The sequence below is a fragment of the Pelmatolapia mariae genome, linkage group LG22, assembly GCF_036321145.2.
Source record: "Pelmatolapia mariae isolate MD_Pm_ZW linkage group LG22, Pm_UMD_F_2, whole genome shotgun sequence".
Taxonomy (NCBI): Eukaryota; Metazoa; Chordata; class Actinopteri; order Cichliformes; family Cichlidae; genus Pelmatolapia; species Pelmatolapia mariae.
In genome coordinates, this window is record NC_086245.2 from 18,050,252 (window position 1) to 18,109,726 (window position 59,475).

A 59,475-nucleotide genomic window follows, 5' to 3' on the forward strand; every position below is an offset into this window, starting at 1 on the left:
CTTCCCTTGTGTTTTTTCCTATTTCTGTTTTCCTTTTTCCTATTTGTGTTTTGTTTTTTTCCTATTTTCGTTGTGTTTTGGGTGCTTTTGCAGCATTTTTCTTATTGCTGGTGTTTTCTTAAGTTGCAGTCCATTTGGCCTCTCAGGGCCACCATACTATTCTGATTAAAAAGGGAAAAAAAGGTTGTAAATCTGGACAACCTGGTTTTAAAAATAAATAAATAAATAGATTTATCACAGAGTTTTCAATTTAAAAAGAAGCATATATCTTACCAGTCACAAAGATGAAATGAGAAGGGTCATGTGTTGATTGGCAGGTGTTCTGATACAGGTAGCTGTAGCTAATGACTGTCAGGCCTCACCTCTGCTAATGTGAATCCTTCAATTAATTGTACTGTTGAAGTCTTTAAGAGCAGTTTAATGCAATGATCTCACAAATAAGATCGTTGGCTGTTTGGTCCAAATTGTCCAAGCAGTTTGTCACCATTATCAAGTGAAATTATATTTTATTGCTCTGTTACTTGCCATTAACTAACAGATGTGTTCTTACAATGTACTTGTACAGCTTATGTAGTGTGTAACCTTATTGTTTGTTGTAATAAAGTTTGCTTGTTTGTGTTTACTTGGTATCAGATCAGAAAGGAAATCAGTGGTATTACACATCACTATAGTAGGCTACTGCAAAAACAAAAAACAAAAAACTGAACAGTTAACTGGCTGAAGACTCACCTGGAAAATAAAGTTAGACTTAAAGCAATTAACTACCACTTATTTCTTCTCATTTTCTCAAATCTTCTTTTGATGACAATAAAATCACAAAGCCGGGCTACCTCATAAATTAGGGTGCAAAATCATTGTATGTTTTCTTTCCATTTTTCCTTGTCTTTCTTGCATTATTGAACTGGGCAGGATTTGTTAGATTAGCAAAGACACATCAGAATTCAGTCCAGTGAAACATGAATTACTTCTGGTGAGCCAAAGACTATTTTTAGTAAAATCTCTTGGTAGTACTGTTGAAAGACTGAACAATAAACAAAACGGCTGCAGACTTGCCAGGAAAACAAAACTAGTTTAGCATTAGAGAAAAGGGACCAGCGTAGCTGTGTGGTAATCCTACAGAAACCTTTGCAAACTGCTTTTTGCTGTTGATTTTTGCTTCATCACACAACGAGCGGCCAATATTTTATCCTTAAACTCTGATCTCACTCAACAAACAAACAAACCAGCACAGGCAGTTTTTTTTAATTTTATTTTATTGATAAATTATCATTTTTAAAAAGCCCCACAGCCAACTTTATCTTCTAGCTCACGCTACGTACATACTCACTTACCCAAGTACTGAATTTGAACTATGTACAAAGTATTTCTTAGTATTTTCTGCTTCATCGTCATAATCACATTCAAAACAAGGTTAGGAGTTTGAACTGTGCCCACCGTTCAAGGTCAAGAGATAAGATGCTGAGTTAGGGTATAGCAATGCTAGCTAGACAGAGTTCACTGGAGGTCAAAGAGCAGCGATATAAGCGAAGGGAGGAGGGTTTACATTCTAACTCACAGGCAGAAGGAGCAAAGACAGGAACATCATAGGCTTCAACTACCTCTAAAACTGGAAGAGAAAAAAAAGTTGGCATGCAAATGTGAGTCACCATGTTTTGTTTTGTTTTTCTGGATCATTTTGAGAAGGTAACGGTGAAAAGCTTGGGGACAGAGGACCAGGAAGCTTCATAACAACTCAAACTGGTTATTGCTGTAGTGAGTTAAAAGCTGCATGGCACAAAGAAATGATTTAAAAAAAACACAAGCTCCTCTTGATTTGACACTCCTCCTGACTAAACACTGGGAAGCAAAGTTGGCACACATGGGTATTTAAGGATAATTTCTCCTCAAAAATCAACATTTTCAGGAGTTAAAATCATATAGCAATACTATGTCAGTGTACACAGGCATGAGAAATGGTTACAATGCAGTATGAATATGCAGCTTTCTGCAGCTGGACATTAACTAGCAGCAAAACAACACAATTGCATATAATTGTAGTGCAATGGGAAAACTGTTCTTAGGTTGTTTCAATTTGGTCTGGTCGGTAACGAGAAAAATCAAGTGGGTGCAGTCACGTCATTCAGGCTGCTGAAGAAAAGAAAACTGATAAAAAAAAATCCTAAACCCAGCCAGTCTCTTGCACTATCATTTCTAAAATCAGCATGTGAACCAACTAATTCAGGCATTTATCAAGAAAAATCATTTCAATTTCTTAATTCTGTACTTTGAACGATTTTAGGAGACTTGGACTGGATTTGAGTCTCAGTGGACCGGTAAAGGACTGACTGACAGGCAGTAGGTTTGTTCAGTAAGTCAAAAATATTCCAGACACAAACGGAACATGAAGAAAAATCACCAGCATACTCTTTCTCGAACAAACTCCTGTCCATTCACTCTACAGATGTTCCACTTCGCCGAACATGACTGAAATCTGAGCAAGATGAAAAAACTAAAAGTGAAGTTTTGTTCTTCCAGCCGTGCACATGTTCTGATCGCTCTAGGCGAAGCTATTCTCTGGGTAGCTCACTTTGATAGCCCCCCAGTAGCAGGCACGTATCAGACAGATGAGGCCCAGCAGATAGGCAAATGCCCAGGACACGTAGGTGGCGTTGTAACGTCTGGCGAAGTCCCGAGTGCCAACCTATAATTACACACAAGAGGAGAAGGAGGAAGAAGACAGCATGGAGGAAATCAGAGTTACACCTATAGAAATACAGATCATCGATTTGTACTTAAAAAGGGTCCTATATGCATTTTGTCAGATTAGGCTCCAGTCATAAAAGGCTAAAGATCAGTAGCGACTGCCTGGCAGCAAGCAGACGCTAGGGGAAAAGTGTATTCCCTGCACAGAAAACCTCTTTGTGTTTGCTTTGGTCACTTGTATTTTGCCGTGGCTGCTCGTAGTTTATAAGTTATCTGCAAATCCTTGCTAATTGCTTTCTAAGCAGGAGTGAAACTGGGAAACCTGAAAACAGACACCAGTTACCCTCACTGTAAAGGTTGCATGTTTTGAAACATGTTTGCCTTCTGATAAGGCACAACTTTTACTTTCAAGGGAAATGCTGTCCATTTATGATTTGTACAGTACCTTTGCAAATTTCACTACCACTCAGTAGTTGGTTAGCGACAGATAAGTTGGCGTCTTCCAAACAAACTATAGGAAACTGCTGCAATCTGTTAGCAGCAGTGAAAAGAATAGTTTTGGTGCTGCACCTTCTGCAACTAATATCACCCAGCCAAAGACAAAAAACTACTCCAGCCAACCACTTTTTTTTGGCCAGACTGTGAGACCATGCCTCAGCTGAAATGCAAAAGTATAAGCTCATTATATTAAATATGATTCTGTGAAACACTGAACAAGGTGTGGTTGGAAATGCATTGGATGTTTTGTAGATTTGTTACTTTCATCTTTCTCGTCATCTCTAAAACATATATACATTTTTCATTTTCTCAGGTCACAACACCAGTGTCTGATGGAAATTTCCAGATCTTTACTCCTATTCATAAAGTACAGATAAATACAAATGCTCTACACTGAAGTTTTTCAGTGACAACTGGAAGGATTACTGACATTTTCTGCAGATATTTGTGAACCCCACTGGGTGATGCTGCTGAAGACTTGTCCTCTAGCACCTCCACATGGAGGGAGTGAATTGTGGTTTAGAGTTTAAAGTCTCTACTGCTGTGTCATGAAATATGATGCAGATCCGATTCTCTTTTCGTGACGTTTTGCTGTTTTAACTTATTTCACTTTAGCTCAGTTACAGTTACATCTTGCTTGTACTGAGCTAACTTGGTGGCTTTTTTCCATTTTCATTTTTAAAAGAGCGACTTACTTACTTGGATAGTATCTGCACAAACTGATCAAAGCGTACTTACTGTTAAACCCACTCCAATGAAAATGCAGATCATTCCTATAGTTATATAAGCACAACAGCGCCTCCTAGGGAGCGCACTGCCAACGGAGGATCTGCAGAGAGAGATTGAGAAAAGAAAGAAATTGGGGAGAAACATTTAGAGGGTTTCCACACTGATACAGACTGAAACATACAAACTACATTTAGATGTTACACTGTCTTATTTAATTTTTTATTTTGTAATCCAGTGAAAGTCCCCAAACATTATCCCAGTGATCTTACTTCACCACGCTCTGATGATAAATCTGTTTGCCAAAAATCTCACTTCCTTTTTTAAGTTACACTTGAAAGCGCTCCAGGACGGTCACATGTCCATCTCCAAACAACCTCCACTCCATCCAGCCTCGAAACAAACACAGTTCAATTGCCTTGAAGCAGCAGACTGGCATAACTTTACTATAATTTCACTTTCCTTCCCCCACTCAGCTCTCACATGCCTCTCATGTGACAGGACTGAAGCATTCTTCAGGGATCACTGGCATTCAGATGGCTTAGGGGTGCCTGGTCACCTGATTTACTGCCTTCTACTTTTTTTCTACTGCATTCACATCCCCTGTTTCTTTTACTAGCTGTTTATTCAGTGAACTAGAACCATCTCTTCATTTTAGTAACGCAGACAGAAGAGGGAAATTACTACTGTTTTATCTGCTTAAATTAAGGGTTCTTCTCTTTGGAAAGGTGTTACTAGAACAGAAGTTTCAGTTCCTCAGTGAGAATTAAGGGAACATATTTAGCTCAGCCTTTATGTCTATAATAAAGAAGGAAAGGGGGGTTTTAGGATGAGAGAGACGATGATAGGAATTTTTGGAAAAGCTATGAGTGGTAAAAGTATTGCACAGAGATAATAAATGAAGTTCACTGACTTAAAGAAGTACGTAGAACAAAGCATTGTACGAGCCAACTACATAGAAAACGGGGTAGAAGTAGTGTCATGTTAAAGTTGCTGCTTATCTCACCATCACTGTTTGCATCATCTCATTAGGACAAAAACCTCTCTGAGGTGACCCCTCCTCCTCTCCTCAGCCCTGTGACCCTCATACCACTAACATTACATGTGAGGCCAAACTTTAATACGTGTCACACGTTTAGATTAGCCTTGCTTCCCTCCCCTCCCCCTTCCAAGAACTGCAAATCCAGCCCTCTAAAGCTTTGCATCTCAGTGAATTTAAACATAAATTCAATAGCTAACCCCGCACCCTCTTTTTTTCTCCTGGTATTCAAGTGTTTGGTTTCATAGTTGAGTCATACTAGACCACAGCTCTACATGGCGACGTGTTAATGCGTATGCAGAAGTGAAATGTCCATGTTTTTTCCATTCTGCTTTTTCTCATGTGCAGTATGTCTTCATGGTGAATTACTTCGCCAATAAATAAAGATAAATAACTTTAAAGTAAGCTGTGTGGGGATTTTAGTGCAACAACACTGTACAGCGCTTCACACAGCCTCAGCTTCACTCTGCTGACCAAATTTAGATTTTACAAAGCTCAGTGGATATAATGGATCATACCGATTTGCCAATGCTGGGACGAGACATGAATGCGTCTGGGGTTGCGTCAGGAAAGGCATCCTGCAATTTAAAGTTATTTTCTATAATCTCCTGTTTGGGGCAGCTAATTAATGGGTTCTTTTTATTTTTATTTTACAATCAAATGTAAAGGTGTAGGCTCCTGAAAGCTGTTACTTTCAGCTTGCACGTTGTTTTCAATGTTTCTGCGTACATTATGTGGACAAAAGTTACAAACATTTGTGACAGAATGAGTTGTTCTAAATTCGGAGCGCGGTGCTGTAATAGGATGTCACAGTTGCAACATGTCTGGAAATGAAGAAATGAATTTCTTCATTTCCAGACATTTCACAATTAGCTGTAAGTGATGCTATTGCAGAGTGGAAGTGTTTAAGAGCCACAGGAACTCAGTTACAGAGGGATGTCAACAAACACTACGGGGCATGGTGGGTAAAAGTCACCATTGCTCTGCTGACTAACTGCAGAGCTGTAAACCTCCTCTGGCTTTAACATAAGCACTAAAACTGCATCCCAGGAGCTGCATTAGACAATGCAATTGTAATGTAATGAAATGCATTTTAACAAAAAGCAAACTGCAGTACTTCTTTCTATGAGACATGAAGTAAAATTAGTGGCTTCCTTTCTGTAACTGCAAAATCATGAAGTTGGAAAAAACAAACCAGACATTTTCATAGTTAACGGGCTAACCTGACAATTTTCCCAGATTAAATTGGAAACTGACATCTGAAAATAAAATGTAGTTAACGCTTTTTTTTTAACTTACTGTAGTTTTTAAAGCAGAACTGCACTGTGCAGCACACAGCAGAAATGAGGAGAAACACATGGGAAGTTTACTTTCTCAGCAGAAGAGCAGTGAAGCACAGCTGATGTTCACGTACAGCATGAATGAGTTGATTCTATTTTATTTTATTTGTATGGCACCAAATGCCAACAACAGTTGCGATAATAGAAAGAAAACCACAACAAACTATCAAACTTTGGGTTTATCAAACACAAGATTTAGAACTGTTACCGATGCCAGCTGTGAAGACACTGGTACAGCTGTCTGTTTGAAGGAAAGTGAACTTAATGTTTTTTTCTTCCTGAATTTTACTTTTATTTTATATGCTTGTTTGTTTGTTTTTTAGCTTTTTTGTTTTAATTTTTTTTTTTACTCCGATCTCACCAGGATGCCTCCTGGGTGCCTCCAAGGTGATTTTTTCCAGGTATATCCCATCAGGAGGCAGCCCAGTACATGCTGGTGAGACATGTATGGGAACGTCTTGGTGTTCCTCCCCACCCCGCAACAAAGACAAATTCAATCATTCATTATGAAGATAAATATACACATGTGAAAGAGTCTGGAGATGCTGTGGTATCTGTCATGTGTGCTCAGTGTGAATCTGCTCTCCTCTGTGAAGAAAATGGGGCTCCAGTGGTGAACCTGTTAGTTCTGGTGTTTTCTGGAGAGGTCCTGTCAAGCTGCACAGTGCTGGGCTGTGAGCACAGATCTCATTAAAGATTAAAGACTGCATTTTGGCAAATGCCACTGTTCTTTTGCTCTCTGCATGAACAGCCTACTCGAAAGTTCAGCTTTATGCTACTAAAGCATGCAGAAACCAGAAAACTCCCATTCATCAAAACTTGCTTTGTGCCTACTGATTCAGAATATAGACATGCAGATATCCACTTAAAGCGACTCTGTGAAGGGGAACTCTGTGTGAAAGTTTGATGGACTCACATTTTTTTGCAGTGGGGACACTTGGCTAGCGTGTTAAATCGAAGCTCCATCCACTGTGAGGGAATAAAAAGAAATCAGCATTTTCATTTTAACTTTAACAATTTCACTACGAAAATTTTTATTTTAAGGCACAAAGAAAACGTCTACACGCACGGAGACACACACGCATGCACAGGCTCACAGAAATGAATCGAAACACTACAATCTTTTTTTTTTCTTTTTTTTTTTTTAGAAACAACAAATCAGCAAAAGGCTTACTGGAAATGATTTTACACAGTTTTGATGAACCGTCTAAATCTATCCTGCACTCCTGCTAAGTTAGCACACAGAGTCATAATTCGTTAGTTGATATTTCATCTAGTGTTAAATCACTCCAAATCATATTAATTCAAGGGTCACACTGAAGTTAAACATGTGACTTTTGACATCTGGCTTCAGGTTAGAAATGAAAAATAAATAAAATACCTAAAGGTAAGCAGGCGGCAATAAAAAAGAAACAATTTAGCGCAGACTTCCGGAGCCTAATGCATTAAAAAAAATTATACATTTTATTTTTTTAATTGATCAAAGCTCTGCTCAAAGCCAGATGTTCACAAAGTCAGAGTAAATAAGGCCACAAATTGAGTTGGAGCGGGTTAGGCTGTTGTTAATAAGTCCACCAGTAAGACCAGCTTTCTCAACCTGTTGTTGTGCTGGTGGAGAGCCATCACTGGGGAGACCAGACATAGGCTGTGATGTCCTGGCGTCCTCACTGCCCTGCAGATGCCGTAAGCAGCAATGTGCAGATGTTAAGAGGAAAACAGCACTGACTTTATTTTTCTTACATGCGAGTCTGTGTCACACTGACTCAATAGCTCAGGTTGTGTACATAACCTTGCTTATGTGAAATATTAAATGCATGTGTGACATGTTACACTCAACCCAAACATGTCAAATGCACTGATAGTAACATCAACAAAGAGTGGCAGGAAGCCAGTTTCATCCGAGATTAGAAAACTCTGCAAAAAGCAGGTTGAGAGCACGTTAGAGGGAAACTTGTGTGGAAAGGTGCAGCCACGCTCAGTCAAGAGGTACTCGGGATGTTTGGTGAGCCAGGCAAGGAAAGAAAACATGCAGAAAATGCATGCCAGCCACATGCAGGTGTCTAATTCTGTGCTTTCAATGAATAGCTGACCCCACATAAAGTACAACTAGCTAGCAGACAATCCTTCAGCAATTTCTCTGTTTACTGCAGTGGTTTTACATCCCTGTAAACATGAACATATGGCGAGGCTCTCAAAATTACGTATATATGCACGTACCAACAACAGCACAGCAATGAGATTCTGCATTAACAAGCCTGTGCCTGACTGAGGATAGTTGTATTTACAGGTTTACATACTAGGAAGGTGTTGCCACAGTGGCCACAGACCACTCTCATTCCCTCGGGTTGGATGGGCAGCGCTGGCTGGGCGGGTTGCTCCTCGGGGATCACCATCACTGGGCTCAGGTTGATAATGCGTCTGCTGTCAGAGGAACCAAGAAGACATTTATGATTAATAATAACTGATATAGATAAAAATAAAACGCCAACTGGTTCATGTAATCAGCGAGTCTTGTTTACATACTAAGGTTAATTATGGAGTTCCACAGAGTTTCATGCTGGGATCAGTTCTTTTTACATTATACATCCTTCCCTTGGACACTGTCATTCGAAAGCATATGATATGCAGCTTTATCTTTGTATGAAGCTAGAAGACACACACCAACTAGTTAAACTGCAGGAATTTCTTAAAGACATGAAGACCTAGATAACCTCTAATGTTTTCCTTCCTACTGTTGACAAGTGCTTGCTCATAGGGGATCGTCTAATTGTTAGGGTTTTCTGTGTCACTGTACCTTACGGAAACCTACCTTGGAAAGAAAAGCAATTTAATTTTTTAAAGAGATATTTCACCTCTCATCCGAGAAGCTTCTTACATCTTCAAGAAACTTAGAGAAGTCCACACGCTTTTCTTTCCAAGCTCCTTGGTCTTTACCTTACCTTACCTTGAGCGACTGTTTGACTTGTTACAGAGCCAACATGTTGCCACAGCCCCAGATTCAGTTTTGAAGCACTGTGTGGCTTATTGCATCACTGGGGTAAAACTGTCTGAATGTTTCTTCTTGTTCCATACCAGTTTGGTCGAGGACATCCTATCCTTCTGGATGTGTCTTTACAGATGAGCAGGCAGTTGCAGGGACACCGCACATACTTCTTCCCTGTGGGGGGATTCTTAATGGGCTAAAAGAAACATAAAAAACTACGAGTTAAAACTGCTATGCTTAGAAAAGTTTTGGTTTCAGTAGTAAAGTACAACTCCTTTAAGCAAGTTTCTTCTGATTGGCTGCACCTGTTGAGCAAGCTGTGACCACATTAGGGTTTTTGGGCCCACTGACACCACTATGATCTGAAAGTTGAGAGTATAAAAAATGTTTTTAAATGATGAATTACTTTATTAAGGGGAAAGTTATCAAAACCTACCTGGCTCTAAGTGACAAAGTAATTGTCCCATGAACCTGTTAACTGGTTGTGCCACCCTTGGCAGCAAGAACTGCATTCAAGTGTCTGTGAAAACAATGAGTCTTTGCCACTGCTGTGGAGGAATTTTGTCCCACTCTTCTTTGCAGATTGTTTTCTTCTTTGCCACATTAGAGTTTTTGAGCATGAACAGCTTGGTTAAGGTCATGTCAACACATCTTAACCTGAGTTAAGTCCAGACTTTGACTAGGCCCCTGCAAAATTTTCATTTGGTTATTTTTGAACCATTTAAGCTTCAGGGTAAAAACTGATGATCAAGCATTTTCTGGTAGAGAACAGAATTCATGGTTCCATCAATTATGGCAAGTTGTCTTGAAGCAGCAAAGCAGACGCAGACCATCACACTACCACCACCATGATGGACTCTTTATGAAATGCTGTGTTATTTTTACAACAGGTGTAACTGGACTCAAGCCTTCCCACTTTTGTCTCAGCAGTCCACAGAAGATTTTCCTAAAAGTCTTGGGGATCCTCAAGAAGTTTTTTTGGTAAACGTGAGATGGTCAGCAGTGGTTTCCTCCTTAGAACTCTCTCATCGATGCCATTTTTATCCAGTATCTTTCTTATTGTCGAAACATGAACTATGACCTTAACTGAGGCAAATGAGGCCTGCAGCTCTTTAATGTTGTTCTGGGTTCTTCTAAGACCTCATGAATGAGTCGTCTGTGGGTTCTTGGACAAATTATGGTAGGCCAGCGACTCCATTTGTGGATAATGGCTCTCACTGTAATTCACTAGAATCCCAAAGCCTTACAAATGGCTTTATAACCATTTCCAGACTGACAGATGTCAATGATTTTATTTCTTTTTTGTTTTTTGAGATCTTTTAGCCTCACTTTGTCAGACAGGTTCTGTTTAAGTTATGTCTCGACTCAACAGTTCTGCCAGTAATCAGGCCTGAGTGTGGCCAGTGAAATGAAACTCAACTTTCCAAAACATGTTGTTAATCACAGTTAAAACATGGTTTAATAAGAGGAACAAGTACTTTTTCACACAGGATCAGGTGGGTCTGGATAGCTTTTTTCCCTTAATAAATGAAATCATAATCATGACTTCAAAATTGCATTTTGTATTTATTCAGGTTATCTTTGAACAAATTTTCATATTAGACAATGACCTCAAACATTTAAGTGTGACAAACATGTGAAAACAAAAGTAACTCAGGAAAGGGGTAAATACTCAATCAAAGAATTGTAAATATAAAAAAAATAAAGTCAAAGCATTGTAGGTGCACTTTAAATCCAGGGCTCTCACAGTAGCAGCACCACAAGCACAACGTGCAAAGAATGCACTGCTTTAAATTTAGCTCATCCACAGTTCACGTTATACTTCAACACAGAATGAGCAGAATGAGCTCGGGGAAGAATTTATCTTCTATTTCAGATCTTCTGTATCCAGCCATCATAGCAGACTAAACCCTCTTAAAAAGGACATTGCAGCTGGTGTTAACAACTGTAACAGTCAATTATCAACATAAGCCACCATCCTCTGAATGAAACCATTACAAACACACTTAAAAACAAATATTTCAAGTGTACTTTTTTGCGCTGCCTGTGTAAATCAACAGCTTGAGGCCAGATGCTAAACCGTGCATCGTTTTGGTGCAGAGTAGCATAATATAAGATGTCCGTGTGGATGCATAACGACCAAAAATATCAGCTGTGCTAATGGCATTTCCCACCCGGGCGCTGGTGATGACAGTCATTCATTCTCCCTGCACTCCTTGTCGTACTGGCAGCCTTAGGCCCTGATTAATTTGGTCGAATGTCAACATCAGTTTAAGCGATAAAGACAGGCAAAGAAGCAAAGGTGGGGGGAAAAAAGCAGTTCAAAAGTGGGCATTGAAAGTCAATCAAACATTCTTTCATGCAAAAATGTGCCTGACAATAAAATTCAACAGGGAATTTAGGCTGTAACAGATACAGAGGAGAGGAAAGTCGAATGCTGAACTGTTACAGTTTTAGTTTGTCGACAGCTGTGATGATGTAGCCTCCACTTACTGTAGCTTCATTGCAGACAGTGCACTTGACCACGTGCTGATGCAGCTTTCCGTCCAGGTTGATGAGCGACTGGCAAACACGGCAGTTGATGACAGGCACACCGCCGGCATCGGGGCTGGCGATGGCTGTGTAAGGAGGAGGTAGTTCGGCTTTGAGAAGAGGAAGGCAAAGCACACAACACACAGCCAGCTGTTAATGGCATGCATCTGGAAAAAAGCAGCTTCATGAACAAAAATTTGGCTTTGTGTGTCCAGTTTGTACTTTGGAAACAGAGAATAATTTTTAGTACCTGAATAATTCCACCTAAACTTGAGGGGTTTTGTTAAAGATTTTTTCCACTGTTGAATTAGTTGAATAAGTCACCAAATTAACCTGGCTGCCATTTACAGACAAGATTTTCTCTTTATGTCTGCAAGGCCTACTGTGAACTGACTACAGTGGCCACCATAATGACCTCTGTACTGTTTAATCCCACATTAACCTCGTGTATTTAGTCTGCATTTCAGAGTTTTAACATTTAATCTACAGGCTTGCACCAGCCACTGCCTTTACTGCAACGGCTTTGTGGCATATTTAAAATTCTGCTTGTCTCAATTCCGTAACATAGCTAAAGCCAATAAAACCTGTAGTTACACAATTAACCATAATATTTCTATCACTTTAATTTGAATTAACAGGAGCGGAGCTTTAAATAAAATGTGAGTATACAGTAATTACGCCATCTATATTCTTAAGCTCTGGCACTGACGGGGCAGCTGAAATCATATTTATATCGATCAACATTTAAATACTCATTCAGATGTCAGTCTTACATTTTTTTAAACTAAAATGCCAAAAAAAAATTTCTCAATCCAGATGTGGTATGTAGAGCTGCTGCTCTTCCTCCTCCATGACAGGAAGCTACATATGTTTAGGCACTCGAGAAAAAGTGAGGACGCAAACATGCTTTCTGGATTCATGACAAGCTTCTTTCCAAAAAATATTAACCAGCTATGTCAGAATATTCAGTCTCTTTGTTTGGCTTCATTTACCCGACTGACGACTCAGTGACACAAAGAAGCCATCCAATCTAACAATCGACTAATTATTAGAATCTTATCTCGCCCTGGATGAGATAATGGCGTGGGTCGGTGGGTAAACGTGCTTGGCTCCGACATTTAGAGACTCTGAACCGGTTGACACCACAGGGACAGATGGGACACCCGTCTACATTTGGACGAACCTGGCTACGACTACGACGCGAGCATGCCAAGACTGGACACTCCCACTGAGTTTCAGGCAGCAGAGTGGCTCTTATTACACAACAAAGCTAAGTGAATCCTCCTCTACTACGCTTTGTTAATCTAAAATGTAACACAGTGCGACCAGATGGAGAATATTTTTTATTATTTGATAACACCTTAGGATTAAATCTAAATTTTTGCCGTGTTAGTATCCACCCCTACTTAGTCTCAGGTCTGTTTCTCCTCCTCTTGCTGCTCTGTGTGTCTTAATGCACGTCTGACACTGAAGACAGCAGCTATAGGTTTTCACGAGGAGCCAGAGGAAAGACGAGAAGACTCTGCTGCAACCACCACCAACACCGCAACATACAGTCCTGCTTTAAGGGTATTGACTCGATGACTTCACTTGTGGTTTGTGGGATAGAATGCCAACCTGAACATCTGGTATTCAGACACCAGCAGCTCTGGAGAGCTTTCTGTGTGGCAAGAAAAAATAATCTCTTTAATCTTAAAATAATTCTACAGTTTTCCTTTTACTGACACAACAATGCGTCTGCCCATCCCTCACTACAGCCAACATTTTAGATTTAATCTGGTCTTTAAAATCTGGCAACAAATTTGAGGGTTAATTTGAAAGAAAATCTAGTTATCTCCTAAAGAAGCTAAGACGTGGTATAAATTTCCAAACAATGTGCCTTAATTACATCCATGTTTTACACTATTACAATAAATTATTAATCGAAACATTTTGTTTACGTTGTGTATAAGCACACTGGTTTGGGTTTTCTTCTAATAAAGTGCTCGTCTGATTCAGATGATAAGTCAGCTTTTATCATGTTAAGATCAATGTTATTGTACCGTGTCTCCTGTTGTGTTCATTTACTAAAGGACAGCATGTGTCGACAGCTGATCTCTTTATTCATGGAGGAGTGTTTCCAGGCTGGGCAGTTCTTTGCCTCAGTCATCTTGGCGAATTATAACTTGGGCAGCTTCCACCTATGAACAGTTCAGTCAGATATCAATAAAGCTCCTCCACTCGCCTGATTAGTGTTGATCAGTCAGACGGGGCATTAGGTTTGGTCGGCTCTGTTTGCAAATCCGTGACTGATAACTGATGACTGCAAATATAATTTCTGTTTATTTGAACTAGACTGAATTACTTTTTCTCTTCCACTGACCTGTGATAAAGACTCGTCACTGGTCACATTAAGCCACATGTTCTTCTAATCCACCCACTTCCACACGGTAGCTGCTCTCTCTTTGGAGGCAGTTCTTTAATGGTGGAGTCAACAAGTTAATATTTTTAACTTTGTGTTTTCATGATAAATACAACACTGAGAGTTTCTACTACTAACAAAACAAAACAAGATAACAGTGTTTTTTTAATGAGAAAGTAAATTAACAGATTTTTCATACTAATTTAACTGAATTTATATACACTTGCCAGACACTTTATTAGGTACACCTTTCCAGGATTTTATGGGACCCCTTTTTTTGCTTTCAGAGCTTCCTTAGCTTCAACAAGGTGCTTTCTCCGTGGTGTAATGTCCATATTGACATGATGGCATCACACAGTTGCTGCAAATATGTCGCCTGCACAGTGAACTCACTGTCATGTTCAAAAAAACCTGTTTATGGCATTGTGTGTATCCTGCTGGAAGCAACCATCTGAGGCTGGGTACACTGCGGTCATAAAGCGATGAATGTGGTCAGTAATCTTACCATCTAACATCAAGTCTCATCACACAAGTCAATGTTTTTCCAGTCTTCTATTGTCCATGTTTGGTGAGCTTGTGTGAACTGTAGTCTCAGTTTCCTGTTATTAGCTGACAGGAGTCTCACCTGGGGTGATCTTCTGCTGCTGTAGCTCATCTGCTTCAAGCTTCAAAATGTTCTGCATTCAGAGATCCTCTTCTCCATATCTTGGTTGTTTGCTTTTTTCAGTTGCTATTGACGTTCTATCAGATCAGGATTTGTTCTCACTTTCTGACAAATCTCTGTAAACTGTATACACGGTTGTGTGGGGAAAATCTCAGTAGATGAGCAGTTTCTGAAATACTCAGACCAGCTCGTCTGACTCCAACAACAATGCCACATTCAAAGTCACTTAAACCACCTTTCTTCTCCAGTTTGCTTCTCAGTTAGTCGTCTTCATGTCTACATGCATCAATGCACCGAGTTAGTGCCATGCAACTGGCTGATTAGATATTTGCATTAATGAACGGTTGAACAGGTGTACCCGTTAAAGTGACCATGAGTTGCTAACAAGAAGATCAGACCTGTCTATTTCGGTAGTGTAATAGCATGGTAACTGGATCTCTCCATATAAAGAAACCTGTTAAAATATTTGCTGATGTTTCATGACTTCACCTTAGACTAATTAGTCCTGATAATGTGAAGCTGGTAAAGCTTCATTTTAAACGAGGCAAACGTGCTTGTTTTTCTTTGATTATTTTAGGGCAAAATAAATTTAAAAAACAACCAGGAACCACTGAATTTCTCCCTGCTACTACAGAATAATTTCAGTGAACACAACAAGTATTACATGGATATCCTAAAATTTAAATTCAAGCCACAGCTCACTTTAGTGCCTTAATGCAGCTGCTCATTAGTCAAAGCAGCGTCACAGTCATTGTGTTTCTGGGAAATGTCACAGTTTTGGCATCTTAGGATCAAATTAATTCATTTTACAAACCCAAACTGGAATTAGCCAATAATCCAGTCTGCAGAGAGGGAGGGGGGAGAAACTGTGTCACTGTGTTAGCATCCAGCCAGCCTCTCGCTTCTTAGATTATTACAGTCCAGCATTAAGAGTTTAATCCCGTGGTGAAATATGAATTCTGTGGGATTAAACGTCTCGAGAACAACAAGCACTTCTCTCTCTCTCTCTCTCTCTCTCCTCTGTTTGTTTAAAATTGGCCTGAAATGCTCCTTAAACTGATTTACACGGTCAATGAGTCCATTCATTTGCTGCCGACCATCCCGAGCTGCTGCAAAGCAAAGAAACGTTGTTTCTGTCAGGCCGCTGACAAAAACGTAGAAGCGGAAACAGGGAAAAAAAAGTCAAATACTACTGAAAGTAGCACTCAAAATCTAATCCTCAGACAAGAGAATGTGATCTGAAGTCAAAGTACAGCCTGAATCAATATTTAATGCCAGCAAAACACAAGGAGGGCTCTATGTGAGATCATGCATTTCTGCAGCTCCCACAGGCACTTTGCTTCGTCTTTCTTCTTGTGGAGAAGAATAAATTGAGAATTTGAGGAGATTATATTCAGAGCAAAGGTCAGTGCAGTCAGCTGCTGCCAATCCTAAGAACAAGCATTGTGGGCTGTAACCTACATGTTTATGTTTTCTGCTGTATGAAAGCTGCAAATCATGCAAGAAGGCTCAAGCTCGTCGCTTACAGTGCATTCACCATGCAAACGAGCAAAACTCACAGCTGCCATCATTAAAAACACGAGAATACGACATTTAACTCGTGTTGCACTATTTCTCCCATAAAGGGCACACCTGTGGGTGCTTTTGTTGATCTGCAGCTGGACAAAAGGATGCTTCGCCTGCCTCCATCTGCAATGCCTCAGTGCTCCCACGTCAACATTCAACCCAAAATCTACTGAGGCTTTGCAGAGCTTCAGCTCACACCTTTCTTTCTTTTTTGTTGCTGGCCAAAATCACGGCAGGCCCCAGTGAATCGTGATGTAGAAATCTCTGCACTGAAAACACTGTTTGATGGTACTGCTGGTATTATCGCAGGCCCCTCTCCTATATAACCCACTGCTCCAGTTCTCAGAGTGCAAGCTCCACCTTTCAGTCAGCTGCCGACTGATTTCCCAGCGATGCCCTTGCCTCGCCTTGCTGCAGCTTTATTTACGCACTCACACAAACTCGATACGCCCTGAAAATGATTCAGCATGCAGGCGGCGGGGTGCTGCGTGTGGCGTGTTTACCTCGGGGACTTGAATCCTGCAGGTACGGGGGAGCTGTTGGGGTCACATTCTCGGAGTTGGGGCCCGACAGCAGCGGAGATCGCTCGTCCATGCCGTCGGAGGCCATGTCGTTGACCGTGAGAAATGACGGGGTGGCTCCTGGCTGCACCGAGTTTTCCCTCAGCACGGAGGAGCAGCCAGCGGCTGGTTGTTGGTGCCGACTTGCTCCGGTCCAGCAGCAGCAGCAGCCCCGCTGACGGAAGCCTGGAGGGGGGAGGAGCTCCGCGGTGGTCCCCGCCCCTCTCAGATATGGCCCCGGGCATGGGCAGAGTTCATGCTGGTGCACACTGAAGGAATTTTTTTATTTTTTCCTGAAAAACTGCATTGATTTAAAAAGCGTTTTTCCCTTTAATACCACAAATACAGATTTATTCATATTTAAGCCTAAGAATAATAACGACATGACTGAAATCCAAACGTGACGATAAAGTTTGAGAGTTTAAATGGTGGGTCAAGAAAAAGCAGCAACTCACGGCTGTTGCCACTAGATGTCACTGTGGTATTACTGAGGTCCGGGGCATGCTCGCTCCATATTTTACTATTTATACACGGCTGTGGTGTCAGGTTCACACAGCAAAGCCCCGCTGTGTTGTGTTTTTTATGTAGACCAGGGGTGGCAAACTCATTTTACAATATGGAGGACCACGAGTACCAAAATTAAGTAACTGTTAAGCATACCGCCCGTTTTCTCCCTGTGTAAAGATGTTTAACTGCACTTTTAATCCCATTTAATATAAGAATAAGAAGTGCAGTTATAACGGTAAGTCTCAGTACAGGATGGTACATGATAAAGGAATGCTGCTGTAGCAATGAAAGAAATCATTACAGAAAACTACAAAACTGCAGGAAAAGGTTCTGATAACTCACTGCTCAGACTGTCCTGCAATTGCAACTACAGGAGAGTATGTCATAACTAATAAATCATAATTAAAAAGTTTTTGTTTTCAAAGTATTATGAGTCAGATTTCTCTTTATTTCAGAGTCAGTTTTGGACTTCGCTTTTCACTGTATTTACAACATTTGGACACAATTATACAAACCTGTGAACCACACAGATGGCCTTCATAGAGCCGATTGTTCATACTATAAACAGCACTCCTTTTTCAGTTTGACGGAAAAAGATACACTTTCTCAGTTTAAACATCTGACGACATGTTTTCCAGCATCCCAAATTTTTCAGAATTGCAGTTGTAAAATTTAAGCTTTGATCTCTCTCACTAAAAAGAAAAATTAAAAGTAAATCACAATATTTTCCAGCACGCATGCTCATAGAGTGAAATCTTTCCACACCCGTGTGCTTTGCCACATCAAGAGAATATTAGTGTTGTTGTTGTTGTTTAAATTAGGTCAAAGTCACATTAGGTCACTTTCTGGTGACAACAACAGTATAAAGATACAAAATTACTATAAAAGTAGTCAACTCTTACAAACAGATCAAATAAATGAAGTGTTACTGAACCATGTAAACAAACTGGAATTCATATTTTAACTTTATTCGACTTCTTATCATTGTCATTTTATTTTCACATTTTACTAAAATACCCAGTGAATACCTTTAAAAACTTTACTTTGCGAGGCAGCAGGCAAACTTAAGCTAAACCAGTGATTTATCTCATAAACAGGATCTCATTGTGGTGTAATGCTTTTAAGTCCCACCCTTTTTATGTTTTACAATTCATCCTTAAATTTAGTGTTTGTTTTCAGAAAACTGCTCGTCATTCCCCTTAAATTGCAAAACCCTGGCTTGTTTGTGCCAAAATGTGTCCCATTCCTTGCAGCTTATGTCAGGGTGAAAGCCTCAGGCTGTGTGGATCCACTCTCTGGTCATTCAAAAAACTCGCTAAATAACTACAGATGCTCTGCATGAGTTTTGAGCTCATGGACAGTCTGGGTACTTTTTGAAACTCTTTTCTCCCCAGTAACTGCAGGACAGCATCGTGTTCAAGTGTAACTCAGGGATGGTTTCAGACCAGCTAGTTTAAGAAGCAGATTTGGTGTTTTGATTCGAGCGTGTTGCTGGAGCTGTTTAGGATGTTGTAAATGGCTCATAAATACCCAGAGCATCACACCTCCTTCTCCCCCTGCCACTCAAATCAAAAAGTCTTCACTTCTAAAAACAAAACAAGCACAAATGAGCATAGAAAATGAAGCTCACACAGAAATAAATACACTTCAAAGCAGGGATACGATGCAGAGAATGGCGCTCTCTCCCTCCAGCAGGGAGCTTTTACTGTAACCCACACCTCACATGCATTTTACAATCTCCCATCCCATCCCCTTCCACTGAGGGAAAATCCAAGCTCCTGATTCTGCTGTTACCGGGCCAGTAAAAGTGATTCAGATTGCATGTAACAGTCTGCAGTGAACGACTCATTTTTTCCGACGGCTGCAGGCACCAGAGGAGCGCCGCTACGCACAAACAGAGACTGCTCTGTGCTCTCTCTGTAAGGTAAGACCGCTGAACAAAAGTCATCTTAGAATGAAAATTCGCATTACATCCGTAAAACAAAACAAAAAAAAAACATCGCGGTGATCTGGAGTTCAGGATTTCCTTCAGTGATGCGTTTGCAGTTTTGATTTGTTGCCAACTATGACGCTACCAAACTGAGGCAAATTTCCGGTTAAACTGCAGGAGAAAAAACACAAATGTATGTTCTCTGGTTTTGTACTGGATTTATTTTTTGTATAATTTATTAAGAAATTTATTTAAGCTTATTTGCTTTTGAACTTAACATAATAAACTTCATGCTTTTATTTTGAATGTTATGTCATTGAATGCATGCAATCAAGAGGTCTCAGTGTTATTTTTCATGTTTCTATTGATCAGTAGAAATTTCTTGCCCTTCACACAGTAGTTTTCTCTTGTACAGGAAGCTTAAGTATGAGAATACTTGATAATAATCATAGTGAATGGATTTTCTTTGGTGATTCCTGCGTGTCTAAGTCTTTTTCTTTTTGATGCTGCCAGTTTGGAGATGCTCCAGGGGACAGTTAGCAGGGCTTGGCTCTGCCTGTCCTTCTGTCTCCTGTTGGGGATCTGTTCTCCAGCAGAGGATGGAGGACCAGCAAGTCCTCCTCCTAGCTTCCCCCCTGAGCAAGGGTCAGGGGAGTCGGATTTCGAGGCCTGGGAGTGGGGCTCTGGATCGTCTCTTCTGCACCTGCTCCACAGCTTCCCTGCTGACAGCCCCTTCACAACAGAGTCCTCAGAAAAGCCAGTCAACTGCACGCAGCGCTTCTGGCTCCCTCCATCATCTCCAATCTGCTGGGAAAACATAGCAGGACCCAAAGAGTTTGCCAGGTCTCGTCTGCTTGTTCTGCAGAACAGGGCCGCACTGCAGTCGGTGTCCACCTCCAGCGGGGTGGAGGAGGGAGGGCTGTCCTACGACCACCAAGCCAGAGAGGAGGTCCAGGGGATCCGATCAGACCACCAGAAAGTGACCGAAACTATACAAAGCGTGGAGACCGTGTTTGTCTCTCTGGCAGAGAAGAGGAAAGAGGGCAAGGAGCGGGGTGTCTTTACAAGGTAAGAAACAATAACAGTGGAGAATTCTTTTATCAGCTTTGTGGGAGGAATAACCCGAGATCAGCGGGTGGGTGGAGAGGTGAATACTATAAAATAGGCTATATATTATTATATATATAATAATATATATATATTGTTATATATATTAAAAAAACTTTTTATATGTATAATATAAAAAAAAACTCTGTAGGTTGTCAATATATAGAAAGTACTGTATAATGATTTAAAACATGTAATACTTGGCCTCTGACCTTGCCCTCAAGGTCTATGGATTGATCTGAAAGTCAAAGTGATATTAATGCTACATAGAGATAATATAAACAATGGCAGTAAGAAACAGAGTTTTAACCATTTCACGCAAAGTGGTCACTACACTGGACAGCTATTCAAAGACTGTTTTCTTGTATTTATGTCAGTGTTGTTGGTATACTTGTGCATAAAGCACTACATTGGACACTGATGTGTCACTCCATTAATATGTCTTGATGCATGCTCAATCATCCAGGTAAGTAAATCTCCAAAAGTTGATTCTGTTCATCTGGACGTAGCAATTTGTGGGAGATGAACAGAATCAACTTTTGGAGACACTCCATTAATAAATATTAATTAATTATTGTTATTTAACCGTGTCATGCATGAATTATGACAACCTCAATCAGGGCTAAAGATGAATAAAAATACTTAAGAAAAAATTCCGGAGGAAAGAATCATAGCTTCTGTGGGAGACTTTCCGGTCTGTTCCAAAGATTGGTATCCGTCCGTCTTTGTTATCAGCAGTTTTCCTTCTTTTTTCCCCGTTTTCTTGCTCTTGTGAAACCACGGCATGATGTCTTCCATTGCTCATTTTAAAATGCAGTGCAGTACTTGGTTTCATGCAGAGAAAATGAATGCTTATCCCCTGATTTCTTCTTTAATGATGCAGAATCCGGTGCTTTAATCAGGGGTTTGGCATATTTATAGACAGACTTCATCTACTGTACTTAGTACAGATCAGATGCAACTTTGAGCCACATAGTAAAGAAGTAAAGCAGCTACATTTCCAGCTGGGCTTGGATCCAAAAAGTGATCCAAGGCCAGTTGTTGGGGGCTTGTCCTAAATTATTATTAGTGAGGTTCTGGGGAACCCTGGACCAGTGTTTTATTGGCCCAAAATAACCCACTGCTTAACATGCTGAGTGAAAACAGCTTCCAGCCATTCTGAGTCGTTTCCAGTATTTTCCTGCACACATCTGTCTGGACATCTGGTTGAGACGAGGCTCTGGCACAAATATAAATTTAAAGTATGAACATTCGGCTCTATTAGATGTGAGCATTTGAGGGAATTGTTCAAATTTGACTTCTTGTCGTGTTTGCTTGTGATTTTTCATCCCATGCAGCATGAAGGAGCGTCTCGCAAATACGAGGGATGCTCTCGAAGGCAGAGACCGCATGGCTAACCACCTGGAGGAGAAGTTTTCCACTTTGGAGGCGACGCTTCTCAATGTACAGCTTCGACTTAGAAAACTCATCCATCACTGACGATGCTGGAAACCCCTTATTTGAACTGTATTTATATGATATGAATGTCTCATAACGATGTAGCCCATGCATGCATGCTCAGGATGAGTGTAGTTTGTAATGAGAACAAAACACACTTGATTTGCACCTTATTATGTCACCAGCTCGTCTGCCAAAATAAAACGTGTAACCAATAATAAGCAAAAATGAATAAATGTCACATTTTCTTGGAGTTCTGATGAACACAGAGTTGTAAAGTCTAGCTTTACAGTCAACGTTTGGCATAACAGAACAAAATGAACATTGTGGCATTTCTTAAAATAAACACATTACACCAAGTTACTGTTTATTTAATAGAAACTAACCTATACTGCAAAAACATTGCATAAAAATAACTAAGCACACTCTTATTGCTTCCATAGGAATTAATAGGAATAGTAACAGCACGTGTGAGAACCTCTATAAAAGAAGACGTGAAGACGTGCGTGTTTACACAATGCCAAGGAGGTAATACATCAGCAACAGAAGCGACTGCTGCTGCCAATTATTCTGGGAAGGGTTATAAGGTCATTTTCAAAAAATCTGAATACCATCACTCTTCAGTAAGAAAGATTATTCACAAATGGAAAACGTTCAAGACAGTTGCCAGTCGTTCCAGGAGTGGACGTCCCAGCAAATTCACTCCAAAGTCAGACCGTGCAGTTCCCAGAGAAACTGCAAAAAACCCGATAGCTTCATCTCACACTCTACAGGCCTCAGTTAGCATGTTAAATGTTTAAGTTTATGACGGTACAATTAGACAAAGCCTGAACATGTGTGGCGTTTATTGGAAGGTTTGCCAGGAAAAACCCCTTTCTCTCTAAAAAGAAAATGGCAGCTTGCCTTAGGTTTGCATAACGTCTGAAATGATATCTTTGGACAGACAAGACCAAAGTGGAGCTATTTGGGAATTTGGACTCTGGAACACTTTGCAGCAGAATCAAGAATCAAGGTGCTGCAGAGGCACAAAGTTTGGACCTCAACATGAGTGAAATGCTGTGAGAGCTGTGCATAAATGAGTCTTTGCAAACTTCAACGAACCAAAGCAATGCTAAAAAGAAGAGTGGGTCAAAATTCCTCCATACCGATATGAGAGACAGTCATACAGAAAACGCTTAGTTCCTGCTAAAGGTGGTTCTACAAGCTGATAAATCATGGGGTGCACTTTTGTTTTATGTACTTCTTTTTCTTTAAAACACGCTGCTTATGTATTCTGGTTTGGCTTTTGTTAAAGAAATGATGACACAGTACAATAGGTCAAATAAAAATCGTAAAAGAGGGCTTCTTACCATGGCTCTATATTACCTGTTTGCAAAGGTATGAAGATTTCACGGTCACATTAAACCTCTAAACTGCAGGAAACACGAGGAGCTCAGAGGAGAGTAAGCGAGTGGTTTAACACACCAAATTCATAAACTGTGGTATTTTAAAAAAAAATAAAAACGTTCAGTGCAAAACGAGACAGCATGAATTTTTATTTTAATATCAAATCTAAACCACACATTTGTAAATACACAGAGGGCAATATGCCGTCTAAGCTGAAACACTTTAAATATTTACATCTGTTAGAGTCTGAGATTTTATTTTGAACTTCAGAGCATGTTCAGTTGTTTTGTAGTTTTTCAGTTCTAGTAAATTTCAAGTTCTTGACAGTCAAATCAAAACACAAATATATGGTTAACAGTAGCAACAGCACATCTGAGTTTGAGATCAATGTTTCACAGCACCTTTAAAATAATGTTTTCACCCATTTTTTTTTTAAGCCAACAGTAACACAGGGGCTAAGACATCTGCGCTCCAGCTGTGTGGGCTGGATTTCCATGTCTCGGCTTCTTACGTGGAACAAGTCTGTACTGGCCAGTTATGCAGAAACATTTCCGATAACACTGCACGCAAATCAAGCAGCCCAATTAAGTCAGTGCTACCCGGGAACCTCCATAAACAGTCTAAGTACACAAGCTTATATGCCAACTTGTTCTGAACTCCTGTTTGCATCATATATTAGTAATGACAGTACTTTAGCTCACACAAGATATATCTGTCAGTTTGCAGAAAAGGGTCGCTGAACTTCATTTACTGTTGGGGGGGTGTTGAAATTTGAGTCTTCACTTGATTTCACATTGATCCCGTGTGAGTTTGCTTTTAGTTCCACGTCCTCTAACTTTTTACAAAAGCCCTGAAGATGAACTCGAGAGTTCAAGTGTCTTTTACTGACGGTCACTTTGCTTTCGGCGACAGGCTGGAAGAGTAAATGCGATAACATCTGTCCAGATGGGAAATATGGATCATCCTCCTGTTTCAGTAATCAGCTCCTTCTTCTTCGTGCATTTGCTCCAAAGAGTTGAGGTAATCTCGAGCCAAGATCTTCTTAGGCAGAATATCTGTCCAGGAAAACAAAGCAAAAATTTTTTAAAAATGCATAGTTGAAGGAAAAGATTTCACTTTTTGTTGCTGGTCAGTGAGTGATATTAACTCAAGAGTATTAGGAAGACTCAAATGGTTTTAAACTTGGCTGTCAAAGAGTCGACACACTGCACAGCTGCACTAAAATCTACTTTCACATTAATGTTTAAGCTTCTGATATTTCACTTTTTATAGATTATAACAAACTGTTTACAAAATGTTTTTACAGAAAAGCCATTTTTAAAACCTTGACATAATCATATGTCCAGAAGACGCATGCTGAGCACAAGTGGCTCCACGGTGTAGTGGTTAACATGTTCGCCTTACAAAGCCTCGACAGAATGGGACACAATCCGGTGTACACCTAGTCTCTGCCCCCAGCCTGGATAAATGGCTAGAAGGAAAGCATCAGGAAGGGCAGCCAGTGTAATTCTGTGCCAAACCAAACATGCACGCTCTGGTGACCTGTCCCAAAACAATCGAGCAGCCAGAAGTACCGCAGATATCACAGGCAAAACGAGCAGCAACATGCCTGAGCATTTCCACCTTAAACCTCCTGAATCGCTGGATTCAGACAGCCCGACGTTCAAAAGTAACAAAGGAGTGAGTGTGAGCTGTCTGGATACAGACCCAAGAACACCACAGGAGATAAAATGAAGTTATGAGAGAGATAGAAGTCATATAGATGGTGTTTAAGGGTTAAAGCACTGCCTGAGAGACTTAGAAACAGTGCTACTTTAAATAATCCTTAAAGTAAAGCTGGCTAAACTAACTCATCCTTTCATGAAGGTTACAACTTTTGTTAAAACTGTTAAAATAAGTTTATGTTTTATGGAGATTTTAGAGCCTTTTTGTTTATACTACATTATACCAAGCAGTGTTTCTAATACTTATTCTTTTCTTAATCAGTTAATTTAATTATTTTTTTAAATTAATCGATTAATCTGGTCTTCTTGTGTTCAGCTGGTGGAGGTACTGTGAGCTGCTCCCTTATTTCCTAAGGGATAACCATAGCGGCTTGATCTGTTTGATTTGGTACAAATGTTTTATCAGATGCCGTTCCTGATGTACCCCTCCTGCTTATGCTTAATTTATGGAATCGTGTCCGTTTGTTGTGGTATTTGACCACAGAGATCCCACAGAAAAGGGCTGTCAACCAATGCTCGCTTTGCAAGGGTCACATGCTAACAGGCCGGAGCGGGAGAAGCATGAGGAAAAAAAAACATAAAAAAAATCAAAAATACAGAATAAAAAAGCACAGACAATGTCTGAAATTGACACTTTTGATTGCTTTTAACACCCAGTTTCTCTTTGGGTTTTTGTATGTTATAACTTCACTCTTTTCCACAGCCAGGTGACGGACCATCAACAGCACAAGAAAGAGCCACAGAACAGTTACATGACATGTTTTTGATGCATCTGACAGCAGATGCTCTCTGCAGGTAGACAGGTAGTTTGAAGCTGCCAGTGGACTGCAAATATACTACCTCAGCTCAACCATAGTTTGCCCTTTAGACTTCTGTGATGAATTTTTGTAGAGGTTACAGGGTGGCTGACACTGTTACCAGTCTTGATGCTTTTGTGGTGTTTTATGTGTTTATTATTTGAGGGTGATGTCCCAGTGTTTTATATGCAGTACCAGCTATGACAGAAATAATATTTTTCTCCTTTTTGTTGTGGCCAGTTATTTTCTTTCTTTTTGGAGACATACATATTTGTCCCTTACAATGGCCCTGAGAGGTGCACAAAACACAACAGAAGCTATTCAGGGGCGACAATAACGTGATGGAATAGCTGTTACATTTCCAGGGTGGCGTTTCTATGGTGTAGATTTGAAACAGAAGCCTAAATCCCGTGAAACTGCAAACACACGACCACAACTGAACCACAGTTTCCCATTTATCTACACTTGCTGATGCTGGGTTGTGTTACTACCTTAAAAACTCTAATAATCCAAAGTCTGATCAGTTATCATTATAGTAGTTCTTAGACTGTGTGTGAGGCCACTGCAGGTAGGTTCAGACATCGTGTGAAACAGGAAATTAATCGATTCAGACATTGTGCTGACTTTTATTCGGACGTTGTGTGAGTCAGTGCGTAGAGCAACGGGAGAGGTGTTAATTCACTGTTTCTAACAATCCGTGCAGTCTGAGGTATAATCTGTAACCAGCTGGTGCATCATAGGGCTGCCGAGGTGCCTGCAGGTGCTTCTTGCCTGTGAGAAAGTGGAAAGTCTCCGTCTCCTGAGCGGTGTTGGCCAGGTCGCTGTACGACAGGGTGTTTGTTTCCTTCCCTGAGCCGTTGTTGAAGGAGGATAGAGCCAGGTGTTGTACAAACAGCTCCTAAAACAATAACAACAGGAGACACACACAAACGCGCTGCTTCAGCTCACATGCCCTACACAAGCTAACGGTGCTAAAAGTGTTAGCAAATGAATGAGCTGCGGATGAGGTTTAGCTTACTGTAGCTTTGGTGGTGAGGAAAAGAGCGTCCTGGTTGATGCTGGAGACATCAGGGGAGCTCTTCATGATCAACCTCACCCTGGATATCGGTAGAGAGATCGGCTTTTTGCTGCCTGATGCTTGGTCGTCTTTGCCTGAGCTGTTTTGAGACATCTTCATAAGGACAGGGCGCGAGACAAGCGGAACTTCCAAGTATTGTTTTGAACTGTGACGCGGTTTGTTTCTTCTTCGTCTGACCAGATTAAAACCGTCTGGCGGACTCGACGCTGTAACATCGCCCCCTGCTGGAGAGGAGGCACTTTGGTTAAAAATGGTTTAGCTGGTTTTAGATAGATAGATAGATAGATAGATAGATAGATAGATAGATAGATAGATAGATAGATAGATAGATAGATAGATAGATAGAACACTTTAACTAAAACATTTATCTTTGTACACGGATGGATGGATAGATGGATAGAAATTACTTTGTTACAGCAGGATAATGAATATAAATAGTACAACTTACAATAAATAAACAGCAGTGCCACAGGTGCATAGTGAGGGCATTATACATCAATTACATATCATCATTTACATATAAAACAATGATTTCAAAAAAGCGGAAAAAGTAAAAGAAAAATTAAGTTAGTAAAAAGTGGAAAGGTAAGACTCATTTTGTGCAAGCGGGCAAATTAATAAATAATTTATACATTATACATCTAAGAAAAACAGCTAAACATATTACCTACTCATTGTGTTGTTTTAACCAATCGTAATTTATCACTACCACAACACGATTGGTTAAAATTAATCAACATCTTCGCACTCTCACAAGCTCACCTGCGTTGTGTCCTCCAGTCCAGTGGCGTCGCGTAATTTAGTCCTGTACCTAAATCTAAACCAAAGAAGAAGAACTGATGGCAGGCGCCAGCGCAGAAGAAGAATGGTGCCGCTAGTAGTGGCTATAAATGGGCTACAGATATAAACAATCCAGGTTCGTGATCAATTTGGCTGTTCTCATAAGTAACTCAACCTGTTTGTTTAAAGTCGAACTGCCCCAGAAGGAAGATTTCAGCCTCTCTGCCGGAGTCACAGCCACACAAGCGGAGCATCTTCATCCTATCACTGAGTTCTGTGTTGTTTCTTCGCCCGCCGGCGTCGTTTTAAGAAGCGGCCACGATGCCGCTGGGTTTGAAACCATGTTGCGCCGTTTGCAAGACTAATTCTTCTTCGATGTGGAAGAAAGGAAACCAGGGAGAGATCCTGTGTAACAGCTGCACGGGAAAGAGCGTCAGCGTCGGAGCGTCAGGACCCTCCCTGTCCTCTATCACTCAGCCCAGCAATGGCGGAGGGAAACAGGTCAGTGAAACCCAGTGTTTCTAGATTAGAGCCATGCCTGTTTGTGATGGTGCAAAGCCTCACGAGTTTGTCTTCAGGCGCGGTTCTTGCGCTTTTTTTCTAGACTGCTGGAACTGTTGCACACATTGCAGCTGCATCATTCACAGATAATCCTACAGGGAAGATATAATAGCGCTCCGGGAGACCACACTGAGCTGAATTAGGAAGGTTTTCCCATTTCAGTTTAAATAACGAGGATCACTGTCTGTGGGTGGTTTTCTGAAGTTATTAGAAGAGCACAGGTCTCATTTCGAGACTGTAGTCTTCACTGTTCATGTGTAAAACAGTTTAACAGAACAGTCTCTTATCAAGTGAAATCAAACTTGAAGGGTAAAACTATATGCCTTAAACATTACATTCAAATGCTTCACATTTTACTGAAATATTTTTCACATTAAGTGATTAATCAGTTAACAAACAAACAAACTGATAGTTGTTAGTACTGGTCTTAGTATTGTCTCATTGTTTATTTTTCATCATCTTCAACTGACAAGCTGCAGTCAATTGTCCGATCCCTTCTTGTGTTTGTCTATAGTCCAAGCAGGAGATCCACAGGAGGTCTGCACGTCTGAGAAGCACCAAGTACAAAGCTCCTGCATCGGAGAAAAAAGTCTCAACCAAAGGAAAAGGAAGACGACACATATTTAAACTCAAAAATGTAAGTTTGATCATGTAAATTTGATTTTTCTTCTTTCTTGTTGAGTTCATGCATTTGACCCTTGTGTGTGTCAACCTTTTAGCCAATCAAAGCACCAGAATCCGTAGCGACTATCATCACGTCAGAATCCATATTTTATAAGGTACGGTGTTTATTGTTGCAAAGCATGAGAAGCAATACTTTCACTTGAAACTGGTCTGATCTTTTTAAAGCATTAATTATATCACTGCTTTAATAAACCTTAATCCTTTCTCACTGTTGATATATCACAGGGTGTATACTACCAGATAGGAGACGTGATTAAGGTAACAGATGAAGAAGATGGGAAGCCTTACTACGCTCAGATTCGAGGCTTTGTGCAGGATCAGTACTGTGAAAAAAGTGCAGCACTGACGTGGCTCATCCCCACTCAAGCCAGCCCAAAGGACCAGTTCGATCCTGGCACCTATATTGTTGGTGAGCAGTTATTCTGGATCATGCAGTGCTCTAGTGGAATTTGTTCATTTAAGCTCTAAAAACCAAACAAACATGTTTTGCAATAGGTCCAGAGGAGGATCTGCCCAGAAAGATGGAGTATTTGGAGTTTGTGTGCCACGCCCCCTCTGAGTACTTCAAGTCTCGGAGCACCCCGTTCCCTACTATCCCAATACGACCAGAAAAAGGCTATCTTTGGACACACATAGGACCCACACCGGCCCACACTGTCAAAGAGTCTGTCAGTGCCAGCAGTTAGTGGGACTGTGATTAAAGACATGGACTCTGTTCTTAAAGAAATAAATGTACATTCACATGATGCTAGTGCAGGGGCAGCAGGTGCCGGCACATCAGCAGAGTATCTGCAGTGGTAGATGTTGCAGTCAGTGGAGGTTTAAATGTAAATAAGGTTTAAATGTAATTAACGCTGATATCTGGGAGGATTGTGTCATCTGTGAGGACACAGGACGGTCTGAAATGTGACATTTGTTTTTGTGACGCCTAGCAACAGGAGCGACGGGGTCTTTCAATGGCTAGTAACAGGAAGAAGCGTCACAAATGAAACACCCCCCGAATTACTTCAAACTTGGCACTGCCTCCAGTCCATACACCCGCCAAGTTTGAAGAACAGATGACGAATGCATACAGAGAGTCCTTCATTTATTAAGGAGATAATGATTTGGGGGTTTTCTGGTCATTACTTCACATTTGAAGGCGAGTTGTAAGTTGATGGTAAGGATGTGTCTTATTGCTTTGTGAACAAGTTATTCACAAGCTGTGATGCTGAAACGTATGGAAGCTTGTTTACACCACCTTTTTTTTTTTTTTTTTTCCAGTGGCAGAAACAAGTTTCCATAAAAATGTTACCTTTGTATTTGATAATAAACAAAAAGCTCTTTTCCATCACTGTTGCCTGTGATTTTTCTTTTGTTCCTTTAAAAAAAAAAAAAAAAACTGATATAAATGTTTAAAAAAACATTAACAGAGAGATCTGATTGGCTTTTGTTCCAGCATCCTGATTAAACAAATGTCACGTTCGATTTCTGTCAAAATGTTCCAGACTGCTGGTGTCTAAAGACTGCAATGAAGCCACATGTGTCAGTTAAGCTCATTGCAAAGTCTTTAAGTCGGTGGTTTTTTGTCCGTTTCTCAGTCGGATGGTGTTCAGAGTTGTTTAAACAATAAACACACTGTTACGTTGATTTACAGGCGTAAGGTTGGGTCACGTGTATCACAGATCTCTAACCAATCAAACCGAGTTTAACCGAAGCAGGAAGTGCGCGGCAGTCATCGCTCTCTCTGCCTGTGCACTCTTGGATAAACGTCTCGGTGAAACTTTGGAGTCGTCGGTGAAATTCCCAGTCCGCGAAAACTCTTCCTCATGTCTTGAGTTATTTTTCCTTTCTGTGCTGGACATGGTGAACATTTCTTGAAAACAGTATGGGCAAATTCCAGTCCAAACACGGTGAGAAGTTACATCTAGTTAGCTTCTTTTATTATTATTAGAAATGAAATACTTGAAATGTCTTATCACTAGCGCTCACTGTCATCTCATTATTTGGGCAGCTTCGAAGCCCAGGCAGAGTCCAGAAGGTAAGACAGAAAAGACACATGCTGTCATAGCTAATTTGTACATGAATTTATAATATTTTTTCTTTTCTTTTCTTTTTTTAAAAAAAATATGTGGTTGTTTTTATCCTCTGCAGGACGGAGTTTGGCTTCCAGTGTGCTGAGAGAGTCGCAGAGTAGCCACATATGCAGAAGAAAGCTGACAGAGGTAATGAGTTTTGTAATTGTTCTTATATTAATAACGAATTCGAGAGAAGCTAAACCTATAACTCGCTCATCTACGTTTCCTGTATCACTGCGCTTATCTGGTGCTGACAGAAAAGAGGTTAGACCTGAAGCTGGTGCAGTAATGCCCGGGTATATTCAGCTCCGGAAACCAGCCAGGTTTTACTAGTAATTTCGGTAATAATGTAGGATCTAAGGGCCCAAAAAGCAAAATCATATTTTGTGTAAGCTGCTTTCAACAAATAAATAAATGCACATGAGGCAACATTAAAGCCAAGTACATGTGTTCTTATGGTGCAGAAAAAACCGCACTGCCTCTTTAAACGCCTTTAACACAGCATCCAGGGCTTCATTTCAGTCGTGCCAGCTTGGGGACAAACTGCTCACATCTATCCAGGAGACATAAAAGATGTTTGGAAGGTGGTCGTTTATTTATTTCTCCACCCTTCCTCCTCCATCTCTATAAAGAGACTTCCAAGTCTGTGAAGTTCAGCACACCCACCCCCCTCCAGACAGCGAGGTCTTTATGCCCAACTTCACTGAGGGGGAAAAAGAGAAAAAAAAAATCCACATCTGGGACTGCTTTCCTGCCCCAGCCAGACGGGTGAGGGTGTGAGGTGGGGTGTTTGGGGCAGGAGTGGGTGAAGTGTGGTTGTTGCATTGCATAAATGGCATCAAGTGTAATAATGTTTTTTTAATTTGTTGCTTCTGAGACCACCTGATTAAAAACACTGATTTCATTTGTCTTACACACTTTAAGGACAGAAAATTCACTGATCCAGCTTTTCAAGTGTTTGATCTCTTAATATCTTTGGGCATAACTTGTTATTTTAAGTCCAATAAAGTCTGAAGCTCAGGACAATATTTGCACAGGGCTGCTGTAAGAAAAAAAAAGTTCTGGAAAGTTCTGCAGTTTGGAAAAAGATGTTGACTCTGCCAAGATGTTTAAAGGGCTGTGGTGGAGGTTCTGTGCTCTGAGCACTTCCTGCGATTACATTTTCCAACCTAATGTAGTTTTATCCCCCATGACACCACTGCTGTGAAGTGGTAATGTCAAAAACATCTCTTTTTCTAAAAGATGACTCTGTTTTTTGCATCTTTGTTAGAAAGTCTTCCCCTTAAAATCACATTTAAAACGTTTCCGTGTCACAGTTTTCGCAGAGGTGACAGATTAAAGACGGTTTTTAGAAGCTGGAACAGTTTAAAAAAGATTTTGTAGAGATAACTAAACAATGAAGTCTTTTATGTGCAACGTTCGATGTATCCAGTGAGGGGGGAGGGGGAAGGAGGGGGAAGCACCGTGGGTAAAAATTTAAAACACGCAGACTCATTAGATGAATGTTTACATACCTGTCAAGTACCACTGACACAGGCTCAGGTGTTGACAGGTTGACTCTCTAAAGAACGCACAAACCTGTTTCCTTTCCTATGATCTTCCGTCAAGTATGTGTGCAGAAAAGAGGCTGAATAATTACAGTTTTAAGTAAATGTTGGCATACTGAGCAGAAAAGGCGTGGCGAGTTTAACTTTGAAGTTCAAAGAAAACAATCCTGTCTAGATTTTTGTTTAGACAGAGAATCCAAACTTCTGTTCTTTTCAAAATAATGTGTTCAAAATGTGGATTTTGTGATTATATTTGGGTTAAAGTCCATCCCGCAAACCGATTATAGACCAAACAATCTGAGTTTGTTCACTTACATTCCTCAAATTGAATTCTACCAAATGTGAAGTTGTTTTAGTTGCTTAGCTAAATGTTCAAAATACCAGATTGATAGAAGCAGCTCAATGTGAACTATCGGTAAACATGTAAATATGCATTAGTATACAGTCATCTGATAAAGAGGGTTTACACAGGACTCTGTTCAGTTGTGCAGGAAAACTAAGTCCACACTTACTGCTTCCATAGGAATTATGCAGCAGCCGGAAGCTGCCAATTAAATGCATTTGATTAACTGATCAAGAGAGTTTGAGCACTAAAAACAGACGTTTGGCCGGTTTGCTGGTCTGGAGCATTCAGGTGTGTTTTAACACAATGCCAAGGAGGAAAAATGTCATCAGTGATCTTAAAGAAACTTAATTGTTGATGTCCATCCGTCTGGGAGGAGTTAAAAGGCCATTTCCAAACAGTTTAAGGTCATCATTCTACAGCTAATAGAAAACATTTAAGATAGCTGTCAATCTTCCCAGGAGTGGATGCCTCAGCATATTCACCCTAAAGTCAGACTGTTCAGTGCTCAGAGAAAAGCCCAAAAAACTTAGTTAGCATGTTAAATGTTACAGCTCATGACAGTACAATTAGAAAAAGACTGGCTTGTCTGGAAGTGTTTCCAGGAGAAATGCTCTTCTTTGTAAAAAGGCTGCACAACTTAGGTTTGCAAAGTTGAACCTCAAAAAACTGCAAGACTTCTGGAAAAGTGTCCTTTGGACGGATGAGACCAGAGTGGAGATGTTTGAACATAAAGCACAGCACAGCATCACATTTGGAGAATGCATATCAAACACCTCACACCAACTTTCAAGCACGGTGGTGGAGGGGGGATGGTTTGGGCTTGTTTTGCAGCCACAGGACTGACTTTGCAGTCATTGAGTTAACCCTGAATTCCTCAGAATACCAAAGTATTCTAGATTCAAATGTGAGGCCACATGTCTGAGAGGTAAAGCTCGGCCAAAACTACAACGATCCCCAAAACATCAGCAAACAGAAAGGCTGAAAAAAAAAAAAAATCGAGGTCATGCATAAGACCCTCAATGAACTGAAGCAATGCTGTAAAGAAGAGTTGGCCAAAATTCCTCCATAACAATGTGAGAGACCACTGAAGTGGTTCTACAGGCTATTAAGTGTGCACCTAGTTGTTCACAGACCTGCATAGATGTGCATCAGCTACACATTAGTGAAATGAACTCAAGCTGCTCATTGAAATCAGGATGGGCCCATGGACTGACGGGTGATGCCGCCTTCTTTCATCAAAGCTTCACAGCAGGCAGAGCTTGGCAGGATACGCTGGGTGTGTTTCCTGCATTTGAACACGAATGCGGGTGTGCAGACGTGCCCACAAATTATCACTCCCTGTGTTGCTCAACTGCATCTGCTGAAGCATCAGTGTGACATGGGTGAGGGACATGTTGGCAGATAAGAGGCTTTTTGTTCCCGTCTTCTTTTGTTTTGCACTGGAAGACTGAAGCAGAAAAAGATTCATTTTCTTAAAGTATTATTTATTCGATATTTTTCAAGTAACAGAAATTGATCCTTGATCCTTTCATCAACCCTGTCTGCTGTAGGATTTGAAAATATGTGTAAATTCATATAAGTATATAATGGATTTAAAGTAAGCTGACTTATAACAGTCAACACATATACAGTGTGTCTAAACCTAAACCTGAAGTGCAAAGAGGTCCAGCCAAGACTCAGGATTTAAGTGAGCATTTTCATCTTTGTGTATTTATGCAAGAAAGCATACGAAAAGATGTCAACCATTCAAAAACATGCGGGTAAACCGGCTTTTTTCTTCCTCGCAGTGCTGTATGTTTGTGTGTTTAAACGTGTGCAAAGTAAGCCAAAAGTATTCATACCACTTCTTTGTGTTTTGTGGTTCAAAAAAGGAAAAATGCACAGATTATTCAACATTGCTCACATCTGGAGATCCATCTTCACACTCACGGGACAAGAAAATCACTTAATTGCTTCCTCCCGCTCTTAAATGTGTCCTCTGATAATTTACACTCTTGACTCTTTCCACAGAACTTGTATGTGGAATTGAGGAAAAGCACTTCTGATCATAACTGCGACATGAAGGGTGAGTGGGCGATCACACGTCATCCTGTTCCCTGTCTAAGGTCTTTAAAGGTTTAATTGTTTAGTGAATGTCATCGGGTTTTATCCACTTAAACGAAACAATGGAAATAGTTCATATGAGACTAAGACAGAGCTTAACATGTGTAATCAGAAAGATACAAGATAGACCGCAATAATTTTAAGTACCCGTAAACTGTGAGTCTGTTAAAAAAGAGAATTATGGTGCATTTTTGTGCTGTTTAGTGGTTCAGCCACCAGAAGAAGAGAAGACGCCCGATAAAGGGACCAATTTTCACTTCAAATGCAAGAAGGAAACAAAGAGGAGGAGCAGCCGTGCTGCTGTGAGTGAGGTAACTGGTAACCTCGTTATTTGATATTCAAATAACGTTATAATATAGTATAATTGTAGAAAATGGTGTGTACTCAGATTTTGGTTTTACAAGACTGGTGGGGTTGGGTGGAGTTTTCTGGTAAAACGTGATGAGACGACTCCTTCTGACTGTGAAGAAGTCACTCAGAAAAAGCTGCATAAACACCCATTTTTAAATATGTATTCTTGAAATGGACTAAACAAACCTGATAAAACATGCTATCTTATCAGGTTGGTACCAGGCTGTTATGGAGGATTTTGCTATTTTAAAGGGCCTGTAACGTTCTCACTGGCCACTTTTTTTTTGTGCCATTTAAGTGCTTATATTTATTGAGACAATCACATGGGAGCAACTCATGTGATTGTTTGAGAGAGATGGGTATTTCAGCACTTGTTGAATCTGTGCCATTAAGAGTTAAAGCAGCTCTGAAAGCAAAAGGGAGTGTAATAGTAAGGTGTACCTAATAATAATAATAATAAAATCTCTTATGAGTGTAAAGTTACAGTACATATACATATAATAAGCAAATACACATATTACTGTAAATGATAAACTATGGCATCAGTATTATTCTGACAGCATGTTCGCATGTGAACACAGGGCATGGAGGGTAACGTGCTGCCTGGAGACGACTCTCAGCAGGAGTGGACCTTCACACTGTACAATTTTGACAACACAGACGAGGTCACGAAAGAGGTAAGAGAAAGGGTTTTTTTGTTTTTGCTGCTGACATATTTCAGATGTAAAATGTTTCTGTATGCAGTGTATATATCTGTGTTCTACAGGACATGTCCAGCCTGATGCACTCCGTGTTTGAGGTTTTAGAGACATCGGTGAAGCAGCCTTGCAGTGGCACTAGGCCCCTCAGGATCAAGCTAGCTGTAACTTCCTCACATTTTCCAAGCAAGAGCTCAAACACAGGTACGTGTTATTGTGATTTTTAGGATTCAAGGACGCAAAACTAAACAGTTCATGACAGTCAAGATTTTAATAAGCCTCTAAACTGTCAGCAATGCCAACATCCTGCACTCACTGAAAACAGATGCAGAGCAGGAGCAGAGTGGATCTCAGGAGGCCGGACGTCCAATGAGAAGGCTCTTCTGTGTGTATGAAAACAAAGAGCGCAGAAAGCACTACCAGGATCTAGCTGGCATTGAAAATTATGCCTCCAAGTTTGACAATCCAGGTATCATAAAAGCTCAATTAATTCTGGGTGTGTGTGTGTGTGTGTGTGTGTGTGTGTGTGTGTGTGTGTGTGTGTGTGTGTGTGTGTGTGTGTGTGTGTGTGTCCTTTGTAAAATACACTTAAGGGTTTTTGTCTTCTGTTTTCTTTAGACTCACCTCCTCTTCAGCACCATCTAGTGGTGCACTGTGAGAACTCTGTGCATTCTGAGTCACCTCAAGACCTCCGTGTTGTTCACTCCATGAGAAGCAGATCCATGTGTGATAGGACCAGAGCTGAGAGAAAGTCCTGCAGGCTGCATGGTCGGCACCCTGCTTCGTGGTGCCATCCTACCCAGACTCTCCTTCGAGCCTCCCAGAGCCTCCCGCGTCGCTCCCATAGCAGGAAGCTTCACTCCACGGTACAACATTCTGCCTCGCCCCGTACACACGCTGGCTTCCAGTCACAGCCAGGACAAGACAGGGAGACGTTTTACAGCCTTCAGCCCTCCTGTGGTGTCCCGCTGGCCCAGAGACATGAGCACCATCACTTCCATGAGCATCATCACCATCATCACCACTACCACCCATCATAACCTCATGTGATACACATATAAGACAGGTAAGAGCAGCTTAGTAATATTTTAGCTTAGTCTTCACCTTATTTGTCTTTTCTCATCAGTGCCCCAATACAGATATTATAATGTCAAATGTGAGACACATGCATGCAATAAAGTTGTTTAGACTGTTATTATTTATATGAGGATGGATCTGTTAGTACAGGGGAGTGACCACAGTATCTCCCCTGACAAAAATCCTCAGTTGCACAACAATGCCCTGCAAGCATGCACCTCTATGTTGTACAAAGTAGTTTGGTTGGAAAAGAATAGCAGATACATAAAATGAAGTACATGATAGCAAAATAGTCAAAACTGTGTTAAGCGCCAAACATTTGGTGTGCTGTGAGGAGGAAAGTGAAGCTTCTCGTGAGCATTCAGATGTTGTTCCTGCTAATCTGTCTGGCAAAAGTTGCAAATAGAAACCATGTCCAGCGAAGGACGTGAGACAGCTGTTGCTATTTATAACCTCAACCCTCTTACCTACCACGCGACCACTCTGTGCCTCTCTCCTGCCTCACCAGAGCAAAACACCCAGAGAGACAGCAACAGAAGATACCAACGGAACAGCAGCTACAAAAGAGACAAGACGCTGAATCAAATACATACCAACACACACAAAAAAAACTAAAGACATGAAGTCCCTGCGATTCCTTGCTGCTGAGGGCTTCATTCAGGCTGGTGCGAGAGCTCTGGAAAACCTCACCTGTGTGTCTTTTAACCTCTACCCGCTTCTCTTCAAGGCCTGCTACCTCCACGAGCAGGCTGAGGTGCTGCATGCTTTGGTCCAGATGTGGCCTCTTCCTGAACTCAACCTACAAAGACTTCTGGGAAAGACAGCCGACTGTCAGTTAGACCTCACATCTCGCACCTGCCGGCTTTGTCTGGAAGCAATTCTCACCGGCCTAAAGGTACCAAACCACCCACCTTGAATGTACCCCTAATCATTTTCATTTCAGTTGCATTTCTGTTGTCATTGCCTTAAAGCACTCATGAATAGTCACCTTTAATGTAATATTCTCTTATTTTCTTAGGATTATGTGCTGTCTCCCCCGAGAACATATGCCAAGAGCCTTCACACGGTGGACCTGACTGCCCTTAAGGACACTGAGCATCAGGCCTGCCCTTGTAAATCCACCCTGGGTCGATGGGCAAGAACCCAGCTCCTGACAAAACTGTGCTACGAGACCATGGTGGCCATGCAAGATAAGGACGTGTCCCAATCTGCCTTTGAAACATCTGTTGACGTCCGTCTGAACGGCTTCGTCACAGGCCGCAACTACGAGCTGGTAGCTCAGGCCTTCCTGCTCCTCCGTTACTGTCCCCTGAAGCTTCGCTTTGTTAGTTTTAGGGCGGATTCTCTCACTCTCAAGCAGCTGTTCTATGTTCTTCGACTAGCAGAGCCAGAGTCCATCACAAAGCTGGAGGTGGTGCACAATATTCCTCTAGAGGCCTCACACCTGGAGGTGCTGCTGTCCAGGGTGGAATTCCCCAAATTACAGTCTCTGACCCTGCCAGCCAGCGCCCTGGATGTCAGGAGGCTCGGCTCTGACGACGAGGATCTGCTGGCCACCATTGGCAACCTGCTGGCACGGCTGAGCAGCCTCACTGAGCTCTATGTTGGTTTTTCTACTCTCACTGGACACCTACGGAGACTGCTAAAGTGAGTACAAGCACAGACAGGGAGCAATAAAGAGACAGACAACAAGGTGCCCTAATTTTGTCTATTCTTGTAATGCATGCTGATTGTAGACCCGATCAGCAACAACATCAAGAGCTTTAACACAGCTCAAAATACCCACCTTTAACCTTTGTCACTTGTACAACAGTGGAAGGTATTCTGTTGTTAAAATTGCTGATGTGGTGCCAGTGTGAGGACAGGTGGCTGCAGGACAAAGACCCGCTGGGTATTCTTCACCTTCAAATGGAAATAGAACAGGAGCGAGTATGCACAGTATAATTTAAGCCAGCTAGATTTTGTAATGTAAAATGTTTTGATGCTCAACAAACAAGGAATAGATGAGCAAAAGCTTGCAGCACATTGTTCATAAAATTAACAAATAAGTGAGCAAAGACTTTGACAAAAGATTGAATTTGCGTTTACAAAGATGTACAGATGGGTGACCAACCAACATAATGAAAAACATTTTCATACTGATGAAGTGGATCTCTGTCCTATGTACTTCACTGATTTAACGTAACACTTCCGTCTAAGGAAAACGTGCCAGCCTGTAGCCTATAAGAGCCATGAGTGTTCTCTTTTATCCTTTGTTACCTGTTAGCTGTACCTTTTTAAGCATTTCCTGTACCGCTCCTGTTTGACTACAAATTTCTACCTCTATCAGCATTTCATACCAGAGTCATTTTTATTCTCCCTTGTTTCCTTCTCACAGTCCTCTCAACACACCTCTACTATGCTTGGAGTTGGCCAACTGCTGCCTGAACCGTGTGGACATGACCTACCTGGCCAACAGTCTCCACAGTGAGACCCTGGTTCACCTTGACATCAGTGGACACGACCTCTTTGACTCGTTCTCCACCCCTGTACACAAATTGCTTAGCAGGAGTTCGGGAACTCTGGCGAGATTGGCTCTCGAGGAGTGCAACATAAAGGACGAGCACATGGACGCCTTCACTAATGCTCTGGCTTGCTGTCAGCAACTGGAGGAGCTCAGACTTATGGGAAACCCTCTGACCTCTGTTGCCCTGCTTAGGTTATTCTCCACTCTATCTGTAGGGTTTCCCAAGTTAAGGTACATAGAGGCACCTGTGCCCCGTGAATGTTACGCAGATGATGTCACGTATCCTCTGGACGATTCGGTCTTGCTGCGTTACAACAGGGAGCTGTTTCAGGAGATCAGGATCCAGCTGATGGCCGTCCTGGAAAGAGCAGGTAGAGATGGGGTGGAAGTGTGCACCCCCATCATGGGAGCCTACGATCCAGACATCAATGAAACCAGTAATGAGCTGGGGGTGTCCATGTTGAAATCTTTTAACGCCGTCATCGGCACTTTTATAGGTACGATAACCGATGTGAACAACAGGAGATCCCAGACTTGGAAAGATGATTGATTTTTACTGTGACTAGTCCTGAGCTCAAAGTCTGCTGCTTCATTCAAGCCCAACACTGTGAAAATGGATCCAGTAAACCAGATTTAACTATAGTTAAGACAGGAATTATGTTAGTGTCAACAAATGCTAACTGTTTTCTTCCAGGACTTAATTATATAAACTAAACAGATGTGCAGTGCAGATAGCTACTATATTGGTTATTGGTGAGATGTTTTATTAGCTGTATACACAGTGCATGTTGTTTTTATTTATATATTCTTGTTTAAATGCTGTAACTATATTTATAAGCAGCCCAACACTGAAACATGTGACAGATCCTTCTATAGTAATTCTGAAACTGTAATTTGTCATATCAATATATCAAATAAATGACAGACATGTTTCAAAATGTACATTTCTTTAATGAGCACTGTGTTATATATGTAGATTACATTTCATGTTAAATATTACACCAGGGGACGACCACGAACCAACCGAAGACTAAGATTAACAGCTGTGAACTGGAATGGCCTATTTCTTCATCCATTCCTCTTTTTCTTTTCTCTCACGGATCACCTCCTCCAGGTATGGAGTCAGATAGTGGACATCCTGCAGGAAAAACACAAGGCACAATACATGACATCAGTAATCAGCAGAGGCTAAAAATCCCACCCTAAACTAAGATAATAAAAAAAAAATCTCCAAAAACCTTTGTGATAGTTCTGTTTACTTATATCTTTCTTTTCCACATTTTGACTAAAATTTCATATCTTACACTGAGAATTCACTTAGGACTCATCAGCAGCTATATTCCAGCTGACTGATAAGAGATGAAATCAATCCTAGAGAGGGTTCTGCACCAACAACATCCTTATGATTACAGTAGTCACTAGCAAACTGTTGCCAGTAGTTTGCATGGAAGACACAATTTGTCTGTGAACATTTGCAAACTATTCAATTGGTAGTGAGAAAAGTGTGATACATACCAGGAAAGGAGAATGAAGTAAAGGCTGTGGCTTTTGAAATGTATTGGTTGCACAACTTTTATCTAGTTATAAGTTTGCAGACAAGTTGGCATCCTAAGTGCAAACTACTAGCAACAAAGCAGCACTGCACAACACTTTGCAACCACCTTCAGGCTATGGACTCCCAACACCCTCCAGAACCCAGTCGCCAACCAGTTACAAAATATATACTTGTCCCTAGCAACCAGTGGCTACCAGTTTCAAACCAAGTGCCAAGACCACTCACAACCAATCAGGGGATCACGTTTTCCCCAAACAAACAGCGGCTGCCAAACATGTGCTGACAAATCTTTAGGGCTGCGTGACTTAAGCCTCAGTGGAAAACTCAAAAAATAAGCACGTCCAATGAAATGACCAACAGTAAGATACTACATCTATCCATGTTAACATTAACACTACATTTTGCACTGCACTGAAAATGCTAATTTAGTCTGTTTGTGTGAAAGCACCTCTTCGAATTTCGTCCACTGGTTTTTAGGAAGAATCTGCTGCTTCATAGAGAGATCCAGGGCCCTCTTGACCCTGAACATCCTGTCGTTGTACACATTCTCTGGAAGCCTCCTGAGGGCCTCTTTCACATCCAGGTCCTCGTGGATCGTGTCATCGCGCATTAAACCTGCAACAGAAAACCCACAAGCTCAAGACAATCCTGTCTTCATTAGCAAGCTTCGAAACTGGCAACATTTTTAGCTAATGAACTCTGATCATCTTAAATTATTATATTCTGGCCTTACCAAGTTTGTTGAAGCCGCACATGTTGTAATACCATTTACGAAAGCCAACCAGGAGCCTTCCTGTTGCAGCTGTAAAGAAATAGAAAAAAAAATCATGAGAAAGAGACAGAAACAGACAGGATCAGTGAGGATGGAAAAAAAGAAGGAGAACAGTGTTCTAGCCACTTAGTATACATATTTAAGTCAGTCAAGTTTAGTTATGAAGCACATTACAATACAAAATAAGAAAATTAAAATTGTATAAATAGATAGGTTTAAATAAAATTAAGCCTGTACAGGTGACCCTTAATCTTCTTTTTAAAGGTATCAGTAGTGTCACAGATCTAGGGAACCTCAATCTCAAAAGCAGTCTCCTATCTCTAACCTGGACCAAAGTACCACCAACAATCACTGATCACCTGATCAGAGACCTAGTAGTTAAACATGGCTGTCTTAGTTAACAAATACAGGGAGAAATCTATCTTGTCATATTTTATTTATCTTACTGAGCTATTTTAGTACGAGCTGCTGTAACAGTGATTTCCCAACATAAAGTATATGTAATCTTATAAGAGGCAATTAGTCAAATGTGCTGTATGAGTATCAGACAACAGCCATTCAACTACGACCACTCAGATGTCATTGTGAGACAGACGTAACTATTCACTAAAGAAAACATACTTTAACCTCCATTAGTAAGGAGCTAACGCCAGTTTGGTTGATTTCTTAAATTTAAGTCCAAACGACGGCTGAGCTCTACATCAGTCATTTAGTAAAACAAGCTTTTTATTATTGCGCAGCAGGATGGAGGTCTTTGTTTAATACCAATTATCTTATTTTACCGGCATTGGAGAGCGCTAAGCTAACGCTAGCTGACCAGCACCCGTTAGCATCAGCTAGCACGGGGACACTAGAGGACACAGACGAGTCAAAGGCACCGGAAGGCCTAATTATACTGACAAAGTAAACATAACGACCTGCTGTGAGCAACAGAATAAAACAGATCTGACCACAGGTTAAAAACGAGAGGACTAAAGAGCATAACCTGGAAATATGAAAAAGGATAGGGGTTCATTTACCTGGTGCCCTCGTCGCCATGTTTATCGCTGAGAAGGAACGCGGTGAGTTGTGGGTAAAGATGCGTTCAAAAGCAACTTTATCTGACGTCACGCTGTCGTAAGGTCCGACGTTCACGGACAGCGGAAATTTTGTTTATAACTGTGTAAATACACTTTAAATCAGTATAAACACTGAATAAATACAGTAAAAATATAGTATAAATACATTATAAATCGGGATAATACAGTATACATAATATAAAACAGTATAAATACTGTATCAATACAGCACAAAGCATTTTATAAATACAGTATAAATAGTTATCAATGCAGTATAAATATCCTCCTGAGAAGTGAGGAAAAAAAGTATCTTACAGTTTTTTGTCCACTACAAAAAACTGGACATAATGAACAGGCTGGGTCTCAGGAAGATAAAGTGTAAATCAGTGTAACTACTGTATAAATAATGCCTGATGTTCCCTGTGAGGAACCTCCATCTGAAACTCCATTAATGTCTGAGCCAGCTGTATCTGTTTACAATAATACATAAAAGTCTGAGGACCTTAAAATTACGAAGAAGAAGAAGAAAGAAAAGGGCTTCTTCCCAAAACTCAAAACTCTGTGCAGTTTCTGTGTCAGACCCAGAGAAACTGACTGACTTTGAGAATCCCATCTGTCTGTTCTCACTCTACAAAATGAAATTTAAAAGAAATATCAATATTTCTGGATGAGTCTGCATCTATGATTAAAGAATATTTTTCTTCAGATGTTTACAAGTCTCTTAGGATTTTAAAATAACTCCACAAATCCAGTAAGTGTTGTTAACATAAAATATTGTTATTTTTAAGAGAATACTGTTTACAACAGCGGTATCAGAAACTGGTAAATTTTTAAAAAAGGGTTCCCAAAAATTATTAACATTGCTCCACATCTTTGTTTTGTAAGGATCCAGATAGAAGTTTGCATATACCAGGACCTCAGTGTTTATGAGTATTCCTGAGGAATTAAAAATATTAATAAAAGGAGCTGATCAGAACCACAAATTAAAATTTTAAAATTAAAAGGAAGTTTGCATGATGTTTGCCTAGTGCTCAAATCCACAGAGGTCAATTAAGGAATAGAGTTGTACTTATCCAACATCTAAAAAAAAAACAAAAAACAAAACCCAAAAACAAACTATTATGATTTTATAAATGAATGGATGACAAAAATACCTTTTTAGATTAAAAATGTCCTTATAACTTCAAAGTTTCATTCAGTAATGGTTGCTCATTCTAAAGCATGTGTGAAATAGTTTATTATTTCATCCAAAGTTAAAACTGTGGACATCAGCAATTGAATCTTTCACAATCAAGCTTTTCAAATGAGAAAAGGAAAACCCATTTAGGTAACTGCAGATTTCCCATGTGGGTTTTCGGTACCCGACCAGAAAAATATTGGATGTAACTTACATAATTTAAATAGCTGCATGACTGTATGATGTAATTGTTGCGGCTGAAAGAGCAAAAACTGCTTGCATGAATGGGTGTGAATGGGTGAATGAGGCAAGTTGTGTTGCGAGTGCTCAAATAGAGTAGAAAAGCGCTATATAAGAACCAGTCCATTTACTTTAAACATTACTATTTAATACATCATTATATTTACAAAACAGTACATTTCAAGCTCTTTTGATGCTCCATGTTTATATTTTAATGTTGGCACATAACTGATGTGGCTGTTGGTGAAAAATCAAAGTGTCTTTTGGAATAAATAAAAATCTTCCAGTGTGGCCAAAGCCAACTCAGTGCAAAACGTCTCATCTGGCAAAGACACCAAGCGGTCAAGGGAGATGTAGTTGGGCAGGGTTGGATCATACTGAGCTTTTCCGAGATACTCGAGGAACAGGTGGCGCTCTCTGAGGCGCAAATACTTGGAATTGAGGACCTGGAAAAAGATGTCAGATACTGGAGTTAGAATTCCTCAAAACAGCCAAAGAAAATCAGTTCGTAGTACTTTAAAACTTGAAAATATGAGCGCAAGAGAGACCTACCTGTGGGAACTTGGTGATAAGGTGGTGGGGTACTTTCATGGTGTTGTGGATGAAGTCAAATATCTCTGTCAGCTTCCTTTTATTGGCAGTCAGAAGTTTGGGGACAGCGAGAACCATGTGCTGGATCTCGTTTCTCTTAAAGCCAAGCTCTATTTCACACACCTGTAGAGTAAATCAACAAAATCTACTGAGAACAACACATCTAAAACTGACAAGTTCTAATAATTCCTCCTGTTTTTTCTGTACCTTTAAGTTTTCTTTAACGGGCTCCAAACTGCCACACAGTAACCTGGGAAGACGAGCTACAATATTCCGTGTCTGGGGAGAAATGCAAAACAACCTATAAGCTGTAATAACACACTATAACAAAGGTATAATAGCACGGCTCATGTCTTATATCTCCTATCATAGCTGCATACATTGTTAGCACTGAGGCTAAGTTGCTGCTGATAAAAACCCAATCTGTTGTCCAGCCTGTTCACGCTGAAGTTGAGCAGATAAGGAGCTCTGGACACCATGGACGCAACCGTCTCTGAACTGAAGTTCTTTGACTTGAAGTAGTTCACCCTTCACAAATGATATATGAGAGAGAGAGAGAGAGAGAGAGAGAGAGAGAGAGAGAGAGAGAGAGAGAGAGAGAGAGAGAGAGAGAGAGAGAGAGAGAGAGAGAGAGAGAGAGAGAGAGAGAGAGAGAGAGAGAGAGAGAGATAACACTCATAGTGTCATAACAGTAACACAACACATGAACACAAATAGCTCTTTTCCAGCAGTACCTACTCGACTCAACTCAATTTCAGAAGTTTTCCATTACAATCAAGTACCACCTAATGTGCGTGGGGTCATTATAGCAACACGGCTGAAAGTCCATTGACATCACATATCGTTTCACTTCAGATCGCTTGGAACCCCGGCCAAGAAGGTACAAAAGTATATGAAGCTTATGCGTAAGTTCAATAAGGAAGACCTATGGCCTCACATCTGTCCACTCCCAGGTGCTGCCGGATAAATCTAAACTGTTTGTGTCATCACTGGTCTAGTCCAATCACCTTCTTCCGGCCTTCTCCAGGCCAATCAGCATTTACGCTGCTTGCTTTAAATCTCACTGCCCATCCGTTTTTCTTCTTCCCAGATGTCATAGCACAACCCACCTGTTCCCCATCTCCAGCTGTCATCATTCAAGCTCCATTCAAGCCACCTTCCTCTCCATCACCAGCATTTAGGCTCTGGGGGGGGGGGGGGGGGGGGGGGGGGTGTCCTGCTATTCTCTTTCACGGGTTCCGTCCTATTCTGACCCCTTGAACCTGCATTGCCAAAGCTCACTGGATAACCTCCATTATGTAAAAATGGCAAAACATTATCTTGGTTTTCACTTTGAGCAAGCTCCAGGGAGGTAAATCTAACAAATAAGCAGATGGTGAGGGCCAATAATTTTAGTGTGGCCAAAAAACTCCATAGTTCCAGCTGTTTTCACTGAACGTCCTCCATCAGCCACCTTAAGACAACACAGCTAAACCTCACACTGACAGCCTGTTTCTGGTTTACTAATTCATGTGGACAATGTCCTGAACATTAAAAACAACAATGAGCATCCTCATCATCATGCTCCTGACCTTCGGGCTTTCATACTATGCAGACAAGGTCTCATTACAAGTGACGAGCCTCATTATGGGTCAGTATGACACAAAGGTTGTTGTCTGCTCTTTGTTCAAGTCTGAGGTTAAACTGTTAAAAAACAGGTGCTCAAAATGGGACATTACATGAGCAAAAAAACCCAAAACAACAACAACAAAAAAAACCATTTCCAGTGCCCTTAAAGTGGTCCAGATGTACAAGAGAAGATGACTTTTACAGGGAGATCAGGCAAAATCAAAATCAGATAAGATTTTTAAATTTCATGGGTGTGACTTAATCACATCAGACACATTTATGTTACAATAAAGAACCTCGACATGTAAAGCTTTTCATTAAGATGCCTTCGAGCTACCTGGCTTGTAGGTTTTCCAAACTCTCAGTGAGAATGAAGGGGTTGTGTGAGATAATATAGCCGAAGCGAGAGTCCTCCACGCCGATGTCTTTGAGAAACAGTAACCGCGGGGTCACATCTGTGTTGAAGTTGAGCCTCAGCAGCATGGAGCCTACATTAGGCCTTTGTTCCAGCTTCCACAAGTTCACCCCTGCAATGAGAAGGGGTGGGTGAATGATTAGAAATAATAACATTTGGGTTCAGATTTTGAAGATGAGGTTTTACTGTGATTCCAAAGTGGTTATTTTGATTACCTAGTTGTACCAACTTGCTAAGCGTCTCAGACTTATCGACATAATCTCTAAGAGTGGTGGAGACTGGAGGGATGGCAGAGGGAACAGATATACTGATGGCCTCTTCATCACTGATCTCTTCTAAAGCTGAAGGCTGAGCCACAGGATCCAAATCTGCTTGATAAAGAAATTAAAGATGAGCAAATTCCAACGTGATACAAAAAACCCTTTAAATTAATGAACAATCACAGCAACAAACTACTACCTACCTAATGATATATCATTATTTTCAGTAGTTAGTGCAGCATCTCTGGTTGGTAACAGTGAGGTCTTGTGTGCTGTAGTATTAGTTCTTGACAGCTCTTGTGTATTCGTGCCTTCCTTTGCCTCAGTTGTCAGATATTTAGCTGCTGAGTCACTGTAGAAGCAAATCTGTTGTTTCCACCTCAGTCTTGTCAGTGTTGTTGCGGTTGTGTGATTCCCCCTGATCGATAATCCACTAATGACTTTTGTTGGTACTCTTGTTACCTTAATCCGCTGCTGAACCCGAGTGTAATACTGCCAGGTACTGCTCACTGTCTTAGAGTAATGAGGACCCGTGCCTCTTAGACACAGCTGTGCACAAGTAGAGGCCATGGTTATTCTGTAAGAAATGAACATGACATATTTAAGAGGCATACCATGCAACATACAGTAGTGGGAAAAGGTCTTCAGTCAATTGTCATTCCTTTATATTTTACTTTCAAGTATCCAGACTTTCTTGTAATTTTTTAAGTGGTCTTGAGCAACAGCTCTCCAGGCTTTCTGAAGGTCTTTCACATTTTTTTCTTTGGACATTGGCTGCTTTTTCACCAATTTTAAGCCCAGTTGTTTTTATCTAGCCTTCAGAGAAATGTTTTTATTTCCCTCATTTTAACACGGACAAACAAATCCTTCCACCATAAAAAGGCAGATGACTTAAGGGAACCAGTGTTGTGTCTACACATATTAGACAAGGACCAATTTTAAATGTATCTTTAGGAACTTTGTAACTAGCAGCCTGTCACAAAATACGTCACTTGTTTCCATTTCTTTAGTTGAAAAATACAGAGGGTAACACAGTTTTACAAGCACAAATTTGTATTTTTATACCAACAAGGTGATTCCCAAAGAGCTATTAGCTGAAGACCTGGTATGTCTCAGCATGGTTTGCAGTATGCCCTCACAAAAAAATCTGAGGAAACTGGACAAGTGGTGGACAAAAGAAGAAGTGACAGTCCTTAAGGACCTGTTATGTCACTAAAAAAATTGCCAATTGCAAAAGTGCTTGGGTGCAGTCCTCTAAAATCGCAACTGGCACTGAGCATCGGTCAAATGTTGATTGGCTGACAAGTGGGCCAGAACTGGGAAGGGATCAACAGTGGAGTTCACCACTGTCACGGATAGCCCTGCTCATCGTGATGGTGTGTTTTTCAAAAAGGAAAAGATGAAATGCTCGTGTCATTCATATTTACAAAAACCTTAAGTCATTAATATATACTTTCCCCCGGATTAGCTAGCTATGCAGACAGCTCGGTTAATGATTTGCTGGCCTACGAGAGGCTAGCTGGACACGGTTACATCGTTGTATGCTAGCAGAATAATAATTCTTTAAATCCAGTTTAAATCCAGCGTCAGTACATAGACCTTTCCGTTGTCTTACTCACTGTTTATGAATCAAAGCATTTTCTTCACCGTCCTGCAATGTCAAGTATTTTCACGTGCGCGCTAACGGAAGTGCTCCACGTAAACGTCACTTTATGGGAAGTGCCACAACGGCGTGTTTTCACGCATACCTGATGTCGTTTTTATACTTAGCAGATAAAAAGTGTCATACATGCAAAATTAAAAACATAACATAACATTACTACAGTTAAAAAAATGCACTGCTGTAGTTTATAACCTTTGCTCTGGGGAGTATTACAAAACTCTTTGGCATACCACGCCCCTACGATCAGGCTTGGTTCAGTCCGTCTTCAAGGTTCCTGATTGTTGGTCTGTTTTTACGTCACCCCTCATTATTTCACAACTTTTAGTGTTCACGGATAAATTTGCATCGGTAAAGTTCAGGAGGAGGCATTTGTCTCAGCGACATGGCAGCTACGATTGGACCCCGAATACCGAGGAAGGACGATGCTAACTATAACTTACATTTCCGAATGATAAACGAGCAACAAGTGGAGGATATCTCCATTGACTTCTTCTATAAGTCGCACACCATCACTCTGCTGACAGTCACTGTGCTCAGCCTCATGTACTTTGCCTTCACCAGGTAAATAACAAGCTGAAATTGTACGTTGCTGTTTACAATTGGTTTAAAAGCTTCATGTTTTAGTTCACACCCGAATTTGTGCCGTGACAGGGATGATGAACACACAGATAACAACCTCCGTGTCGGTTTGTTGGTAGTCGTCTCCTTCTTCTTGGTCATCAGTGTCCTGGCCTTTCCTAATGGTGAGTTAATAACTACTCATAATAACATTCCTTCAGTGGATGGTCGAGCGTGATAAAGTCACCGTGTAGATCTGAAACAGTGGATTCATTAGTACCGCTTTGATGATTAATTACTAGTTTAATCGCTTTTACTGAGATACTACTTTTCTGGCTACAAGTATTTTCAGTTTTTGACTTTTGGTTGATTGATTTAGGTGACTGGAAAATATGAAACCAAATCTGTCAGTTTTTGTCATTTAAAAAAATAAGGCTTGATCTGCCTGTATTCAAATATGTCAAATATGTCATCTTAGCCAGACCAGAATAGACTTGATTTAAAAAATAGATTTTACCCACGAAATAACTAAATTTGATTAATTACTGTAAGAATATGTCTTAATTTATTAGTATATGTATACTTTATGTTATAAACTACCATTAAAGTGTAGCTTTAAAATAAATGTAGTATGCTCTTTATAGTTTAACTAAAGCTAGAGACTCAAGATTACCTGTTAAAACCCAGTTAGCTGTTTAATCAGATCGTCATACCTGTATTGTTGTATGCCTCAGAGATGTGGGGCCATAATGACATTTCATTCATGGCCTCATGGGTATCTTTGTTTGTCTGAATGCAGTTATTTTTAAGTTGCAAATACAGAAATCTGCTTGTATATTTGATTGAGACCAAATGTATATAAGATGGAGAAGTATAATTTTTTATATATATATATATATATATATATATATATATATATATATATATGTATGTGTGTGTGTGTGTATATATATATATATGTATATATATATATATAATTCTAAAGATATTACTGTGCAAAAAAGACATTGGATCTGTATTTTCCATGATCTCTTTATTATAAATAGTACAATCACCTTATGATGCTTTCTATTTCAGGACCCTTCGTTAGGCCACACCCTGCAATATGGCGAATGGTGTTCGGTGGGTGTTTAACTTTTCTGCTAAGATACAGTTCTCATGTAGCCTTATCCTCACTAACTCACTTTCCTCCTGTGCTGGGTAGGTCTCAGTGTGCTCTACTTCCTGTTTCTTGTCTTCCTTATCTTCCTTAACTGGGACCAAGTGAAGACTCTAATGTACTGGCTCGACCCAAACCTCCGCTATGCAAAACGGGAGGCTGATATCATGGTAAGGATAGCTTTGACCTTACATTTTTTGGAACCTGTTGAAGTGAAACTTAAAATCCTCTAAAGCCATTTTTTGATAGATTTAGAATAATCATGCCGCATAGTTGTTTTATTTTTTCAATAAAGTTTTATGATCTATGTAGGGATGTTCTTACATGCTCCATAGTATGATCTATTTGGAGAATCTGCTGACCAGTGAACACACACTTGTGTAGTCAGATTTCAGTAAAATAAAGTAATTGTGGTAGCAGTAAAGATGTAATCAAAATCACCATGATTGATTAGCATTGTTACTGTTGTTTTCTCCCTAACAGGAGTATGCTGTAAACTGTACAGTGATAACGTGGGAGCGCATCCTGAGCCACTTTGACATCTTTGCGTTTGGCCACTTTGGAGGATGGGCCATGAAGGCTTTGCTAATCCGCAGCTACGGCCTGTGTTGGACCATCAGCATAACCTGGGAACTCACTGAGGTAACATGCATGTAATCTCCACATGACAGCAGGCTTGATCTGCCTGTATTCAAATCTGTCATAAACATGCTGTATATTCACAAAGCGGGGAATCTGCAAGGTCACAGAAGAGTAATTATCAGTCATTTGTAGTAATCCAGCTCTTGCGAGAGAATAACAGTGCTTCAGATTATTCTGTGCAGGGAACAGGGATTGTTTGTCTGGGAGACATTTATGACAGTATAATAGCAGTAGGGGCTTTTTGCACATAACAAAAGCTGTGGTCTTGACTGTTGCCAAGGCGTGGAAGTCTCAGCAAATCCACCCCATGGTCTGAATGTACAATGCTCAGACAAACTGCAACAACACAAGAGCGAAATGTTAAATCTTACAACTGGAAAAAGACTGAAGGGTTGTCAGGAGAAAGCCTCTGCACTCTAAAAAGAAAGAATATTTACGTGGCAACATTCTTACCTTGCAGAAAAAATGAGTTCATATTCAAAATTACTATCGCCAGAAGAGGCACGGCTTTCCAAAGTGTTTCCATGGGAATGACGATGGTTTAAAAATCAATTACTAAAAGCTCTCAGGCTGATATAATGCAGAAGAGCTAAATATCTTTTCCCTTGAGACACCCACTGTGGCTCAAGTGGAAAAAGACTAACTACAAAACTACAATAAAAGTTATTCTTTCTTGTGAAAAGAATAACCCCAGATGAGGAGTTCACTGCAACAGAAAAAAAAAGATTCTCTAGCATCCATGGGATACTGTTAAGAAATTATACTGTAAGTGATGACATCCCGAAATGATAGAAGTCATGTTTAATGAAAGTTGAGAACATGTAAGATACGATAAGATGAGATAAGGGTCAATGGAGTTTGTTTAAAGTAGAGGGATTGTGGACGCAGCACATCAGTTCGTCGTGGTGAAGAGATAGCCAAGTGTAAGAGTGAAGTGTTCGGCGTTCCCTTGGATAAGTTTGAGGAAATTAAGAGGGGGCTGTTGGGAGGCCTTGGCTGGGCTGCTCTGCCTAGGCTTAGCCTTCGTGACGCGTCCCCAGATAAGCTGAAGAAAATGGAAGGTTAACGCTTAGACCTTTCCATTTTTCCCATTTTACATATTTTGTTTTCTTTATGTGCATTTTTTGTTGTAGTTGTGAACATTTTGTAGCTTATGGTGATTTGGAAAACTGTAACCATAGTTTTATTGTCGTTATTAGTAGCAGTAGTTATGTCAATTTCAAAGACTTGTGTTTAAATTTCCAAGGCAGACAGGCTGTGATTTGGTTGTATGCATGATCAGAGGGACTTCTACATTTCTGCCTATAGTATGAGCAATTTGAGGTATGAAAATACTCATAAACTACTGTAAAACATTTGTACGCACGATTTGCATACAACAGTGCCTTCGTGCAGTTCTTAGGCACTGTAAAGGAGGCCCAACGTCCTTTAGACAGATGAGACCTTAGTGGAGATGTCTGGCCAGAATCCACAGCACCACATCTGGAGAGAACCACAATATATCGCCACAAACACCTCATGCTGTCAAGCACGGTGATGGAGGGGTAATGATTTGCGCTTGTTTTGCTGCCACAGGTCCTGGACACCTGCAGTCATTGAGGCGGCCCTGAACTCTTCTGTATATTAAAGTATTCTAGAGTCAAATGTGAGACCATCTGTCTGAGAGATAAAGCTTGGCTTAAACTGGGTCATACAACAGGACAAGCAGAGGAATAAATCTAAAACAGAATGGCTGAAAAGGAAACTAATCATTGTGTTGCAATGGCGTGGCGAGCTGTGCGTAAACATATGCCCGCAAACCTCAATGAACCAAAGTAACACTACATAGAAGACTGTGTTAGAATTCCTCGACAATGTTGTGTGAGACTGATAAAATCGTATGGAAAACTTTTTGTTCTCTTATATAAACCTTAGAACTGTAAAAAGCAGTAATTTCTATTTCGCTGACTGTATATTAACTCAGTCCTGTCTGTCCCATGTTTGGTCACAGCTCTTCTTCATGCACCTTCTACCAAACTTTGCGGAGTGCTGGTGGGATCAGGTGATACTTGACATACTGTTGTGTAATGGAGGAGGCATCTGGCTGGGAATGACCGTCTGCCGTTTTCTGGAGATGAGGACATATCGCTGGGCCAGCATCAAGTCAGTACTTTCTTCTCTTTTTTTTCCCATATGTAAAAGAATTGCCATGAACATTAGAAACAGCTGAAACAATCTAATAATATGATAAGAGATGGGATGTGTAAGACAAAGTTGTCTTTTCAAATTCCTAAAAGCCAAAAAAAGCATCTCTGGAATTCCTCTAAAACCTTTATCAATAAACCTTAATCATTAAACTTCCTGGCGTTCTTGTTTCCCTTTTTGTTCTCAAATGATTTACATTCAGAGATATTTTTCACATAACTGACCACAGGGAGAACAATTGGTTTCTTATTGTTCACCTTGAATAATGTTCAAATGTTTAATGTTTCAAACATGAGTAGATCTCTGTATTATGAGTGCAACCCTGACACAATACACTGTTTCTGTTCAGGGAAATCCACACTACCACAGGGAAAATAAAGCGAGCTGTGCTTCAGTTCACTCCAGCCAGCTGGACCTTCGTGCGCTGGTTTGATCCAAAATCATCATTCCAGAGGCTTGCAGGCATCTATCTCTTTATGATCCTGTGGCAGGTAGGGTGTACCGTGATTCAGAAACACAAACTCAGTTCTAAAAAGTTTGAGTGCTTCGTAAAAACTAAAAACAGAATGCAATGATTTGCAAATCTCATAAACCGATATTTTATTCACAGTAGAACATAAAAAAATATATCAAATGTTTTATTTATGCCTCAAAATGCAAAAATATACAAAATGAACAAAAAAGACAGGACCCATAGAAGAGGTCAAATGAATAAAACTAAACTAAAGCCAAAAATAGCAACTAAACATATATCCACACTAACTGCTCAACAAATTGAAATAAATAAATAAAAAACCTGACCTAACACACAAAAAACAAAAGTGAAACTAGTGGCTCAGATGTATTTTTTTTTTCGAAGGCCTTTCATATTACAGCGAGACAGTGCTAAACACTGCAGACAAGAGCCTGGCTTTGGTCTACCTGCAGTCCAGACCTTTCACAAACTGAAGACATTTGGAGCATCAAGAAAGAAAAAACAAAACAAAGAACACGCAAGACTGTTGAGCAGCCTACATCAGATAGGAATGCTATCCTCGGTTCACTGACGTGTACAGACTGTTGTTAAAAGAAGAGTGGATGGTACACAGTGAAAAAACTTAACTTGTTCTTAAAATGGTCCATTTGCTTAGTTTCATCCTCTTTGTCTTACACATCTTTATTTCCACAGCTGACAGAGCTGAACACATTCTTCCTCAAGCACATCTTCGTCTTCCAGGCCTCTCACCCTCTCAGCTGGTGTCGTATCCTCCTTATCGGAGTCATCACTGCACCCACTGTACGGTATGATTAAACCTCAAATTTAAATCACTTACCAATCCAATCTTTGAGCAGTGGTAATTACAATGTTATGCGGTCTTATTCAGGTTGTACCTACTAAATACACGTCTGTGAGGATGCTGTGTTAATGTTTGCTTACTGATTTTGGGGTTTTTGGGTTGTTGTTTGTTTGTTTTTTGTTGGTTTTTTTTAGACAATATTATGCATACCTGACAGACACTCAGTGTAAGCGAGTTGGCACACAGTGTTGGGTTTTTGGGTGAGTATCTTTTTTTTACTGTCAATTTAAGCATTTTCTTTATCTAAGAGCAACTTCATTGATGTTTTAAAAAATGTAAAAATTAAAAATTGTAGCTAGAGCCATAGCTTGTCCATTTCCTTTTTTTATCTATTGCGTTGTCATTATGTAAATTTGGCTTGAATCTTTTTTATTAGTTATTTGCATGCTTTGCAGAAGCTGTCCCCACACTGGTTTTAACAGAGCAAATTCAAAGTAACATTGTAACAAGTGTCAAGTGTCACATATTACTCATCTAATTCTCTTTATGGTTGAAATCTGTTGTTGAACAGCACATAAAACAAAGCTTTCACTCATTTTCAACCAGAGAGTAAATGGACACTTCCTGCCACTGGCGCCAGCTTAACCATAATCATATCAGGCCACGAAGCACGGGTGTCAAGCTGTCTCATTAGACTTACAGTTTAAATCTTTATTTAAACCTTTTGGATTCATTTTTATAACAGTGTAGCTTCATGTCAATTGAAATTCATAACATCATGTAGTCCTCTCAGACACAAAGGTGCTGATGTCCTTAGTCTGCTCCGGTTACTATAGCAACGAGACCGGCACACGCTCCGTCAGCGACTTAACGCTGATGCTGCTCTCTTGTCTGAGGTTCACCCCTGCAGTGTAACCTTTAAAAGTGAAAGAGTTTCCCACTGCACAGTGCGCTGAATGAATATCAGTTATGCTTCTTAATACTGTGAGAACAGTAACATGGACAACGTCCATTTAGAGTCTCATGCATCAATAGAGGCACTTTAGCGCAGTGTAAAGGCATGGCCAAGAGAGGGGGCCATTGTTGAATACAGATGTCTGTTTTTGAATCATTCAAATCAAACACATTATTTCTGTTTTATTCTCTATTTCTCTTTAAGAGCCATCGCTTTCCTGGAGGCGCTTGCTTGTGTAAAATTTGGCCATGACTTGTTTTCCAAGACACAAATTCGCTACGTGCTCATGTGGCTGCTGTGTCTGGTAAGAAAAGACAAGTGAGCATTTATAATTAAACGATATGTGTCACCTACAGTAATTGGTTATTAAAACAGATTGAAAATAAGTGATTAATAAGGTAGATGTTGCAGGACTTTGCATCTGATGTGCTGCACAAATATTAACTGTGATTTTTACAGGAGTAGCAGTTTATATTTTTTTTTCTTTAAGCAGACTCATTTTTTGCATACTTTTCCTTCCAGGCACTCATCACGCTCCTGTGCTTATATGGGATGGTGTGGTATGAGCAAAAGAAAGTGAAGGTGAGACGGTGCCTTGGGCTGCTTGCTTACTTAAATGTTTCTAGAGGTTTTGGTTTGCTTGTGATAGTGGAAACTTCCGTCTGTGGAATAGAACAGAGGGATGTACAACAAAGAAAGCTTAAGAGGTAAAACCTAAAATCCCAGTCACACACAGCAGGTATCACAGTGGTGGTTATCAACCTTTCTGTTAAGCCCTGCTTTCTGTTTCAAGGTTATGTGCACATTTACATAAAAAGGGCCGTTTAATGCTTCACATGATGCTTTTTCTGCACAAAGTGATCTCTTTGAGTGCCAGCTACTCCAGTCAGAGATGTTTTCCGATGATGATGATTAAACAGAATATATAAATGACAACAACATATAACTGGAAAATGCAACAGTGCTGCAAATAACACAAAGTTAAATAGCTGTAAAATTTGACTCTTGTCAATACATCAAGTTTATTTTAATACTGAGTGAATCTTAGTGCTGCTGTGTAAGCATCAGAACCCAATATAAAAACATTTATATTAATTTTTTCCCTCCATCACCAACTGAACACATGCAAATCCCAGTAAAAATGCACTGCTTCAACTTTTTAGCTGCACATTCGGTGGTGTTAGTAAGCTACGGCTTAACAAGCTGCACATATTAGATGTATTTACCCAGCAGAGGATCTTTATCACATGGAAAACATGATGTTTAACAAAAAGAAAAGAAAAAAGAATCAGTGAAAAGCACTTCCTGATGATTTTAAATTAAAACTCTGCTCCTGACCAGGTTATGTGTGCAGCATGAGTTACCATGGTTATTTAGCCAAAACAGAGTCACTTTCTTGACACAGAAAACTTTGACTTTAACCTCGACATAGCTCACTGTGCCATTAATCTCACTTCACGGTGCACCCCTCTGGCGTTAGCATTAATGTCAACAGTTAACTGTTTTTAAGTGCCCTGTGTGTAAGCATGGCACAGCACCACCATTAGAATATGACGGTGAGCACGGATGCAGAAAACCAGGACTCTGAAACCATCTGTATATTTTGAACCAAGCCAGAGCAGTGTTTTGAGCGAGTGAGTTGTACAGACTGTTTGTGTTTGTGACTCTGATTTTCTTTCTGTTGGCAGAGAAATTCTCTGCAAAGGCACGACTGCAATGACAGGAGTGTTATTGACTCATGTGGTTTCATCACAGATGGTGCTGCAGGTCAGTCTCATAACATGCAGATGGATGACAACGTTTCACTAAACTCCATCTCAAATGTTTATTATGTCTTGTGTCTCTTTGCTCCACAGCTCAGGAATATTCCTCAAGAACTGTGCAGCCTGCAAAACGGAGGAGAGCTGCAGGCAGGAACAGATTTGTAAATGGTCAAGGAGGAAAGAGACAATAAACAACAACTGATACTGAATATTTGTGACCTCTGTGGAGGGGGATGAGGAAATTATGCGTTTACCAAGAGGAATACAGTATGCACTATGTGGATGGATTTAATTAATATTGTAAGTTGCATCATTGGTGCAATTAATCCCCAAAAAGTAGATTCCAGAAATCACATCGGTGTTACTTGATAAACCGTTTGAACTTCTAAAGGTGTGGGAGGCCAGAACACGACAGCAGGCTTAAAGTTTTATTGAGTTTCTTTTCTATTAAATGTCAAAGACGTTTCTAAACAAACTTAAGTAATGAGGTAATATGCGCTGGAGTTTGAGAGAAAATGGTGCCTTATTTGGACTGTAACAGCAGTCTGTGTCATTCCACAACCAATATTGTTTTTTAAACACTGGAATAATGTTGTCAAGTGAGGGGTGTAACAACCAGTCCACACCCACCATCCTGTACAACACTCATGTAGACTATTTGCGCTAAACCTTTTTGAGTGGTGTGTTTTTATTTACTGACCTTAATAGCTTTAAGAAACACTAAAGATCTCAAATACTGTTGGGTTTAAGAGTTGTAGATGGGTTGATTCTGTGATGATTTGATGATGATTATTATTAATGTTGTCAGTTTAATATTTTTATGGTTATATGATGCTGGTGCATTTACTGTCTATAAGTTTCTTCAATCAAAACAGCATCAGCAGGAAATAAAGTCTGTGTCTATGTTTTAAACGAGTGTAAGAATTACTTAACCAGCTGTTCCTTTATTAAAGTTTTTTTTAGATGTGTGACTTTGACGATGTCTGTGGAGTGATGCTGTGTATGAATGTGTGATGTACCCAACACAGAACTGTGACATTCAATTTAATTGCACTGCGGTGACATTCAGTGGCTCAATATTTGTGTAAAAAGATCTTTTTTTTTAATGCATTTTTTTAAGATCGGGATTAATTAAATGTGACATTAATAATACAACATGTGATTACTCTAAATAAGCTGTTAAATGTGTAGAATAATCTTTCATTTAGTGTTAGTTTTAATTTCAGCACTAACTTTCTTCACTGATTATTTTAATGTATTGAGTTTCAAGTGCAGACAACACAGCAAACAGTGCATGACGTGGCTGAACTGTTTTTGTACACATAATTAAAAACAAAAATTAAATAAATGTAGTCTTTTTTTCATGGTTTTTCATTTCATTGTTCTCTGTGTCCCTCAAAACAACAACAACAACAGGACAACAAACATTAATTTTACAGTTCTTTTGTTGACATTTTAAAGGAACAATTTCCCCAGGTATTTCAAATATCTGTGGCTTTCTACAACACATTTTGTGAGTGCAAAGCTATATTCAACTGCCATTTTATTACTTGCATGTTTCTAGTATCGGGTTGCCTTCAGAGCTTCTTTAACCTTTTGTTACATAGATTCTTCCTGCTCTTAGCGGACATGAGCAGCACCTGGTGTGCTCTTCTGCTTTAAAACTTGGTGTGTTGCATTCAGAGATGCTCTTCTATATGCATCTTGCCTTTTAAGTGGCTCATTGAAATCTCGGCATTATCCTCTGACCTCTGACATCATGGACCAGAGAATGGCCACTTACAAGAAAATCTCCCAGTAGATCAGCAGCTTCTGAAATATTCATACTTTTTTGGCATCAATAACCATGTCATGTTCAAGGTCACTTAGATCACCTTTCTTCCACGTTCTGATGCCTGTTTTTTCTTGACATTGTCTTCATATTTACATGC

At 40.3% G+C, this 59,475-nt stretch overlaps 9 protein-coding genes across 10 annotated transcripts; 5 read left to right on the forward strand and 4 right to left on the reverse strand.

The window, feature by feature from the left end:
* Window positions 1–1,249: 1,249 nt before the first annotated feature.
* On the reverse strand, window positions 1,250–17,174 carry pip4p2 (phosphatidylinositol-4,5-bisphosphate 4-phosphatase 2). 2 transcript variants are annotated; one of them, XM_065470877.1, is made up of 8 exons: window positions 16,935–17,174; window positions 11,762–11,910; window positions 9,358–9,464; window positions 8,583–8,706; window positions 7,883–7,957; window positions 7,202–7,254; window positions 3,919–4,009; window positions 1,250–2,680 (listed from the first exon to the last, which is right to left on the reverse strand). In XM_065470877.1, exons 1-8 carry the CDS (start codon window positions 17,038–17,040, stop codon window positions 2,537–2,539), a joined length of 849 nt encoding a protein of 282 aa, XP_065326949.1. In that variant the 5' UTR covers window positions 17,041–17,174; the 3' UTR covers window positions 1,250–2,536. The 2 variants fall into 2 exon arrangements, with proteins under 2 accessions (XP_065326949.1, XP_065326950.1); XM_065470878.1 differs by lacking the exon at window positions 7,883–7,957.
* On the forward strand, window positions 17,058–22,225 carry si:ch211-57n23.1 (uncharacterized). The gene is made up of 3 exons (XM_065470369.1): window positions 17,058–17,253; window positions 20,022–20,496; window positions 21,873–22,225. The coding sequence occupies exons 1-3, from the start codon at window positions 17,058–17,060 to the stop codon at window positions 22,012–22,014; spliced, it is 813 nt and encodes a 270-aa protein (XP_065326441.1). The 3' UTR covers window positions 22,015–22,225.
* A 1,279-nt stretch (window positions 22,226–23,504) lies between these two features.
* On the reverse strand, window positions 23,505–27,820 carry chrac1 (chromatin accessibility complex subunit 1). Its single transcript, XM_065470880.1, has 4 exons — window positions 27,720–27,820; window positions 26,898–27,181; window positions 26,651–26,777; window positions 23,505–24,413 (listed from the first exon to the last, which is right to left on the reverse strand). The coding sequence occupies exons 2-4, from the start codon at window positions 27,054–27,056 to the stop codon at window positions 24,331–24,333; spliced, it is 369 nt and encodes a 122-aa protein (XP_065326952.1). The 5' UTR covers window positions 27,057–27,181; window positions 27,720–27,820; the 3' UTR covers window positions 23,505–24,330.
* A 221-nt stretch (window positions 27,821–28,041) lies between these two features.
* Window positions 28,042–30,296, forward strand: gatad1 (GATA zinc finger domain containing 1). Its single transcript, XM_065470879.1, has 5 exons — window positions 28,042–28,238; window positions 28,813–28,935; window positions 29,018–29,077; window positions 29,208–29,391; window positions 29,478–30,296. Exons 1-5 carry the CDS (start codon window positions 28,059–28,061, stop codon window positions 29,666–29,668), a joined length of 738 nt encoding a protein of 245 aa, XP_065326951.1. The 5' UTR covers window positions 28,042–28,058; the 3' UTR covers window positions 29,669–30,296.
* A 553-nt stretch (window positions 30,297–30,849) lies between these two features.
* Window positions 30,850–37,778, forward strand: LOC135932764 (protein naked cuticle homolog 2). The gene is made up of 10 exons (XM_065470380.1): window positions 30,850–30,874; window positions 30,976–31,002; window positions 31,116–31,186; window positions 34,943–34,997; window positions 35,240–35,346; window positions 35,968–36,063; window positions 36,153–36,288; window positions 36,410–36,553; window positions 36,703–37,150; window positions 37,670–37,778. The coding sequence occupies exons 1-9, from the start codon at window positions 30,850–30,852 to the stop codon at window positions 37,122–37,124; spliced, it is 1,083 nt and encodes a 360-aa protein (XP_065326452.1). The 3' UTR covers window positions 37,125–37,150; window positions 37,670–37,778.
* lrrc14b (leucine rich repeat containing 14B) lies at window positions 37,739–40,387 on the forward strand. Its single transcript, XM_065472094.1, has 3 exons — window positions 37,739–38,056; window positions 38,180–38,808; window positions 39,539–40,387. The coding sequence occupies exons 1-3, from the start codon at window positions 37,781–37,783 to the stop codon at window positions 40,215–40,217; spliced, it is 1,584 nt and encodes a 527-aa protein (XP_065328166.1). The 5' UTR covers window positions 37,739–37,780; the 3' UTR covers window positions 40,218–40,387.
* A 210-nt stretch (window positions 40,388–40,597) lies between these two features.
* Window positions 40,598–43,074, reverse strand: LOC135933849 (cytochrome b-c1 complex subunit 7). The gene is made up of 4 exons (XM_065472095.1): window positions 43,014–43,074; window positions 41,956–42,024; window positions 41,671–41,837; window positions 40,598–40,805 (listed from the first exon to the last, which is right to left on the reverse strand). The coding sequence occupies exons 1-4, from the start codon at window positions 43,030–43,032 to the stop codon at window positions 40,728–40,730; spliced, it is 333 nt and encodes a 110-aa protein (XP_065328167.1). The 5' UTR covers window positions 43,033–43,074; the 3' UTR covers window positions 40,598–40,727.
* A 1,483-nt stretch (window positions 43,075–44,557) lies between these two features.
* mterf3 (mitochondrial transcription termination factor 3) lies at window positions 44,558–49,052 on the reverse strand. The gene is made up of 8 exons (XM_065472096.1): window positions 48,963–49,052; window positions 47,547–47,920; window positions 47,299–47,451; window positions 47,006–47,195; window positions 45,441–45,588; window positions 45,268–45,339; window positions 45,022–45,183; window positions 44,558–44,915 (listed from the first exon to the last, which is right to left on the reverse strand). Exons 2-8 carry the CDS (start codon window positions 47,911–47,913, stop codon window positions 44,721–44,723), a joined length of 1,287 nt encoding a protein of 428 aa, XP_065328168.1. The 5' UTR covers window positions 47,914–47,920; window positions 48,963–49,052; the 3' UTR covers window positions 44,558–44,720.
* Window positions 49,053–49,286: 234 nt separating this feature from the next.
* ptdss1b (phosphatidylserine synthase 1b) lies at window positions 49,287–58,882 on the forward strand. Its single transcript, XM_065472097.1, has 13 exons — window positions 49,287–49,567; window positions 49,658–49,749; window positions 50,642–50,686; window positions 50,769–50,893; window positions 51,207–51,365; window positions 53,356–53,507; window positions 53,899–54,040; window positions 54,718–54,830; window positions 55,021–55,086; window positions 55,986–56,085; window positions 56,304–56,363; window positions 57,470–57,548; window positions 57,638–58,882. Exons 1-13 carry the CDS (start codon window positions 49,389–49,391, stop codon window positions 57,733–57,735), a joined length of 1,410 nt encoding a protein of 469 aa, XP_065328169.1. The 5' UTR covers window positions 49,287–49,388; the 3' UTR covers window positions 57,736–58,882.
* Window positions 58,883–59,475: the final 593 nt, after the last annotated feature.

Coding starts and splice junctions, on each gene's coding strand:
- pip4p2 (XM_065470877.1), bottom strand. CDS start 17,040: ATGGCCTCCGACGGCATGGACGAGCGATCTCCGCTGCTGTCGGGCCCC. Junction 7,958..8,582: donor ACTGTGGCAACACCTTCCTA/GTATGTAAACCT, acceptor CGGCATCTGCAG/GGCAGTGAGGACGCCAGGAC. Junction 4,010..7,201: donor TGTCCCCACTGCAAAAAAAT/GTGAGTCCATCA, acceptor CTCTCTCTGCAG/ATCCTCCGTTGGCAGTGCGC.
- si:ch211-57n23.1 (XM_065470369.1), top strand. CDS start 17,058: ATGACGGGGTGGCTCCTGGCTGCACCGAGTTTTCCCTCAGCACGGAGG. Junction 17,254..20,021: donor CATGGGCAGAGTTCATGCTG/GTGCACACTGAA, acceptor TCTGTTCTCCAG/CAGAGGATGGAGGACCAGCA. Junction 20,497..21,872: donor GAGCGGGGTGTCTTTACAAG/GTAAGAAACAAT, acceptor CATCCCATGCAG/CATGAAGGAGCGTCTCGCAA.
- chrac1 (XM_065470880.1), bottom strand. CDS start 27,056: ATGAAGATGTCTCAAAACAGCTCAGGCAAAGACGACCAAGCATCAGGC. Junction 26,778..26,897: donor TCCTCACCACCAAAGCTACA/GTAAGCTAAACC, acceptor TTATTGTTTTAG/GAGCTGTTTGTACAACACCT. Junction 24,414..26,650: donor GACTTTCCACTTTCTCACAG/GCAAGAAGCACC, acceptor TTTCCTGGACAG/ATATTCTGCCTAAGAAGATC.
- gatad1 (XM_065470879.1), top strand. CDS start 28,059: ATGCCGCTGGGTTTGAAACCATGTTGCGCCGTTTGCAAGACTAATTCT. Junction 29,078..29,207: donor CAGAATCCATATTTTATAAG/GTACGGTGTTTA, acceptor GATATATCACAG/GGTGTATACTACCAGATAGG. Junction 29,392..29,477: donor TCCTGGCACCTATATTGTTG/GTGAGCAGTTAT, acceptor GTTTTGCAATAG/GTCCAGAGGAGGATCTGCCC.
- LOC135932764 (XM_065470380.1), top strand. CDS start 30,850: ATGGGCAAATTCCAGTCCAAACACG. Junction 34,998..35,239: donor TCATAACTGCGACATGAAGG/GTGAGTGGGCGA, acceptor TGTGCTGTTTAG/TGGTTCAGCCACCAGAAGAA. Junction 35,347..35,967: donor GCCGTGCTGCTGTGAGTGAG/GTAACTGGTAAC, acceptor ATGTGAACACAG/GGCATGGAGGGTAACGTGCT.
- lrrc14b (XM_065472094.1), top strand. CDS start 37,781: ATGAAGTCCCTGCGATTCCTTGCTGCTGAGGGCTTCATTCAGGCTGGT. Junction 38,057..38,179: donor CAATTCTCACCGGCCTAAAG/GTACCAAACCAC, acceptor TTATTTTCTTAG/GATTATGTGCTGTCTCCCCC. Junction 38,809..39,538: donor CACCTACGGAGACTGCTAAA/GTGAGTACAAGC, acceptor TCCTTCTCACAG/TCCTCTCAACACACCTCTAC.
- LOC135933849 (XM_065472095.1), bottom strand. Junction 41,838..41,955: donor GTGCGGCTTCAACAAACTTG/GTAAGGCCAGAA, acceptor TTTCTGTTGCAG/GTTTAATGCGCGATGACACG. Junction 40,806..41,670: donor AGTGGACGAAATTCGAAGAG/GTGCTTTCACAC, acceptor TTTTTCCTGCAG/GATGTCCACTATCTGACTCC.
- mterf3 (XM_065472096.1), bottom strand. CDS start 47,913: ATGGCCTCTACTTGTGCACAGCTGTGTCTAAGAGGCACGGGTCCTCAT. Junction 45,589..47,005: donor TTGGAAAACCTACAAGCCAG/GTAGCTCGAAGG, acceptor TCATTTGTGAAG/GGTGAACTACTTCAAGTCAA. Junction 44,916..45,021: donor TTATCACCAAGTTCCCACAG/GTAGGTCTCTCT, acceptor ATCTTTTTCCAG/GTCCTCAATTCCAAGTATTT.
- ptdss1b (XM_065472097.1), top strand. CDS start 49,389: ATGGCAGCTACGATTGGACCCCGAATACCGAGGAAGGACGATGCTAAC. Junction 51,366..53,355: donor TAACCTGGGAACTCACTGAG/GTAACATGCATG, acceptor GTTTGGTCACAG/CTCTTCTTCATGCACCTTCT. Junction 55,087..55,985: donor ACACAGTGTTGGGTTTTTGG/GTGAGTATCTTT, acceptor TTTCTCTTTAAG/AGCCATCGCTTTCCTGGAGG.